We start from the raw sequence: 69115 nt of genomic DNA, 5'->3' as shown, positions 1-69115 counted from the left end.
GCAGTGCGACCTTAGGTAAGTTACTTAACTTCTCTGTGCCTCATTACCACACCTGTAAAATGGAGATGAAGACTGTCTACTGTAGCCAACCTGATTAGCTTGTATAATAATAATGGCTTTTTGTAAGCGCTTACTATGTTCCAAGCACTGATCTAAGCACTGAAAAAAATAGTGCTTAGGACAGTGCGTGGCACACAGTAAGCACTAAACAAATATCATTAAAAAAAGACAGCTCCGGTACCTTATGCTTAGAGAAGCAGCGCAGCTTAATCAGTCAATCAGTTATATTTTTTGGGCACCTTTTGTGTACAGACCACTAAATTAAGCATTTACTAGCCTAGTGGAGAAAGCCCAGTCCTGGGAGTCCGAGGACCTGGGTTCCAATCCCAGCTCTGCCACTTGCCTGCTGGGAGACTTTGGGCATTTCTTTTCAGCTCTCCGTGCCTCAGTTTCCTCATCTGTAAAATGGGGATTCAATGCCCGTCCCTCCTAAGCTGGTGAGCCCCAAGTGGGAAAGGGACCAGATCTGTCCTCATGATCTTCTATCTACCCCAGGGCTTAGTATAGTACTGTGCACTTAGTCGGCGCTTGAAGAAGATCACAAATGACTCCATTTGCTGCTCTAAGAAGCCTCCCAGGTGGCTGGGGGCCAAGGTAAAGAAAAAGGGCAGGAGAGGGTGCATTAGGATCATTAGATAAAGTCCAGGAAGCTGAATAACTGAAGGGAAGGGAGCAGAAAGAAAAGGCTTTGCAGAGCACAAATGAAACCTTTGTTCTCTGCCACCTGGATGGGGAGATTTGTGTTTGGTTTTTTTTCCTGTGGAATTTGTTAAGTGCTTACTAGGTGCCAGTCACTGTATTAAGCACGGGGGTAGAGACACGCCAGTGAAATTGGACACATTCTGCGCCCCACAAAGGGCTCATAGTCGTAATCTCCATTTTACAGGTGAGGGAACTGAGGCCTAGAAAAGTGAAATGACTTGCCCAAGGTCACACCGCAGACATGTGGCCTTATTAAGCACTTAAGCCATGTGAGGTACCGGGGCGGATCCCGGATAATTAGATTGGGTAACACGGCCTCCACTCCATTGCATACCCCACTGTGTCATTAATGACGGCGAGAAGCAGCATGGTCTAGTGGATAGAGCAAAGGCCTGGGACTCAGAAGGACCTGGGTTCTAATGCTGACTCCACCACCTGCCGGCTGTGTGACCTTGGGCAAGTCACTTAACTTCTCTGCACCTCCATTACCTCATCTGTAAAATCGGGATTAAGACTGTGATCCTCACGTGGGACAAGGACTGTGTCCACCCTGATTACCTTGTATACACCTCAGCGTTTAGCATAACGTCTGGCCCATAATAATAGTAATAATAATAACATTAATGATGGAATTTAGTAAGCGCTTACTATGTGCAAAGCACTGTTCTAAGCGCTGTGGAGGTTACAAAGTGATCAGGTTGTCCCACGGGGGGCTCACGGTCTTAATCCCCATTTGACAGTTAAGGTCACTGAGGCCCAGAGAAGGGAAGTGACTTGCCCAAACACACACAGCTGACAATTGGCAGAGCCAGGATTTGAACCCATGACTCTGACTCCAAAGCCCATGCTCTTTCCACTGAGCCACGCTGCTTCTCGCACTCAAGCACTTAATAAATACCATTAAAAAAATAACGACATTCATTGCATGTTTACTCTGTGCCAAGAGCCAGGGCAGGTACGAGGATTAATAATAATGGTAATTTTGGTATTTGTTAAGCGCTTACTATGTGCCAAGCACTGTTCTAAGCGCTGGGGGGGATCCAAGGTAATCAAGGTTGTCCCACGTGGGACTCACAGTCTTAATCCCCATTTTACAGATGAGGTAACTGAGGCACAGAGAAGTTAAGTGACTTGCCCATAGTCACACAGCTGACAAGTGGCAGAGCTGGGATTAGAACCCATGACCTCTGACTCCCAAGCCCGGGCTCTTTCCACTGAGCCACGCTGCTTCTCCGATTGAATTGAGGATTGAATTAGAGGTGTAGATAGTTTTGGACCCATCCAGGATGTTCTGTCAAAGAGGGAGGGAGGGAAGGGGATCTTACCCCCATTGAACAGATGAGGACACTGAGGTCCAAAGATATTCTCCCAAGCGCTTAGTAAAGTGCCCTGTACACAGTGAGCGCTCAATAAATTTGACTGACTGAAGTGACTCGGCCGAGGTCACACGGCCAGCCAGGGCACAGCTAGGACTAGAACTCAGGCCTTCCGACTCCCATCCCCATCCCCTGGGCCGGGGAAGAACCTTCCTCTGCAGGAGGTTTCTGCAGCCCAGTGGAGGATGCGGACATTCTTGGATCAGGAAGGATTTGGCTGCTGAGCAAACAGCTCGTGATGCGCTCAGCGAGAAAAGCCCGCAGGCGGGGAACCATCCAGTTGGGTCAGGTGGGTTTCCCTGTAGCACTCCCTGTAATTAAAAATATCCCGGACAAAACTCGAACCCAGAACTCAGAGGGTCAAAAGTGCAGGGTGGGGAGGGCACCGGCCTGGCTTATCCTTGGACGAGACCGGCCCCGGCTGTAGGAGCCCGGGCTTCCCAAGGAGTACCAGTTCGGGGGTCCCCCTCTCCCCGTGTCCCTCGAGAGAAGGGCCGGGCTGGTAAAGAACCAGTCGATCGATGATACTTATTGAGCGTTTCCTGTGTGCAGAGCACTGAACTAAGCGCTTCGGAAAGGCACACAGTAAGCGCTCAATAAATACGATTGATTGATTGATTGACATTATAACAGGGTTGGGGGACACGTTCCCTGCCCACGACGAGGTTACAATCTAGAGGGAGCTGGGGAAGAGACTACTAGCCACCACTGGGTGACTTGGGCCACCTCTCTGAGAAGCTTTTCAGACCGACTCGGTTTTTACGGTGATGGGCACGTCCTCGCGTCGCGGCAGAACGGTCATCGATCAAGTTCGGGTGGCTCAAACACGCTCATTTTTATGCTAACGGATTCTCGTAAGCAGAAAAGCCATAAAGCTGTCTGCCCAATCTTCTAAGAAGCCTTGTTTATGTCTCTAAGTGGGAACATTTTGTTTGGTGTTAAGCAGGGGTTTAAAAATAACTTCAAAATGTGAAGATGCAAATTAGCGGCCAGGTGTTTTCTTTGCGGTGCAAGTTCCCTGGGCCAAAATTGGCATTTTTTTGTTATCATTACCGTGATTGGTTTAAGCACTTAGTCAAGCACTGTGCCGAGCGCTGCAGTAGATGCAGGGTAATTAAATCGGACACTGCCCCTGATGATCCCAAGGAGCTCCTGGTCTATCGGGGAGGGTTTAAGGGTGCAGTAACCGTAGCAACTGTCAATCAGTAGTACAACTTGAGCATCTGCTATGTGAAGAGCACTGTGCTGAGGACTTGAGAGAGTTAACTAGAGTTAATACGCATGGCTCTTGCCCTCAAGGGGCTTCCAGTCTAGTCGGGGAGAGAGACTCTAAAGTGATTTGTAGACTGGGTGCTGGGAAGTAGCGTGATCTAGTGGATAGAGCACGGGCTGGGAGTCAGAATCAATCAATAAATCGTATTTATTGAGCACTTACTGTGTGCAGAGCACTGTACTAAGCGCTTGGGAAGTACAAGTTGGCAACATATAGGGACAGTCCCTACCCAACAGTGGGCTCTAAAAGAATGACTTGGGTTCTAACTCCAGCTCCTCTACTTATCTGCTGTGGGACCTTTGGCAAGTCACTTCACCTCTTTGAGCCTCAGTCACGTCATTGGTAAAATGGGGATTAAGTCTGTGCGCCTTATGTGGGACAGGGACTGTGTCCAAATTGATTAGTTTGTATCTACTCCAGCGCTTAGAATGGTAAGTGCTTAAGAAACCCCACAAAATTTAATATTAAATTATATTAAATTATAATAAATTATATGATACATTAACAGATTATAATTGTGTTGAAGGATAATTGTATTCCATATTAATTAGAATAATACTATGAAATATTGAACTTAAAAAGAGATATACCTGAGTTTGTGCTTAAGTAATAATAATAATAATAATAATGATGGCATTTATTAAGCGCTTACTATGTGCAAAGCACTGTTCTAAGCGCTGGGGAGGTTACAAGGTGATCAGGTTGTCCCACAGGGGGCTTACAGTCTTAATCCCCATTTTACAGATGAGGTAACTGAGGCCCAGAGAAGTGAAGTGACTTGCCCAAAGTCACACAGCTGACAATTGGCGGAGCCGGGATTTGAACCCATGAACACCAAAGGCCGGGCTCTTTCCACTGAGCCATGCTGCTTCTAATGGGGCGTGGAAGTTATCGAACCTGTGAGAGGTTGGTGTCGGAGTGCTGAGGTGATGCCGAGGAGCAGACGTGTCAGTTGAGGGGGGATTTATCCTAGAACGAGTGGAGAGTGATCAGGGAAGTTCCCTCAAAGGAGATGACATTTCTGGGGGCTTTGAAGGTAGTGAGGGTCAACAGAAATGCTTACTCCAGTTTAGTCCTTCACTCTAGTACAGAGTCATTGAATTACTGGGAAACCGTTGTAACGGAGGCCCTCGCCTTCCTGCCGCAGAGCGGGGCCATAGTTATGAATGATTCCAGTTGGCATGAAGTCAGAAAGCCATCACTGAAAATTTAAAAGATGGAATTTCTGGAGCTTCATCCCAAAGTAAAATTGCTTCGGAGAGTGAGTTTAACCTTGTGGTGGCTGCAGCTGTAGTGCTCTTAAATGACATTAACCCCTAAAGATAAGAGAGAAGAACTGGAAACTCAGCCAGGTATGGCAGAGTGACATGATTTTGCCAGATTTTCCCAGATCCTCTGTTTTGCTCCCTCTACACTGGCATCCCCCGACCAGAGAAATGATAGACAGCATGGCCTTGAGGAAAGTGCAGCGGGCCAGGAGCTGGAAATCCTGGTTACTAATTCCGGCTCTGCCCCTGGCCTGCTGCGTGACCTTGGGCAAATCACTTCACCTCTCTGAGTCTAATACTATTACAACTATTATAATAATAATGATTGCATTTGTTAAGCGCTTACTATCTGCAAAGCACTGTTCTAAGCGCTGGGGAGGGATACAAGGTGATCAGGTCCCACGTGGCGCTCACAGTTTTAATCCCCATTTTACAGATGAGGTAACTGAGGCTCAGAAAAGTTAAGTGACTTGCCCAAGGTCACACAGCAGACATGTGGCTGAGCGGGGATTAGAACCCATGACCTCTGACTCCTAAACCAGGGCTCTTTTCACTGAGCCATGCTGCTTCAACTACTACTACTAATAATATTTATTAAACCCTAACTATGGGCCAAGCACTGGGCTGGAATCAAGATAGACCAGACACCATCCCAGTCCCACCTAAAACTGGTATTAAAATCCCTGCTCGCCCTCCCTCTTATCTTGTCTGATCTGATTCTCTTGTATCCCCCCACCGCTGAAGCACAGTGTTTAGCACAGAATGAGTGCTTCATAAACACCGTCATTATTATTCCAGAAAATAGGTGTTAAGGTAGAGAAGCAGCGTGGCTCAGTGGAAAGAGCCCGGGCTTTGGAGTCAGAGGTCATCGGTTCAAATCCAAGCACTGCCAATTGGCAGCTGTGTGACTTTGGGCAAGTCACTTCACTTCTCTGTGCCTCAGTTCCCTCATCTGTAAAATGGGGATTAAGACTGTGAGCCCCCCGTGGGACAACCTGATCACCTTGTAACCTCCCCAGCGATTAGAACAGTGCTTTGCACATAGTAAGTGCTTAATAAATGTGATTATTATCATAAGGACCAGTGTCTGTGCCATGGGGAGGATCGCTACACTTCCTCTCTCTTATTCATTCACTCAATCATACTTATTGAGCGCGTATTTATTCATTCACTCAATCATACTTATTGAGTGCGTATTGTGTACAGGGCACTGTACACAGACACTTCCTCGCTCTTATTCATTCACTCAATCGTACTTATTGAACGTGTACTGTGTACAGGGCACTGTACTAAGCGCTTAGCCCTGCGGGGATTGGGGGCTGTGTCCGATCGGATCCTCCTCCATCTACCCCACTGCTTGCTCCGTCTCAATCACCTAATTTCTCGCCCTCTCAAGCCCGGGAACGAGAACACCCGACCAATTGGAAGCAGACCAGAGAAGCAACGTGGCTCAGTGGAAAGAGCACGGGCTTTGGAGTCAGAGGTCATGGGTTCAAATCCCAACTCCGCCAATTGTCAGCTGTGTGACTTCGGGCAAGTCACTTCACTTCTCTGGGCCTCAGTTCCCTCATCTGTAAAAGGGGGATTAATAATAATAATAATAATGATGGTATTTGTTAAGCGCTATGTGCGAAGCACTGTTCTAAGTGCTGGGGAGGATGCAAGGTGATCACGTTGTCCCACATAGGGCTCACAGTCAATCCCCATTTTACAGATGAGGCAACTGAGGCACAGAGAAGTGAAGTGACTTGCCCAAAGTCACACACCTGACAGTTGGCGGAGATGGGATTTGAACCCATGACCTCAGACTCCAAATCCCGGGCTCTTTCCACTGAGCCACGCTGCTTCTCTGGCCTGCTTCCACTGTGAGCCCCCACCCTGGGACAACGTGATCACTTTGTAATCTCCTCAGCGCTTAGAATCAATCAATCAATCAATCGTATTTATTGAACACTTACTGTGTGCAGAGCACTGGACTAAGCGCTTGGGAAGTATAAGTTGGCAACATATAGAGACAGTCCCTACCCAACAGTGGGCTCACAATCTAAAAGGTGGGCTCATCATCATCATCAATCGTATTTATTGAGCGCTTACTATGTGCAGAGCACTGGACTAAGCGCTTGGGAAGTACAAGTTGGCAACATATAGAGACAGTCCCTACCCAACAGTGGGCTCACAGTCTAAAAGAACAGTGCTTTGCACATAGTAAGCGCTTAATAAATGCCGTTATTATTATTATTATTGTTTATTGGCCGCTGAAGGGGAGGGTTTGCAGAGCACGCCCGTCCTCCGCGTCCCCGTCGGCCCCCGGCTCGGCGGGGTGGCTGGGGAGGGCGCTCTAGCCTCCGCGTCTCTATGGCCGCGGGGTGGGCAGCGCCGAACCGTTAGATGGGCGCGCGCATGCGCGGTGAGCCTCTGGTGGGGGAGGAGAGGAGGCCCAGAGGAGCTCCGCCCCCTGTCGGCGGCCTGAGGCTGCAGGTGACGGGCCCCAGGGGGGCGAGGGGAAGGGAGCCCCCTGGGGGCGCGGGCAGTGAGGAGATGGACCCTCCCCTCTTCCTCATCTTCTCCTTCATCCCTCCCTCCCTCCCTCCCTCCTCCCTTTGGCGCCCTTTTCTCCCTCGCCTGTCAGTCAGTCAGTCCCTGTGCCAGCCAGTCACCAGTCAGTCAGTCAATCAGACAGTTGTCAACCATCCAGGGCCTTCCCCTCCCTCTCATCGCCGCCTTGATTATGTGTCTAGCAGGGTCGACGTGGACCCTCGGAGGGAGAGGTGGCAAGACTGGGGAGGAGGAAGGAGGCGAGGTCCCTGAGTGGGTTGGGGCCTGTCAAGCCAGTCCCCCTCTCCATCTTTGGTTTTGTTCTCTGTCTCCCCCTTTTAGACTGTGAGCCCACTGTTGGGTAGGGACTGTCTCTATATGTTGCCAATTTGTACTTCCCAAGCACTTAGTACAGTGCTCAATAAATACGATTGATGATGATGATGATCCCCGAATGCTCTCCGTCTGGGGGTTGGCCGGGGTTACACGCCCTTGGTTCCTTCTTGTTTCAGACTTGGGGGGTGCTGCAACCTGGCAGCTGTGACAGAGCCCCGTGTGCCTGGGACACTCATGCCTGCCCTGTGGGCCCTAATTATAATCATAATTAATGTGCTTGTTAAGCGCTTACTATGGGCCAGGCACTGTACAAAGCGCTGGGGTGGATACAAACAAATCAGTCCCACGTGGGGGACACAGTCCCACGTGGGGTTCACAGGCTCAACCCCCATTTTACAAAGGAGGGAACTGAGCCCCAAGGAAGTGAAGTGACTTGCCCAAGGTCACACAGGAGACAAGTGGCGAAGCTGGGATTAGAACCCATGACCTTCCAACTCCCGGGCCCAGGCTCTTTCCACTATGCCATGCCGCTTTTCCCTAGGCATCAGATGCCTGCAGGCCACAGCATCTGGGGTCCCCGACCCCTCTCGGGGTCGGTTGGGTGCTGAGTCAGGCCAGGCTTTTGGGGGGATGCTACAAAGCAAAATCTCAAACCGGGTGGCTTCGCCAAGGACCGGTGAGAGCCATCGGTAGCCCAGTCCAGACCGGTCCGGTCTCCAGCCGTTTGAAATCAATCGATCAATCAGTAGAAGTTATATAATAATAATAAGAATGGCATTTACTAAGTGCTTACTATGTGCAAAGCACTGTTCAGTTTACAAAGTGATCAGGTTGTCCCACGTGGGGCTCACAGTCTTAACCCCCATTTTACAGATGAGGGAACTGAGGCACAGAGAAGTGAAGTGACTTGCCCAAAGTCACACAGCTGACAAGTGGAGGAGCCGGGATTTGAACCGATGACCTCTGACTCCAAAGCCCGGGCTCTTTCCACTGAGCCACGCTGCTTCCCTGTTATTGAGCGCCTACTGTGTGCAGAGCGCTTGGAAGAGCACGGTCGGGTTAGGGGCTATCCCTGCTCTCAAGGAGCTTACAATCTACTGAATGGAGGGCACTGAACTGAGGGATTGGGAGAGTACAATGGAGTTAGTAGCTGCAGTTGCTGCCTTCAAGGAGCTTACAGTCTTTCAGGGGAGACAGACACGGAAGTAACGTTCCAATGGTTGGAAGGGAAAGTAGGTGAGCTAGTGTTTAAATAATAGGGCAAGTCAATATGTACAGAAGTGTTGCAGGTTATCATGGGTACACAAAAGGCACAGAAGTTCTGAAGCGGCCGTTGGCGGGATGTAATCGGGGAAGAACAGAAGTGACTTGGGTGAGGCATACTGGAGAGGAGAGGAAGATGAGTGTCCCAATATGAATAGGATAACATCTTTTTTCAGAACCAGTAGCAGATTGTCTCATAAGCAAGACCTTTTTTTACCCACAGGGAGACCTTTGAAGCTCAATCAGTTGATCAGTGGTTTTATTGAGTGTTTACCGTGCAGAGAGCTCGGGAGAGTACAATACAACAGAATTAGCAGACACATCCCTGCCCAAAACAAGCTTATGACCTAGAGGATGGAGGCAAAGATGGACCAGGTCTAGGCCTCTTTGCCTCGTTTATTTCTACCTGGTTTCTTTCAGGGCCCGTGGAGACTGGCTATTAGTTTTCATGAACGATGGAAAGTAAAATAATAATAACGGTGGTTTTTATTAAGTGCTTCCCAAGAGCTACTGTTAAGCACTTTGGATGTGGGATTGTGTAGGTCAATTTCTGTGCATGTCTCTGCCTTTTCCCAACTCCCGTCTGATCTCTCCCCACCCTAACTACCATCTGTAGTACGTCTGTAGACACCCAGCTACTTAAGCGTCCACTCTCCTCCTCCTCCCTCCTGTCTGTAGTGTAGTGTGGTCTCCCCTAGACCACAAGCCCCTCCAAGGCAGGATTCTTGGCTGCTGCTCTATTTTACTCTCCTAAGTGCTCCTTCTGGTTTCCTGAACCCAGGCCGGTAGCGGGGGAGAGACCCGAGCCCTTCGTGTGCTTCAGAAAAGAGTTTCCACCAAAATCCACCGAGTTCTTCCAGCCAATGGGGTCCCTCTATCCTGACAGAGGCTTTATGAAAGGAATCCTAAATGATAATAATAATGATGATGATGGTATCTGTTAAGTGCTTAGTATGTGTCAAGCACTGTTCTAAGCACTGGGGTAGATACAAGGTAATCAGGTTGTCCCACGTGGGACTCAGTTTTAATCCCCATTTTACAGATGAGGTAACTGAGGCACCGAGAAGTTTAGTGACTTGCCCAAAGGTACACAGCTGACAAGTGGCAGAGCCGGGATTAGAACCCACAACCTCCGACTCCCAAGCCTGTGCTTTTCCACCAAGCCACGCTGTATTGCTAAATGTTTTTCTCCTTGTGAAATTGAATGCTAATACCGATGAAGCGCTTCATGTGTACCGAAGCACTGTGCTGAGCACTGGGAAAGATAGAAGACAAGTGGATCAGACAGTGCCGTTCCGCATGAGGTTCACAGGGAGAGCAGGAATGTCATCCACATTGTACTTGAAGTTCAGAAAGATCCAGTGGCATGATTGAGTTCACTCAGCAGATCGGGGGCAGAGTGGGGATCAGGGTCTCCTGGCTCCGGAGGCATCACCTCCTCCAGGGTGCCTTCCCAGACTGAGACCCCCCCTTTTCCCCTCCTCCTCCTCCCCTCCCATCACCCCCACTCCTTCCCTCTGCCCTACCCCCTTCCCCTCCCCACAGCACTTGTGTATATTTGTACATATTTATTACTCTATTTTATTAATGCTGTGTATGTAGCTATAATTCTATTTATTGTGATGGTATTGACACCTGTCTACTTGTTTTGTTTTGTTGTCTGTCTCCCCCTTCTAGACTGTGAGCCCATTGTTGAGCAGGGACTGTCTCTATATGTTGCCGATTTGTATTTCCCAAGCACATAGTACAGTGCTCTGCACACAGTAAGCACTCAATAAATATGATTGAATGAATCAATCAATCAATCAGTGGTATTTATTGAGCGCTTTGTGCAGAGTACTGTACTAAGTGCTTGGGAGAGGATATTATAGCAGAGTTGGTAGGCACATTCCTTGTCCACAATGAGCTGACAGTCTAGAGGACAAGCTTATTCATTCATTCGAACAGTTGTATTTATTGAGCACTGAACTGTGTGTAGAGCACTGTACTAAGCACTGGGAAAGTATAATTCAGCAATAAAGAGAGACAATCCTTGCCCACAACGGGCTTACAGTCTAGAAGTGGGGGGAGACAGACATCAAAACAAGTAAACAGGCATCAATAGCATCAATAAAAGTAAATAGAATTATAGATATATACACATCAAAACAAGTAAATAGGCATGAATATAAATAAATAGAATTATAGATATGTCCATATATACACAAGTGCTGAGGGGCAGGGGAGTAGAGCAAAGAGACCAAGTTGGGGCGATAGGGAGGCAGGGCTGGGGAAAAGGGGGGCGTAGTCTGGGAAGGCCTCTTGGAGGAGGTGAGCCTTTAGTAGAGCTTTGAAGTGGGGGAGTGCGATTGTGTGAAGGATTTGAGGAGGGAGGGCATTCCAGGCCAAAGGTAGGGGGTGGGCCAGGGGTCGATGGCGGGACACAAGGCCCAGTGAGGAGGTTAGCGGTGGCAGAGGAGCGGAGTGTGCGGACTGGGCTGGAGAAGGAGAGAAGGGAGGTGAGGTAGGAAAGACTGTGAGCCCACTGTTGGGTAGGGATCATCTCTATGTGTTGCCAACTTGTTCTTCCCAAGCGCTTAGTACAGTGCTCTGCACACAGTAAGCGCTCAATAAATACGATTGATTGATTGATTGAAAGGGGCGAGGTGATGGAGCGCTTTGAATCCAATGGTGAGGAGTTTTTGCTTCTGCCAGGAGGGCTCAGGTGTGGAGCTTTGGTCCGGGCTTTGGGGTGAAAGCCTCATTTTTTCCCTTTTGCAGAGGCCGAAGCTCACTGGGCGGACACGCTTAGAACGGCGACTGGATTCCTCCTCCGGCTGGGCGGCCTCATGAATCCCCCTCCCGCTCCAGACGATGGCCCTGATCCTCTTCGCCTGCGTGGTGCGGGTGAGGGATGGGCTCCCACTGTCAGCCTCCACGGACTTCCACCACGACCGGGGCTTTGAGGAATGCCGGCGGAGGCTGCGGGCGCTGTCGGCGATGCTGGCGTGCGGCCCGGCCCGAGGCTCTGCCCGGGGACGGGACTTCAGCGTTCAGTAAGTTGGCGTCTCCCCGCGGGTGGGCCTTGGAGATCCGGGCTTGTGTCCCCTGTGATCTCGCAGGGGGTTGGAGTCGGGGAGGGGGCCCTCCCCACCAACTCTATCCACCTCAGCACTTAGTACAGTACCTGGCACATAATAAGCACTTAACAATTATCACTATTTTTTTAATGGTATTTGTTAGGTGCTTGCATGTTAAACACTGTTGTATGTGCTGGGGTACAAGTAATTAGGTCAGTCACTGTCCCTGTCCCACATGGGGCTCACGGTCTATATCCCCCCTTTTATAGTTGCGGATACTGAGGCACAGCAAAGTTAAGTGACTTGCCCAAGGCCATACGGCAAGGAGTCCAATAGATTTAGAATCATTCAGTGGTATTTATTGAGCACTTACTGTGTGAGACCACGGTACTAAGTGCTTGGGAGAGTACGATACAGTAGAGTTGGTAGACATGCTCTTTGCCTTCAATGACCTTACAGGCTTGAAGGGGAGATTACTTCAGTAGTATTTATTGAGCACCTACTGTGTGCAGAGCAGTGTAGTAAGTGCTTGGGAGAGTGTAATACAGCGGAGAGAACAGGACATGTTTGTAACTAATTGGATAGGGAGGGAAATAGAAAATGATCAAGTTTAGTGGTGAATGGAGTCTGTTTCCACCCTAGAGCTGTGTATAAAGCGAGCCATCAAGCAGAGGACAGTAACTGGCTTACCCCAAGATAGTTAATCCTATTAATGTTATTATTATAATTTGGTAGACATTTACTATGTGCCAAGCACCATACTAAGCGCTGGGATAAATACAGGAGAATCAGGTCAGACACAGTCTGTGTCCCACATGATGCTCACAGTCCAAGGGGGAGGGAGAACAAGTATGGAATCCCCATTTTACAGATCAGGACACTGAGGCCCAGAGAAGTTCAGCGAGTATCCCAAGGTTACACAGCAGGCAAGTGGCAGTGTCAAGATTAGACTCTCAGGTCCGAGATCTTCCCACCAGACCTTGCTGCTTCTCTTCAGGTGGGAGCCCTGTGGAGGATAGGGACAGGATCTGGGCAGACTCTCCTGGTTTCTCCCCAGTGCCCAGCGTGGGGCTTGGCACCCAGTAAGAACTTAATTAATAGCATCACCATCATCATTATTAATATTCTTATTATCTTCATCAAGATTTGCCTCAAGAGTTTAGACCCTCCAAACCTCCACAGTAAAATGGAGTAGAGACCATGGAGAGGAATCTTGCCAATATCAAACATGTGTTCCATTTGGACAGTTGAAGCATATGTCTCCAGTCAGTCAGTTGTATTTATTGAGCACTTACTGCGTGAAGAGCACTGTACTAAGTGCTTGGGAGAGTCCAATATAGCAAACTGTCCAATATAGCAAACTAACAGACACATTCCCTGCCCACAATGTGCTTACAGCCTAGAGCCTGACCCTTAAAACACACACACATATGTGATCTCTCTTTCTTTCTTTCTTTCTCTCCCAGTTTTCACTCATGCGGGGACGTGGCCTGCCTGGGGATCTGTTCCAGCCAGTACCCGGCAGCGATGGCCTTCTGCTTCCTGGAGGAACTGCGCTGGGAGTTCACGGCCGCGTACGACACCGTCAGCATCGGCTTGGCCTCCCGACCGTACGCCTTCCGGGAATTTGGTGAGTGCCTCCGTTCCTTCGTGGGACGGCCAGGTTACCTGCCACTCGCTATCAGGGGGTCCCGGTAGTGGGCCGATGAGTAACCAGATCTGACAGCCTCCTCACCTGAGTGCCTCCCATGTGCCAGGCACTGTACTTAGTGCATGGGAGAGGACAACAGAGGGATTCCAGGCAGGGAGGAAGGATGAGAATGAGGCACAGAAAGTGGGTGGGCTTTGTTGTTCTTGGGGAAGACTAGGAGAGACTCCTTGAGACCATTTCCACCGCAGATAGCCCTATTGCTCCCTGCTCTTAATAATAATGATGACATTTATTAAGCGCTCACTATGTGCAAAGCACTGTTCTAAGCAGAGGAGTTTACAAGGTGATCAGGTTGTCCCACGTGGGGCTCACAGTCTTAATCCCCATTTTACAGATGAGGTCACTGAGGCCCAGAGAAGTGAAGTGACTTGCCCAAAGTCACACAGCTGACAAGTGGCGGAGCCGGGATTTGAACCGATGACCTCTGACTCCAAAGCCCGGGCTCTTTCCACTGAGCCACGCTGCTTCTGCTCTTCACCCTCATCCTTGCCCTGCAGGATGTAAGAAGCAGCAGGGCCCAAACTTAGAACTGTAGCACCCATCTGCGTTCTGGAGAGGTCCCAGAATGCACTGCCACCACCCCTACGCTGAGAAGCAGCGTGGCTCAGTGGGAAAGAGCACGGGCTTTGGAGTCAGAGGTCATGGGTTCAAATCCTGGCTCCGCCACTTGTCAGCCACGTGACTTTGGGCAAGTCACTTAACTTCTCTGTGCCTCAGTTCCCTCATCTGTAAAATGGGGATGAAGAGTGTGAGCCCCACGTGGGACAACCTCTCACCTTGTATCCCCCCAGCGCTTAGAACAGTGCTTTGCACATAGTAAGCGCTTAATAAATGCCATCATTATTATTATTATTACTTGTCCACTGTCAGAATCTCTAGGAAGCATGAGTTGGCTCAGCCACTGGCCTGCTGGGTGACCCTGGGCAAGACATTCAACCTCTCTGGGCCTCTATTGCCTCCTCAGTCCAATGGGGATAAGACAGCCTGGGAGGCCAGTGAGGGATAAAGACAGTGCCCAATCTCATAACCGTGAATCTGCCCCAGCATCTAGCACATAGTAAGTGCTTGATCAGTGCCGTGATGATGATTATGAGATCCTATCAGATTATTCGTTCTTATCAGCTCCTATTTTTGTTGTTTTTGTGAAAACCATTCCTTCTGGATGTGACTGTGTGCCTGAAGCCTAGCAGCTCTGGAGCCTAGAAGCTCCAGGGGCTAGTACTTTGGGAATCCAGAAGATCTGGGGCCTAGCAGTCCCAGGACTCTGTGGATATTGAACCTGGTGACTGTGTCCTGGGACCTAGTGGATATTGAGCCTGGTGGTTCTGAAGCCTAACAGTCTTGGGACCTAATGATAATAATAATAATAACTGTAGTATTTATTAGGCATTTACTATGTGCCAGGCACTGTTCTAAGCCCTTGGATAGATCCAAGATAATCGGGTTGGACACGATCCCTGTCCCACATAGGACTCACAGTCTTAATCCCCATTGTACAGATGAGGGAACTGAGGCTCAGAGACGTCAAGTGGCTTGCTCAAGGTCGCACGGCAGACAAGTGGCAGAGTCAGGATTAGAACCCAGGTCCTTCTGACGCCCTGATCTGTGCTCTATCCAGTAGGCCACCCTGCTTCTCTAAGGCCGCACTGCTTGAACGAGTGGTTCTGGGGCCTAGCAGCCCTAGGACCTAGGAGATCTAGAGCCTAGTGAATCTGGAGCCCTGGACAGGGCAAGATTGTGCAGCGGGGGAAAGGGAAATGTCTATGCTCGTCCCAGGCCGACTCTAGAGGTGCAATTACGTGCTCCGTGGGCCTCACAGCTGATCCGTGCGTTGCAGACGGCGTGATCCAGAAGGTGAAGTGGCAGTTCAACTGTGCGCCCTCCTCTCAACTGACGGACACTCTGGAGAAAATTCAGGAAGAACTGGACCTCAAGCCACCAGTGGTCCTGGCCTTGGATGGCCCGGAGGTGATGAATGGAGCAACGAGTGGTCACTGCCGGCGGCAGGAGGAGCCTGGTACGTGGCCAAAATCCACACCTAACTCCCTGTTTCCCAAGGGGCTTTCTGGAGAACTAGGGACCGTTGGCATTTCCAAGGGTCCGACCAGAAGCTGTCAGCATTTTCACAATGGCTCCACAATGGTTCTGTCCGTCTAGTAGGCCATCAGTGGTATGTATTGAGTGCCCACTGTGTGCAGAGCACTTTTCTGAGCACTTGGGAGAGTATCATGGAGTTTGTAGACATGACCCCCCCCATCCACAAGGAGCCTTCAGTCAATGAATCAATCAGTGGTATTTTCTGAGATCTTTCCATGTGCAGAGCACTGTACTAAGCTCTTGGGAGAGTACAACAGTGTCAGTAGACACATTCCCTGCCCACAAGGAGCTCACGGTTTAGAGGGGGAACTTACAGTCTAGCGATGCATTATTTTTTGGCAAACAGTTGCCTGAGCAGTGTGAAAGGGATTAGGCCAAGTTCCTGTTGGTCAAAGCTAAGCTGCAAAGGGGTACTTGAAAGCGGCTGCCCCAGGATGAATGTTTTCAACCCCTTGGGCCTGTCAAGAAGATGCACACCTCGGGACTTCAAAATGGTATTTACTGAGCGCTTACTGTGTGCAGAGTACAGTACTAAGCGCCAGGGAGCGTACAGTGCAATAGAGTGGATAGATACGATCCCTGTCCTCAAAGGGTTTACAATCTAGTGGTTCCAAACAGGGAACTCTGCCTCCAGTATTTTTTTTTATGGTATTTGTTAAGCGCTTACTCTGTCCCCAGCACTGTGGTAGATGCAAACTAATCAGTTGGACACGGTTCCTGTGCCATAAGGGGCTCACAGTCTTAATCCCCCATTTTACAGATGAGGTAACTGAGGCACAGGGAAGTGAAGCGACTTGCCCAAGGTCACACAGGAGACAGGTGGCAGAGCCAGGATTAGAACCCAGATCCTTCTGATTCCCAGGCCCCTGCTCTATCCCCCTAGGCCACACAGTCTGACTCCATAATGATAGCGATGGTAGTTATTGGATCTTATGCCGTCGAATCGTCTCCTACCCATAGCGACGCCATGGACGCATCTCTCCCAGAAAGCCCCACCTCCATCTGTAATCGTTCTGGTAGTGTATTCATAGATGGTAGTTATTAACCACTTGCAATGTGCCAAGCACTGTATTAAGATCAGTAAACATTGTAGATATAAGATCATCAGGTCAGATCCAGTGCCTGACTCACACGGGACTTACATTCCAGATTACCCACCCACCACCGTCCTCTGAGGATCATTTGGGACAGAGAGGCTCACGATTGTGCCCCCTGTCCTGGCCCAACCTGGGAACCTGCCTGAGCCCCGCATGTCAGAGACAGGGGGGCCCTTGGTGCCTTCTGTACTAGCCCCTTCCGAACAGCTCCGACTAGGGCACCCCAAAGTTCTCTCCAAAGGGAATGAACTGCCACCAGCTCATGGCTACATGGATCGGCATCCCCAGGCGGCACGGGAGACCGCGTTGGCTTGGGTGTTTGGCCAGCACCCCTTAGGCTTCGGGGAGTTGTAGCATGTTTCCCTCAGAGTTGGTGGGAGCCCTCCAGGTTCCCCTCTCTCCAGAAAAGAGACCTGCAAATTTGGATTCCTTGGACAGAAATCCCCGAGACAAAATCCTAGGTCTCCTGTGCTGAGAAAGTAAACAAAACAGCAACGGAAATTAGCAAGAGACCCGAGCGCTGTCCCTGACCTGGGACTAACCCGTAATTTAATGTGCCCAAAGTTAGCCCCATCACCTTCCCTCTCCTTCTGGCGGGAGCTCCCAGGGCCCCCAGAGGCTTGGATTATGGCAGGGACCCATTTCAAAGCACTCCGTGCTTCTGATTGAACAAGTTTCCTCTTCGTACCCGGGCCCTGACTTCAGGGCCTGATCCAGGCCTTGCCGGTGGCTCAGAGTTGCCCCAAGTTTCCATGGGAACGTCTGTGGTGGGGATGGAATCGGCTGTGGAGATCGGTTCCTCACGTGCAGCATGGCCTAGTGGAAAGAGCGTGGGCCTGAAAATCAGAGGTCGTGAGTTCTAATCCTGGCGTTGCCACATGTCTGCTGTGTGACCTTAGGGAAGTCACTTCACTTTTCTGTGCTTCAGTTTCCTCATCTGTAAAATGGGAATCAAGATTTTGAGCCCCATGAGGGCAAGGACTCTGTCCAACTTGATTACCTTGTATCTATCCCAGTGCTTAGAACAGTACTTGGCACATAGTAAGCGCTTAACAAATACCACAATTATTATTATTATATCCAACCTGGGGAAAGCCCTTCTTTCCAAATGTCCCCCTTTAAAATACAGATGCACCCTAATGCAGGGAGTTTCAACCTCTTCAGGCTTTTCCTGGTCCTGCAGCTCAGGCAAGCTGGCAAGTGCCCTGCCTCTGGGCTAAAAGTGGGTAAATAGGGAAATCTTCAAATCGCTCAAGGGTCTCGCCTGCTTCCAAAGGGTGGAAGCTGGGGGAAGGACTGATCGCCTCCGGAGAACGAAGGAAGAAAGGGACGTTGTTGTCTAACCGACTGGCAATCAGTGGTATTTACTGAGTGCTTTCCATAGGCAGAACGTAGTAGCAAGCCCTTGGGAAAGTGTAGCAGAGGCCAATGCCATGGTCACTGCCTCCTCTGGGCACTTGCGGCCCAGTGGGGGAGGTGGTGCGTGGCACTCCCAAAGGGCGGTTCTGTCAAACCAAGCTCTGGCTGCCAGGGTAGGGGGCCGCCACTGCCGCCACCCTTTGTTACCATTTGCCCCATGGCATGTGGGCCCACTTGCTCTTTGCTCAGCACAGGCCTTGTCCCCTGGGGTCAGGGTGGGTGGCGGCCTCCCCGCACCTCAAGGCCCTGGGGGCATCTCAAGGAGGAGGACTGGTTCCCCCGAAGTTGGGTGTTTTCTCTCGCAGCGGCCAGTATCCGGATGAAGCCCGTGTCGGCCCTGGGGATCCTGTCTCTAGTCCTCAACATCATGTGCGCAGCTCTGAATCTCATTCGCGGGGTCCACCTGGCAGAGAATTCCCTCCAGGTAACCAACCCTCCCACCTCCCTCCCTCGGGCCGGACGGGCAGGTGGCCGGCGGAAGGTCCGGTCAGGGTTCCCCATGCTGGAGCCTCTCTCTTTGGGGAGTGGGTCTCCTGCTTGTTGGCCAGCCGGCTCGGCCCTGAGTGACCGCTATGCCTCCACTGCTTAGACGTGTCACTGATCACTGTGCACTCCACCACTTTGTGAGACCCCCCCCCACAAGAAGGGGCATCTCTTCTTGAGAAGCAGCTTGGCTAGAGAAGCAGCTTGGCTCAGTAGAAAGAGCCCGGACTTTGGAGTCAGAGGTCATGGGTTCAAATCCCGGCTCCGCCGCTTGTCAGCTGTGTGACTTCGGGCAAGTCACTTCACTTCTCTGGGCCTCAGTTCCCCCATCTGTAAAATGGGGATGAAGACTGTGAGCCCCCTGTGGGACAACCTGATCACCTTGTAAACTCCCCAGCGCTTAGAACAGTGTTTTGCACATAGTAAGGGCTTAATAAATGCCATCATTATTATTATTATTATTGTTATTATCTCACTCTACTGATGAGGGAGGAGTCAGATGGGTGGGTGTCTCCAGGAACTCCAGAGGCTCTTCCCCATATGAAGGAGAGAGCAAGAGAAGTGATAACTAAGAGCAATAAAGAGGAAGAGAGGGCAGCAGTTCCCAGGGAAGGAGAACAACCGATAATAATAATAATAATAGTAGTAGTAGTATTTGTTAAGCGCTTACTGTGTGCCAGGCACCGTGCTAAGCACTGGGGTAGATACAGGTAATCGAGTTGGACACAGTCCTTGTCCCATTTGGGAGGCTCACAGTCTTAATCCCCATTTTACAGAAGAAGTACTGAAGCACAGAGAAGTGACGTGACTTGCCCAAGGTCACACCGCAGAGACACAGAGGAGCCGAGATTAGAACCCAGGTCCTTTTGACACCCAGACCCATGCTATACTATACTATACTGCCCATAGTAGTATATGCAGGGGTGGGCCGAGAGGTGCGGCCCCTCTGACTGAACTTTCCATTCTTTTCTCTCTCTCCTTCCCACCCCACCCCGTGCTTTCCCAACCAGGAGGATTGCAAGGGAATTGGAAACGCTCTGGCATTTCTGATCTCCTTTGGAGCCTGCATAGCCCAGGTAGAGATGGAGACCCCGGAGGCTGGAAGAGTGGGAGCGGGGCCCCGAGTGCCGGCAGTCCGGCCGAAACCTGTGCCCTCCCCCTGGCTGGGGGCAGGGGGAAGGGGGCAGCAACCCGGGAGGGAGCGGGCCCCAGGTTGGGGGGTGTTCCAGTCGATCCTGAGGCAGGGCGGACCCCCGGAAGCCGCCGTTGGACTCTCTCTCTGTCTCTGTCTCTCTCTGCTGGTGCCACTGCAGTGTCACCTGTACCTATTCTACAGTCCAGCCCGGATGCCCAAGGCAGCGCTGGCGCTGGCCTGCGTCTGCCTGTGCAACGTGTCCCTGTACGGGCGCCGCAACGGGTGGCAGATCCTGTTCCACAGCGGCGTGGCCTTCCTCTCCTCTTACCAGACTCTGGCCCGGCGGCAGCAGCAGGACAGGCAGCCGGACTGCGGGGTCTGACGCGGCCCCCGGAACCGGCCGTCCCGTCTCCTTCCCCGTCTCCCTGCGGGGAGAGACCAGTGAGGTTCCCCCCTCTGTCATCTGCCAGGAATCCCTGGCAAGAGCAGTGTGACGAGAGCCAACCCTGTCCCCTCCCAGCACCCAGTCTCCCCCGCAACCGCCCCCCACGGATGGTCAGTCGGCTTGGTGGTTAAGGACAGAGTGAGCACTGGGAGGCAGAGATCCCTTGTTCTAATCCCAGCCCTGCCCCCAGCCTGCCGTGTGATCGTGGCCAAGTCACGCAACCTCTCTGGGCCCCCTGCTTCCCCCTCTGCCAACTGGGGAGAATAATCTGTGCTCTTCTTCTCTCTCCCAGAGGCGTCATGAGGGCACAGTGACATAATTGACAGGAAAGAGCTTGGGAAGTTAAAAGCAGTCTGTCAAATGCAGGCTATCATCCTGCTTATTATGATGATTTTTCAGGAATTGAATGGTCAGTACCCCCAAATCAGCACTCTCAAAGGGAGGAATTGGGGATCAGAAACACTTACCGTGTCTCATCTTTCCAGAAGATGGAATTTATGCCACTTGTGGTGATTCAGGGCAGTGGCTGATAGAGGCACAGTAAAAAAAAGAAGAGTAGGCAGGTGGCCATTTAAAAATATGTGCTTTTCCTGCAGAACTCTGGGTAATCTGCACACTTGCCCTACATAAACACCCCCAAACTTACTCTCCCCCAAGGGTGGTGTTTCAGCTGCCGACATTCAAATTGGGCCTCCGAGCAGAGTTTCGATGCGGGAGATCCCATTTTCTCCGTTTCAGTGAACTAAATCTTGAGCTGTTTTCATTTTTCAAGGATCAGTTAATTAGTGCCTCCTTCCCCTGCTGCTCCTCCTAGTCCCTCTCCCTCTGAATAATATTCATAATGAGGGTATTTATTAAGTGCTTACTAAGTGCCAAGCATTTTGCTGGGCATTGAGGTAGATTCAAGACAATCTGTTTGAACAGAGCCCCTGCCCTACATGGGGCTCACATTCTCAGAAGAGAGTGCATATTTTATCCCCATTTTTCCGATGAGGAAATTGAGGCACAGAGTCTACAGTCATGCAGCAGGTAAGCAGCAGAGGTGGGATTAGAACCCAGTCCCCCGTCTCCGAGTCCTGTGCTCTTTCCACCAGGCCGCACAGCCTCCTAATTCTTCTGCTTCTGCCTTCCTCCCCCTTCCCTTCCTCTCCGTCCCCTCCCCTCTCGATCCTTCTCCGCCTCGAATGACCCAAATGTTCTCAAGTGGAGAAGCTCTTGCTTTCCTGCCGAGACCGGGGAGCGCGGGAGGGAAGGGAAAGGTGGCCAACGTTGGAGGTGCTGCAAAATGCACTTCGAATCGATCCCCATGTGCACGCGTGGACGTGGTGCCTGTATGTTTGGGGCGTATTCTGTCCAGGAGACCTTTGACCTCCGGGGGCTGTGTGGAGGGAGCGGTGCCCCATTTCACTTGGGGTTCCGATGTCCTGACGAGAGTCCCTTGGGTAACTGCCGGGGCTTGGGGTCCCCCAGGCCCTCCCCCAGGCTCAACTATCTGCCCTGCTACCTCCCGGTTAGGTGGCAGTGAGGCGACTCCTGTTTTCCTGGCCGGCCACGGCAGTAACCCTGGTGGCCAGAAAGGAGTCGGGGGCTGGGGAGTTGGGCAGACCCGGCCCTCCCACCCCCGTCGGGCAGGGGAGTCGGCCGGATCCAGTTAACCCTACCCTCTGGAGTATCTAAATTAGGGGACTGCTTGGTGTGACACGATCCCTCAGCAGTGGGGGCAGCCCAGGGGCTACCGGCCAGCGGTAGCCCCTACAGGAGTCAAGGGGGTTAAGTGGTGAGACCTTCAGCCCAGGAGAACCAGCGAAGAGCCGGTGGGGCCGGGCCGGGTCAGGGTGTCCAGGCAGCCTAGAGGCCCACGCAGGGTCTCCCCTGCCACGGTCCTGATTCTCCGAGGAGGGCACTGCCATAAACGTGGCCCATCCTGTGGGCTGGGGGACTCCAGTCCCCACCGGCTGTTGGCATTTCTCTCCCCACCCCATGCCCGCCACTCACTTTGGCGGTTTGTCCCAGCCCTCCTTGAGCGAAGGCCCCAGGGACCCTGCCAAGAGAGTTGGTGAGGGTGAATGGGGCTGAGAGGGTCACAGTGGAAATAGCCAGCTGGAGGTGCAGTGCCAGAGCCCATTGCCAAGGATAGCAACCCCGGGCTGTGCGGTCTGGCCCGGGCCCGTCGGGGCGGGCTGGGGCGCCTGATGAAGGGTGCAGGAAGCCAAACCACTGCAGGCTTTCTGCGGTGCTGCCGGGTGAGCCCAGGACTGCTTCCTGCTAAGCTACCCACTGGAGGCAGTTGTCCCACCCCCTAATATCCTGGACATCTTGGGGTGCTCATTTAAGGTGGGTGATTGGGGGAAAGAAGCCATTGTCTGTTTTTCAAAGGAAGACAGAGCGATGTGATCCCGGGGCCAAGACCCCCGGGCCTGATCCCATCGGGCCTGCTCCAGGGCGCTGATGAGGCCTGATCAGTTCTCTCTCAGTGTTCCCGCTGGCGGAGGGGCGGTGGACCTTAGGGGGATGCTTTCCGCTGTCACGGGAGCCCACGCTGCTGTCAAGAAAGCCTCTCCCAGACCTGGCCGAAGGCCTGCCTGGCCGTTTGGACCAGGAAAGAATAAATCATAAACGTCTGTCGTGTCTCGCTTGTTAGTGGGGGACTAGCCCGGCGGGGGGCCGTGGGCCAGGGGCAGCAGGGGGGAGTGGGGGCTGCCGGACTGCACTGCAGGCCCTCGCCACCACATGTGGTTTCCTTTTCCCCAGCAACCCCCACCCATAGGACAGCTTTGTGCAAACAGCGGGCTCTCAGGACTGCACTCTGCACAACATTAGTGCTCAGGACAGCATGCTGCACACTGCGTGTACTCAGCACTCTGTACACGGTGGGTGAATAAGACAGTGCTCTGCATACAGTGGGTCTCAGGACAGTGTTCTGCCCACAGCAGATGCCCAGTACGTTCTGTGCACAGTAGGTGCTTAGTAAAACACTCCACATACAGTGGGTACCAGTACAGTGGGCACCACGCAGAGAAGCAGCCTGGCTCAGTGGAAAGAGCACGGGCTTTGGAGTCAGTGGTCATGGGTTCAATTCTCGGCTCCACCAATTGTCAGCTGTGTGACTTTGGGCAAGTCACTTAACTTCTCTGTGCCTCAGTTACCTCATCTGTAAAATGAAGATTGACTGTGAGACCCCTGTGGGACAACCTGATCACCATGTATCCCCCCAGTGCTTAGAATAGTGCTTTGCACATAAGTAAGCACTTAATAAATGCCATTATCATTATTATTATTACAGTGCTTTGTACACAGTAGGTGCCTAATGCAGTACTTCACGGGCATGGGTGGTGAGTACACTGCCCCACTCTGCCACACTCTGTAGGTGCTCAATTCCAAAGAAATGAGTTCTTCCCTCAGTAGCTATTTGGGTATACTCATGCCCCTCATCCTTCCCCTTGTTGCAGGCCAGCAGGTCTGTGTGGCAGCGAGCAACAATTCAGTGCCAGGTGGCCTATGGTGCTCCAGGAACTCACCGAGGGTGGCCCCTCCTGACCCTGGAGATGCCCTTTGGCTTTTCCAGCAGCGTGGCTCAGTGGTAAGAGCCCGGGCTTTGGAGTCAGAGGTCATGGGTTCAAATCCCGGCTCCACCAATTGTCAGCTGTGTGACTTTGGGCAAATCACTGTGGCTCAGTTACCTCATCTGTAAAATGGGGATTAAGACTGTGAGCCCCCCATGGGACAACCTGATCACCCTGTAACCTCCCTAGCGCTTAGAATAGTGCTTTGCACATAGTAAGCGCTTAATAAATGCCATCATCATCATCATCATTATTATTATTATTACCCTCACTCCACCCTTAACATCAGCAGGATAGTCAGGGTCTTTACCTTTTTTTTTAAATGGTATTTGTTAAGCGCTTATAATGTGTCAAACACTTCAAAGTGCTGGGGTAGATACAAGTTAATTAGGTTGGACCCTGTCCCACGGAGAGCTCACAGTCTAATAAAAATAATGATATTTGTTAAGCTCTTACTATGTGCCAGGCACTGTACTAAGTGCCAGAGTGGATACTTAGTGGATAGGGGTAGGGACCGTCTCTATATGTTGCCGGCTTGTACTTCCCAAGTGCCTAGTACAGTGCTGTGCACACAGTAAGCGCTCAATAAATACGATTGAATGAATACTTACAAATCAGGGTGGACAGGGTCCCTGTACCACAAGGGGATTACAGTCTCGATCCCCATTTTACAGATGAGGTAACTGAGGCCTAGAGAAGTGACGTGGCTTGCCCAAGGCCACACAGCAGACAGGTGGTGGAGTGGGATTAGAACCCATGACCTTCCCACTCTCAGGTCAGTGCTCTATCCACTAGGCCACACTGCTTCTCTGTAATTAGGGAGATGAGGAGAACTAAGGCATGGAGAAGTTAAGTGATTTGCCCAAAGACACATATCAAGCATTTGGCAGAGGCAGAATTGGAACCCAGGTCCTCTGACTCTAGGGCCCGTGCTATTTTTATTAGGCCACTTTCCTGAGTCACCTTGAGCAAATCACTTGATTTCTCTAGACCTCAGTTTAAACCTTTGTAAAATGGAGATTAAATTCCTGATCCCCTACCTAGGCTGCGAGTCCCATATGGGTCAGGGAGTCTGTATGACCTGATTTCACTGTAATAATAATAGTAATAATAATAATAATGGCATTTATTAGGTGCTTACTATGTGCAAAGCACTGTTCTAAGCACTGGGGAGGTTACAAGGTGATCAGGTCGTCCCCCGGGGGGGCTCACGGTCTTAATCCCCATTTTACAGATGAGGTAACTGAGGTCCAGAGAAGTTAAGTGACTTGCCCAAGGTCACACAGCTGACAATTGGCAGAGTCGGGATTTGAACCCATGATCTCTGACTCCACAGCCCGTGCTCTTTCCACTGAGCCACGCTGCTTCTCCACCACTGAGCCACCGAGTGCTTTGCACATAGTAAGCACTAAGTGCTTACTAGTTATGTGCCATGCACTGTACTAAGCACTAATAGGTAAAAGAGAACCAAGTTGGTCAAAATTCCTGTCCCTCAAGAGGCTAACAATCTAACAAGATTGGGAGAGGTGGTGTAATCTAAAAAGGTACAATCTAACAAGATCTTCCCTACCTTCAAAGCCCTACTAATAATACGGGAATTAACTGTGATATTTAAGTGGTTTCTGTGTGCCATGCACATACTAGGAGCTGGGGCAGATACAAGTTAATTAGGTTGGACCCAGGCCTCATCCCCCGTAGGTCTCACAGTCTGGAGGAGAGGCAGAAGAGGCATTTAATCTCCATTTTTCAGATGAGGAAATTGAGGCCTAGAGAAATTAGGTGACTTGTCTGAGGTCACACAGCTGGCAGGTGGTAGAGCAGGATTAGAACCCAGGTCCTCTGACTCCCAGCCTTTGCTATCTCCACTGCTTCTTTAATCCAGATCTACAGAAAAGGGGTTCCGCGGAAACCTCTGGAAAACCTGGCAGCAGTGGCTGGACACCAGGTAAGCGGGCACAGCAGATTGTAGATTCAGATTCAGCAGATTCAGCACCTGTATATATGTATATATGTTTGTACGTATTTATTACTCTATTTATTTTTTTATTTTATTTGTACATATCTATTCTATTTATTTTATTTTGTTAATATGTTTTGTTTTCTTCTCTGTCTCCCCCTTCTAGACTGTGAGCCCACTGTTGGGTAGGGACCGTCTCTATATGTTGCCAACTGTTGGGTAGGGACCGTCACTATATGTTGCCATCTTGTACTTCTCAAGCGCTTAGTACAGTGCTCTGCACACAGTAAGCGCTCAATAAATACGATTGAATGAATAAACACCACAATTACGAACTTTTATTATTGAGGTGCCCACAAGATAATCTTACTGGACACAGTTCCTGTCCCACCCAGGGATCTTATTCTATTTCACAGAGGAGAAGGACGAAGACCAGAGAGGGTGAGTGACTTGCCGGAGGTCGCACAGCAGACCGAGGCAGAAGTGGGACTAGAAGCAGGGTCCCCTGGTTTCCCGGCCAAGCACGGGCTCACAGGGCCACACTGGCTCTCGTCCCCACCTCTCCCGGGGGGGTTGCCGGCCTGGGGGTCCGGGGGTCCGGGGATCCTGGGCGGAAAGGAGGACCGGCGGCTGGGATGAGAAGCAGCGTGGCTCAGTAGGAAAGAGCCCGGGCTTTGGAGTCAGAGGTCATGGGTTCAAATCCCGGCTCCGCCAATTGTCAGCTGGGTGACTTTGGGCAAGTCACTTCACTTCTCTGGGCCTCAGTTCCCTCATCTGTAAAATGGGGATGAAGACGGTGAGCCCCACAAGGGACAACCTGATCACCTTGTAACCTCCCCAGCGCTTAGAACAGTACTTTGCACATAGTAAGTGCTTAATAAATGCCATTATTATTATTATTATTATTATTATGAGGGATGCCCCCTAAGTATCCGGCCGTTGTTCCTCGAGGTGTCCACCGGGAGGCGCCAGCGCCCAGGCCACGGCCTGGGGAATCCGATGGGAATTCATTCATTCATTCAATCGTATTTATTATTATTATTAATAATAATAATGTTGGTATTTAAGCACTGCTCTAAGCGCTGGGGTGGACACAAGGTAATCGGGCTATCCCACGTGGGCCTCACAGTCTCCATCCCCATTTTACACATGAGGGAACTGAGGCCCAGAGAAGTTAAGTGACTTGCCCAACGTCACACAGCTGACAAGTGGCGGAGCCGGGATTAGAACCCATGACCTCTGGCTCCCCAGCCCGCTCTCTTTCTACTGAGCCACGCTGCTTGAGTGCTTACTGAGTGCACAGCATTGTATTAAGCACTTGGGAAAGTATAATTCAGCAACAGAGACGGTCCCTACCCAACAATGGGCTCACAGTCTAGAAGGGGGAGACAGACAACAAAACAAGTACACAGGTGTCAATACCATCAGAACAGATAAGTAGAATTATGGATATATAAACATCGTTAATAAAATAAATAGGGTAATAAATATGTACAAATAGACACAAGTGCTGGGGGGGAGGGCAGAGGGAGGGAGCGGGGCAATGGGGAGGGGAGGAAGAGCAGAGGAAAAGGGGGGGCTCAACCTCATCCCCTCGATTCCTAGTGAAGTTTAGCTAAGTGGTGGGGTAGATAAAAGTTAATTAGGTTGGACACAGTCCCTGTCCCACAGAGGGCTTACTATCTAATAATATTAATTAATAATGCTATTGGTTAAATGATCATCTGTACGTTATTTTGTCAATGATAGACTACAAACTAGTTTTTTGGGTTTTTTAATGGTATTTGTTTAGGGCTTACTATGTGCCAAGCACTGTACTAAACGCTGGGTAGATACAAGATAATCTGGTTGGACACAGTCCATGTCCACATGGGGATCACAGTCTTAATGTCCATATTACAGATGAGGGAACCGAGGAACAGAGAAATGAAGCGACTTGCCCGAGGTCACACAGCAGACAAGTGGCGGAGCTGGGATTAGAACCCAGGTCCCTCTGATTCCCAGGCCCGGGCTCTATCCACTAGCCCACGGTTAAGGGTAGGGAACACGTCAGTTAATTCCGTTATTACTCTCCCAAGCACTTAGTATAGTGCTCTGAACATAATAAACAATAAATACCATTTATTGATAGATACCACAATAATAGAGACTGGAATAGGCAGACCAAAAATGCAGCATCTACTCTGTGCTAAGAGCTGCGCTGAGGGTGGCATCCAGGATAGGAAAGTCAGGTAGGACAAAGCCCACATCCCCCCACAGGGCTCACAGGCTAAGAGGAAAGGAGGCCCGGGATCCCGTCTCCATTGAACAGAGGAAGAAACTGAGGCTCAGAGAGGCTCAAGACGACCCGGGACTACAAAACCGGTGTACTGGGTCCCGGCCCTGCTCTGGGTCCCATTAGGCCTCGATCCTCAAGCCGGAGTTCGGGGCCCAGGGGTGCAGAAGTGACATAGGGCCAAGCCCTCTTCCCTGCCCTCCCACAGCTTGAGAAATTTTCTGTTCCCGGAGCAGTCTCTGGAGATCGGCAGAGACCTGATCAGTTCTCTCATGGCCAGCGCCAAGCTCAGTGTCCGGTCTTGGGGTACCAGAGTGGCTGGTCCTGAGGTGCCCAAGTGGCCGGTTCTGGGGCATCCAAGTGGCTAGTTTTGATGTGTCCAAATAGCTGATTCCAGGGTGACCGATTGGCCGGTTCTGGGGGTTCCAACCTAGAAGGCTAGTAGGGGTGGCAGTGTTCCAGGTCTCGGTCCCGTGGCCACAGCAGGCTGGGCTGGGCGGAAGCGGCTTAATGCGATCCAGGCTCCGGGGTCGCTAGAGGCCACGGGGGCCACGGGAGACCCGGGACCTGAGGACGGGTGGAAAGGGAACAGGGACCAGGCCAAGGGGGGCGGGGAAGGCGGGCAGGGCAGTCCCAAGACTGGGGCTGTCAAACTCCAACAGGAAGTCAGTGATTCGGGGTGCCAAACCTAGGCCCGCTCTCCTCCCAGACCTACCCAGGGGCCCTGATCCTTCCCCTTGAACTCGCCTTAAAACTAATGCTATCCCTCTCCTTACCTCTAACCCTTTACACCAGGACTCTGGGAAGAATTGTGTGCTGATTTCTGTCCTGGACATATCTTAGTGGTTAGGAACGATCCATCCAACACCCTTGACCCTCCCTCTTCCATCCCTGACTCTCCCCCAAAGCACGGACCATCCAACATCCTTGACTCTCTCCTCTCCAACCCTGACTTCCCCGCAGTGAGCACAGACAATCTGACCGCTCTGGTTCTCCCCTCTCCTTCCCAACTCGTTTCTAGTGACCCAGCAAAGATCGAAGGGCAAAGACACTCTCCTCCCCCGTGCCCTGCCCTACCTCGCCCCACCCCACCCTCCATAATTCCAGAAACCACGGGGGCCCGACCCGGGAGGGTGGGGGGAAGCCTGCTGCCCACGCTGGCCACACATTTGCTCTGGAAGTAGCCAAGGAAGACCCAACTTGGTGTAACAGTCCCCAGGCCTGGTGCTGGGCTTCCTGTGGGGCAGAACTGGACGGATCAGGAGGCAGAGCAGTAGGAGGGAGAGGAGGAGGACTGGATAGGGACAGGGGATGCACTGTTTGCAGCTGTGGTTCCCAGCCTCCAGCCCTAAGTGGGACTATTTTTAATTCCGCAGTCCGAAGTCCAGGCTGGGCCAGGTTTGGCAGGCGATTGATATGGGCTTCTAGCCCAAGCCAGAGGCTGGGGTGGGGTAGTGAATCTTTGGTGGCAGGTAGCCCAGTCTGGAGGCTGGAGAGGGGATGGTGGGCCCTTGGTGGGGGGTGGCCCAGGCTAGAAGCTGGGGAGGGGGTGGTGGGCTCTTAGTTGGGGCTGGCCCAGGCTACATGCTGAAGAGGGGCATGTGGGGGCTCTTGGTGGGAAGTAGCCAACTGAATTGGGCCCAGCAAGGTCACATGGAACAGGGGATGGTCCAACCCCCCGTCTGAGTTGGGCACTGGGGATTGGGAGTGAGGAGACATACTCCTTGCCCTCAAGGGGCTGCCAGTCTGATGGGGAGACAGGCCACCCCCGCCACACACACACACACACATACTCTGTGCTGGGTGCTGGACGAGGGGCTGCCCTGGGTCAGGGGGTTGCTTCCAGGGGACATACATAGTGAAGATTAAATACAAGTGACAGGGAAAACTCATAAAGACCGAAGAAGCCCCTTGGGAACCCGGGCCGGTTGGCTGCTGGAGTCCTGGTAGGGCTTGGAGTTAGGAGAAGCTGGTCTGGGAGGGCTTCTTGGAGGAGAAAGGATTGAGAAATGGTTTTTGGGAGTTTGGAGGCCGTTGAGTCCCCCGAGGGGCACAGGAGGGAGTTGGCAGTTGGTCAACCCCTGTGCCAAATCCAGGAAGGAGCATCACTGCCGCCAGTTCACTTCTGTTTCAATTTTGGCCAGAACGGGCAAGAGCGGTGAGACCATAGGGTTCCCGGGGGCCAAGAAGGACGTTCTCCCTCTGCCCCTCTCCCAGTGGCAGAGGACTGGATGAGATAACTCGATGGAGCCTGGGACCGGCCCCGAGGTCACCCAGCTGGCTGGCTGACACTGGAGCAGCTGCCTTTTCCTGTGTGACCGAGCTGCCCCCACCAGGCCCTGCGCGCCAGAGAATCTGTCTCTAATTAATTATCGAGAGGAGCAATTAGCACTCTTTACTGTAACATCCGGTCTGTTGGCTGAGGGCCGAGGGCTGGGTATGCCTACTCTCTAACAGGCCGGGCCCCCAGGACTGACCAGTCGCAGCTTCGAGGTCTGAACCTTCCCTGCCTTTTCCCTGCTCCTCCATACTCCCCACCCAAGCCCCCTCCCCCAGCCGCACCCCCAACTTCCCACCCCTGGCCCCTAGGGATGGAGGTCAGAGTGTGGATCCCTGAGTGGGGGGACAGTAGACCATCCCCCTGACATCAACCACCATCCCCTGGGGTGGGGGCTCTGTGCCCAGCCTTGTGCTGAGTTCTAGGGGAGAAGAACCAGATCAGGCACAGACCCTGCCCTCTACAGGACTCCCTAAGAGGGAGGGAGGGCGATGATCTTTTCCCCCAATGGTACGGATGAGGAAGTGGTTACCCAGAGGGTGAGTGACTTGTCCAAGGTCACACAGCAGAGTGGGACAGAGCTGGGACCAGAAGCTGGGGTTCACGTTCCATGCTCGCTCCCCTGGCCCCGTGGGCCCTGTGTCAAGACGGTCAAAGGGGGGGCCTGGGGAAAGGGGCATGGGGCCGGGATTCAGGTGGACCTGTTGGCCCTCTTATCTGTCATGACCCTGCTTCCACAGCTCTCCTGGGGAACTCCGGGCACTTTCCCCTGGCACCTGCCAGGCTCCAAGCCGGTTCCCAGCCTCCTCCCCATCCCCACCCAGGCCCCTGTCCTCATCGGAGATAAGAATAACGAGGGAAGGGTGGGGCGGGGTTTGAGGGGGAGCTAGGGGAGTTCAGGGGAAGGGCCGTTTCCTGTCCTGTCTGGGGTGTGGTTCAGAGATACCCCCACAACCGCCACCCTTCCATCCACCGCCCTGGAGTGGAAAGCAGGTGCAAAGGGGACAGTTTCATGAGGCCCCGCTGTCAGAGTTCTAGTCCATCCATTCACTCCCGGGGTCATTGCGGCGGGAGCTCAGATGGGCCTTGGGAGGTCGAGGGAGAGGCCTTGAGAGGGCACTGAGCAGGTGGAGGGGGGGAAACAGTAGAATAATAATAATAATAATAATAATGGCATTTATTAAGCGCTTACTATGTGCAAAGCACTGTTCTAAGCGCTGGGGGGGATATAAGGTGATCAGGTTGTCCCACGGGGGACTCACAGTCTTCATCCCCATTTTACAGATGAGGTAACTGAGGCCCAGAGAAGTTAAATGACTTGCTCAAAGTCACACAGCTGACAAGTGGCGGAGCTGGGACAAGTGCTGGAAGGGTGAAGAGGGAACGGGGAGTGGGGGGGTCAAGGAGTTGAGGGAGGTGAAAGGGTGGAAAAGGGATAGAAGGGGAGGAATTAAGGGGAGGAGGGAGAAGGCGGAAAAGCAGCCTGGCCTAGTGGATAGAGCGTGGGCCTGGGAGTCTGAAGATCCCGAGTTCTAATCCAGACTCCGCCATTTATCTGCTGTGCGACCTTGCATAAACCACTTCATTTCTCTGTGCCTCAGTAAAATGGGGATTAAGACTAACAGCCCCATGTGGGACGGGGACTGTGTCCAACCGACATGCTTTTATTTCTGCCCTCCAGAGCTTAACAAATACCACAGTTATTATGGATAGTAAAGGGGGGGAAGGGGAAGGTTTGAGGGGCAGGGGGTGGAAGAAGGGGGAATTGAGTCAGCGCCTGTGGCGGGAAAACGAACCGCCGCCATCCCATTCGAAATTGGTTCTCGAGAATGATTAACCCAAAGGCCCCTCCCTGCTGGCCCGCTGCTCTGCCGCCCCCCACCCCCAACCAGCCTTACCCACGCCCCCCCAGTACTCTCCCCATTGCCTCAGCGTTTCACTAACTCTGTCTCGGAGGTCTATCTCTCTCCCTCTCTCTGTCCTCTCACATGGGGTCTCTCTGTGTCTATCTCCGTGTCTCTCTTCCCACCACTACCGCCCAGAGACAAACATCTCTCTGAGAGCAGAGGTGCACAGATCCTGTACCTACTGGGATGAGCCCGGAGCCTGGAGCCCAGAGCCGGGAAGGCAAGAGTGAATCTAGGATGACTTCCAGGAGGAGGAGGAGTGGGGGGAGGCGGGATAGGATTAGGAATAATTTTCCTGAAGATGCAGGGCCCAGCCCGCCCCCACTCATCCTCAGCCATCTTGGTGGGTCCTACTCCTTCCCACTCCTCCCTTTTCTTCCCCCCCTTTTTTTTCTCCCATCCCTTCACCCCTCTCCCCTCCTCTCTTTTCCCCCGGTTTTCCCTTCCCCTTCCCTCCTTTCCTCTGCCCTCCTCATGGCCACCACTGTGAGGCTTTGAGAACTAGGTCAGAGAAGTGGGAAGACATTTTCTCCTCAAGAGGGGAATGAAATGGTCTTTGCCTTTGACCAAGAGTGGGGACAGCAGCAGGGGTGGTCTGGTGGGAAGAGAGAACAGACTAGCCCAGTTTAACTCTTTGGAGGCCCCCTGGCCCCCTCAGGATTCGGATCTTTGGATCCCGAGAGGAGCAGAGCAGGGAACTGAGGTGAAAGGTGGAGGTTGGGGGGCCCAGATGCCTATATAGCACCTAGGGCCCAGAGAGGGTGAGCTACTTTCCAGAGATCCCACAGGAGCCCCGGGCTGGCGGCTCCTGTCCCTCCCACCCCACCTCGCCCCCAACCAAGCTTGGGGATCCCAGGGATTCAGAGTTTAGAGAGGGTAAGTTCCTGGCTGACTACTGAGAAGCAGCATGGCTCAGTGGAAAGAGCACGGGCTTGAGAGTCAGAAGTCATGGGTTCTAATCCCGGCTCCGCCACTTGTCAGATGTGTGACTTTGGGCAAGCCACTTAACTTCTCTGTGCCTCAGTTCCCTCATCGGTAAAATGGGGATTAAGACTATGAGCCCCACATGGAACAACCAGATCACCTTGTATCCTCCCCAGCACTTAGAACAGTGCTTTGCATATAGTAAGCACTTAACAAATGCCATTATTATTATTATTACTGATCTGTGAGACCCCCACCCTCCACCATGATTGCTTAACTGAACAGTCCCCACCTCCGGGCAGCTGCCCAGATTTTTCCCACCAGACTTCAGATACTCCAGCTCATGTGTATTCATTCACACACACATGATGTGTGTGTGTCCTGTCTCCACATCACACTGGCAGCCCCCCAAGGGCAGGGACCATGTCTCCTCCTCCTTCTGTCCCTCCCCCCGTGTCCAGCAGAGAGTGTGTGTGTTTATCTGTAATTTATTTATGTCATTTATTTATATTCATGTCTGTCTCCCCTTCCAGACTGCAAGCTCCTTGTAGTCAGGTAATGTGTCTGTTTATTGTTATATTGTCCTCGGCCAAGCAGTCAGTACAGTGCTCTGCACACAGTAAGCGCTCAATAAATACGATTGACTGAATGAGGTCAGTACAGGCGCCCAGCCCAGCCCCGGGTGGTCACGGCCAGAACCATACATTTGCTCGGCTTTTAATCTCTGCATACAAAGGCTATATACATCGGTCTCTCACAGCCACAGTGTCCAGGATGGATGACCCCGGGCCATGCTCCTGGCATCCCCTGGACCTCAAGTCTTCCTAAGAAGGGGGAGGAGGCTCCAGTGCATTTTGGGGTTGGACGCTCCCTGTTCTCAGCTGGGCAGAACCAGAGCCTCCTCCTCAACAGGGGAGTGCTCCCCTGTGTACTTATATATGTGAATGGGGGGTGGGGTACAAGGAGAAGGGCTTCTGGTTTGGGGTGTGGGCCAAGACAGTTCTATCTCCCCACGTGGGGCACATATGAGTGTGATTCTGTTGAGACACCATTCCCTCTGCCCCCCACCCTCCAACTCTTCACCCTGCAAGAGCTCAGGAATGTCAACGGTCTCACACAAGAGGCCTCCCTCCATCTGGGGGGACAAGCCCCCCACCCCAGCCCAGACAGACCACGGTCAGGGGGATTCCCCACGCCCGCCAACCTGGGAGAGACCAACTCTTATAAGACCAGACTGAGAGAGACCAGAGGAGGAAGGGTTCCTGCTTCCCTTCCCCTCATTACCCCCTACCCACTGGAGAAACCAGGGATAAAGCGGGACCCCATCAGATTAGAGAGGGTCCCCCCCAAAAAAAACCAAATCCCCCTTTTTCTAAGAAATAAACTCTAGTCCCATTTCTCCTCCTGTGTGTCTCTGGGGTGGTGGTGGTGGGGGGTCTTCGGAGGAAGTGTTGGGGGGGAGGATGGGGAAGAAGGGTCAGCAAGCTGTAGCCAGCAGCCATGGCCCCCACAGATTGCCATGGGCTAGGGATCTCCTGGTACCCCTGCTGGAGGGCTCCTGCTGCTCTCCTTGCATCTGGTTCAGATCTGCACCTTCCTCTCAGCTTCCTCTCCCTCTCCTCTGAGCTCTCCCCCCTGCCTTCCCCTTACACGATAATAAATATCGCCACACAATAAATAAATTAAACCTCTTGCTCTCTACACACACAGACCGCTCGTTTGCCGCTCTCTTCTCCCGGCTTCGGGGAAAGGACAGACCCCACTATCTCTGTGGGCCGGGAGACGGCATGTCCCTTCTGTTGACCACTGCCCTATCCTGCCTCCCCAGCCTGTCTTCTGACCTTTGATCTCCATGGTCCTGGCCACTGGAGGACTCCCCTTCCCCCATTGCCCCACAGATTTCTCCAGAGCCTGTTTCTCAGGCCTGGTCCCCTGGACATCCCAGTCAGCTTCTGCCAGTTGACCTGTTAATTGCCTGCGATGTGGCTGATCTGTGCTGTGGATTATACACACTGTGGATTTTTCTATGTGACGGATTTTCCACACTGTGGATTACCGTAATTTGGCTGATCGGCGAACTGTATTACCCACACTGTGGTTGATCTAAGCTATGGATTATCCATACTGTGGCTGATCTGTGCTGTTATGTGCACATTGTATTATCTGCACAGTATACTGTTCACAGTGTGGCTGATCCATGCTGTGGACTGTCCACGTGGTAGATTTTCCTTCTCTGACTGATCTGCACTGTGGATTATCTGTGACTTGGACTTCTGCATGTGGACTATCCACACTCTGGCTGGTCTGCATTGTGAATTATCCTCACCATGGGTGTTGCATGCTGTGAACGATCTGCACTTTGGATTATCCACACTCTGGCTGAGCTGCACCGTGGATTGTCCGGATGGTGGTTGTTCCGTGCCCTGGATTATCCGTGGATCATCCATGTGTGTTTTATCCATGGATGGAGCTCCCCAACCCAAAGCTGCCCCTTTGCTTAGGCCACATCCCCGCTCTGGTCAAGAGCATCTCCCACTGCCTAACAGGGGAGGGGCTGGGACTTGCTGATCCAGGATGAGGATGGGACGGGGGCCTGTCTAGTAGGGGAGGACCGGGGGTGGTGCGGCGGTCCCGAGGTCCCCGCGTTGCCCTGTCAGACGAGCGAGAGCTCAGCCTGGAAGCTGGAGGAGCGCTGGGCGTTGGGGCTGGACTTGGTGAGCATGGAGATCTGCGTGCTGTAGTTGGTGCCATTGCTGGCCAGCGAGGGTTGGTGGTACTTGGCACCTGAGCCCAAGAAATGCTCCAGTCGCCACCGACGCCACTTCCGCTTGAGCTCGGCCTGGACCTGGGGGACGAGGAGGGGGTTCGGGCGGGGGGAGCATGAGGACTCAATACGAAAGGGCAACCCAGGCGGCAACTCCCACCTGCTCACCCGCAGTATGGATTATCCATTGTCTGTAACTGTCTGTTCCTGTATCGACCAGGATGGGGACTGCGTCTGATCTGATCATCTTGTATTTCCCCCAGGGCTGGGCACAGGAGCTCGGCACATTGGTAAGGGTTTAATAAATGCTACCATTAACGAACGGTGGATTTTCCAGTCTATGGATTATCTGCAATGTGCTTTCTCCGACTTTCTCCCCAACTAGACTGTAGCTCCCACAATCCGCCCCAAGCTCTCTGAGGATCCCCCAGCTCGAGGTAATAATAATTAATAATAGTTACGGTATTTGTTAAGTGCTTATTATGTGCTAAGCCCTGTACTAAGCACTGGGGTGGATACAAGCAAATCAGGTTGGATAGAGTCCCTGTCCCATGTGGGGCTCACAGTCTCAATTTCCATTCTACAGATGAGGTAACTGAAGCCTAGAGAAGTGAAGTGACTTGCCCAAGGTCACATAGCAGACAGGTGGCAGAGCCAGGATTAGAACCCATCACCTTCTGACTCCTGTGCTCTATCCAGTATGCCATGCTACTCCTCTTAAATTGCAGTCCCTTTCTTGGAGGGTCTAAAGGGTCCTAAGCTGTAATTCCAGGTTGCATTATCTGCTGTTCTGAATGAGCTGAGCATTAATGTCTGTGGACTGTAAGATCACTGTTGGCAGGGAATGTGTCTGTTTATTGTTATAGTGTACTCTCCCAAGCACTTAGTACGGTGCTCTACATACAGTAAGCGCTCAATAAATACGACTGAACAAACTGAATGAACCTCTCCTCTCCCTGAGCATAAACTTGTTGTGGGCAGGGAATGTGTCTGTTATATGGTTCCACTGTACTCTCCCAAGTGTTTAGTACAGTGCTCTGCAAACGGTAAGCATTCAGTAAATACGATCGACTAATTGAGTGTGGGTAATGGGGAGGGCAATGGGCCTGTTCACCTGGAAACAGAAGTATGTACACGGTTTCTTACCTCTCCGTTAAGGAAACAGTAGAGAATGGCCACCACGAAACCCTGGGAGACAGGAAGTCGATACTGAGCAACCCCAGTCTTGGTCTTGCCCCATCTCCCGACCCTCAACCCTCTTGGGAAAGCCCCAGCTTCTTCCCTGAGCCTGGACTGACCAACTCCATCGCCCCCGAAAGCTGCTTCCTGTTAGCTCTGGCCCCACTGATCACAGGACCAGGAGTAGAGAGCCAGCTGGGAACCCCCACTGTGGGGCTGCAAGAACACAGAGCTCGACTTCTCTGAATGCCCCCCACCCCACAGGACAAACAGGCTGGGAGCACTTCAGGGAGAGGACAGGGCACCCAGCTAGCCAGGGGTCAAGGATTGGGCGGGGGACGGGGGGGTCACCTGAAAGGAGCCCAGGAGCAGCTCGAAGATGACCTTCACCTCCATTTTGAAATTGTCGGGGAAGAAGGCGAAGGTGATGTAGTGGGCTCCAAACAGTGGGATGAGGAGGAGCGTCGACTTGGCCAGGCGCCTGCCCAGGGGAAGGGGGGAAGGGGGTGGGTGGTCACGGGGCAGAAGAGGAGCAAACGTGGGGGGGGGGGCGCGGGTATCCAGGTGGCCACCAAGCAGCTTGGGGCGGGACCAGGGCTGGGGCCAGCGCCGTGGTTGTGGCTGGGAGGTGGGCGCAGGGCCAGGGGTAGGGCCATGTCTGGGGGGTGGGGGGTGAAGCCATTTCTGGGGGCAGGATGTGGGGGATGGGACCAGGGCCAAGTGTAGGGCAGGGATGTGGGGGAAAGGCCGAGTCTGGGGGTGGGGAGGCCCTGGGACTCACTTATACTGGTGAGTTTCGCTGCGCCCGACGTCCGGCGGATGCAGTTTCTGGACGAGGATGCGGATGATGCAGATGAAGAGGGTGAAGCTCACCTGGCAGGAAGAGGGATGGGCGACAAGAAGTGGACATTCAGCTTCCCCTTGTGCTCAGGGTCCAGCCTCCAGCTAGCCTGCCAGTTCCTCTCCCCTCCCTCCCACCCAGACTTCCCGCAGCCAACATGAGCTGCCTCCTGGACCGGCTAGCAGCCATCCTGACCCAGCCGAAGCTGGATGGGACCCAGTACCCACATAGCCCCAGCAGGATGCCCTGGAGGCCCCTAGCTGTGGTGGGGAGATCCGCTGGGGGTCTGGAGGGGAACGGCTCACCAGTATGGATGTCATAATGGGGACTTTGATGATCCACCAGAACTGCGAGCTGATCATGTCCCAGCACCTGGAACGGTCCGATGATGGGGGCGGTCAAACCCTCAGCGTTCTCGGACATGGCTCCGGACTCAGGGATAGGGTTGCCCCCCTCCCGACTGTGCTAAGTACTCCCCCGCCCACCTGTTTCTGGGGTCGGTCAGTCAATCATATTTAGTACTGTGTGCAGAGCACTGTATTAAGTGCTGGGGACAGTACGATATAACAATAAATGGACGTATTCCCTGCCCACAGTGAGCTTACAGTCCAGAAGGAGAGACAGACATTAATAGAAATAAACTACGGATATGGACGTAAGTGCTGTGGGCCTGGAAGGGGAGATGAACAAAGGGAGCAAGTCAGACTGATGCAGAAAGGAGTGGGAGAAGAGGAAAGGCAGGCTTAGTCACGGAGAGCCTCTTGGAGGAGATGGGCCTTCATTGAGGTTTTGAAGAGGGGGAGAGTAATCTTTCTAGGGAGACACAAGGCAAGGTCCCCAGCAGCATCACCGGTCTCCAGTGGGGCACTGGGGAGGAAGGGTGACGCTGGCTCTTTTCCCTGAACCACACTGCCTCCTCAAGAATTGTGGGTTGGGCTGGATTAGGTTCAGGTTTGGGGGTTGGGGAAGGGGGCAAGGAGGTGTGGGGGGTGAGGGCAGAGGGCAGCCATACAGCAGCAGGGCTGGGGGTGGGAGAGCCTGTCATAATAATAATAATGATAATAATGATGGCATTTGTTAAGCACTTACTCCATGCCAGTCATGGTACTAAGCTCTGGGGTAGATAATCAGGTCGGACACAGTCTCTGTCCCACATAGGGCTCACAGTCTTCATCCCTATGATACAGATGGGAGAACTGAGGCCCAGAGAAGAGAAGTGATTTGCCCAACATCATACAGCAGACAAGGGGCGGAGGCAGGATTATTACCCAGGTCCTCTGATTCCCAGGTCTGTGCTCTATCCACTAGACCACACTCCTTCTCACGTGCCCTTGCTGCTCTGAGCCTGAGCCCCAGAGAGGATTTCAGGGAATCCAACCCAGCGGGATAGTGTGGCCTAGTCAAAGGCACCCAGGGCCCTGGGAGACAGGAGTCTGCCCTTTTTGACATCTACTTAGCCAACTCTGGGCCTTGGGTTCCCCCTCTGTATAATGGGGATAAGATCACCCAGTTCCACAGCACTTGTGTACACAGCTGTAATTCATTTATTTATTTCATCACATTGTCTGTCTCCCCCTCTAGACTGTGAGCTCATTATGGGCAGGGAATGTGTCCTTTATAGTTGTACTGAACTCTCTCAAGAGCTTAGTACAGTGCTTTGCACACAGTAAGTGCTCAATCAATATGATTGAGTTAAAGGTATGAATGAATTGGCTCTCTTCCTCCCCTTGGCGTTATCCTCGACTCCTTCTCTCATTCAACCCACATATTCAATATGTCACAAAATCCTGTCGGTTCCACCTTCACAAACGCTAAAATCTGCCCTTTCCTCTCCATCCAAACTGTTACCACATTAATCCAAGGATTTATCCTATCCCACCTTGATTACTTTATCAGCCTCCTTGTTGACCTCCCTACCTCCTGTCTCCCCACCCCAATCCAAACCTGGGTCTGCTGTCCGGATCATTTTTATTTACAAAAACGTTCAGTCCATGTTTTCCCCACTCCTCAAGAACCGCCGATAATCACCCATCCACCTCTGCATGAAACAGAAACTCCTTACCATTGGCTTTAAAGTACATAATCCCCTTACCCCCTCCTACCTCACTTCACTACTCTCCTCCTACAACCCTGCCCTCACACTTTGTTCCTTCAATGTAATCACTGTACCTCAATCTCATCTATCTCGCCACTGACCTCTCACCCACGTCCTGCCTCTGGTCTGGAACGCCCTCCCTTTTCATATCTGGCAAACAATTCCTTTCCCCTCCTTCAGAGTTTTATTGAAGGCCCATCTCCTTCAAGAGGCCTTCCCTGACTAAGCCCTCATTTCTTCTGCTCCCACACCTTTCTGCATCACCCTGACTTGCTCCCCTTATTCACCCACCCCACAACACCACAGAACGGTGCTTGGCACCTAGCAAGTGCTTAACAAGCACCATCATCATCATCATTATCACAGCACTTATGTATATATCTGTAATTTATTTATATTAACGTCTAGCCCCGCCTCTACACTGTAAGCTCACTGTGGGCAGGGAATGTGTTTGTTATATTTTTGTAATGTACTCTCCAAAGTGCTTAGTACAGTGCTCTGCACAAGTAATCACTCAAGAAATGATTGATTGATTGATGGATGGATCTCACATGACAAGGGCCACGGGGGACAGGGAAGGAGTCCACCTGGGTTCTCATATGTCCACACCAGGACTGAGCACCGTGCTGGGAAGAGTGAGGACTTGGTGGCACCACTATTATCGCTGTGGTGGTTCTTGTCAATCAATCAATCATATTTATTGAGCACTTACTGTGCGCAGAATACTGTACTAAGAGCTTGTGAGAGTACAGTATAACAATAAACATTCCCTGCCCACGATGAGCTCAGTCTAGAGGGGGAAACAGACATTAATATAAAAGAATAAACTACAGATAGGTATGTAACTACTGTGGGCCTGGGAAGGGGGATGAATAAGGTGAGCAAGTCAAGGTGATGCAGGAGGGAGTGGGAGAAGAAGAAAGGAGGATTTGGTCAGGGAAAGCCTCTTGGAAGAGGAAAGGAGGATTTAGTCAGGGAAGGCATCGTGGAAGAGATGGGCCTTCCATAAGGCTTCCAAGAGAGAGAGAGTAAATTGTCTGTCAGATATGAGGAAGGAGAGCATTTCGGGAAAGAGGCAGAACATGGGGAAAAGGTCAGCGGTGAGATAGATGTGATTGAAGGACAGTGAGAAGGTTGGCCTTAGAGGAGCGAAGTGTGAGGGCTGGATTGGAGTTGGAGAGCAGGAAGGTGAGGTAGGAGGGGGCAAGTTGACAGAGCTTTAAACCCAATGGTGAGGAGTTTCTTGGGGCCTCCACAGGCCCCTGGCCATCATGCTAGAGGCTGGGCCTGTCCACTCCTGGGCAGTCCTGACCTGGGCTGACAGGGTGTGACCTTCTTACCCGAAATCATCAAAGTAGGTCTTGGTGATCGTCCACACCGAGATGAACACACCGGGGACACCTGCCCCAGGGGAGACACAGACACGCAGAGGCCGGCAGGCGGAGAACCGGAGACCGAGGCCGGCAGGGAGAGACACAGAGACAGAGCGAACTTGTCAGTGGGCCCCAGAGAGCCTGCCCCCTTGCCACCTACGCTCACCAGTGGGACAACAATTCATCACTTCCTTTCGCGACCTATCGCAGCTTGGTGCAGCCCACGGTGTGGAACCAGCCCAGGCCCCAGGACAGCTTACCCCAGCCGATCATAATATACCACCAGAAGTACTTCCTCTCGGAGAAGAAGGAGACAGCCAGCAGCATGTGCAGGTACAGGCTCTCCACCAGTAGCCACAGGTAGTTGGCCATGACACAGTACTGGAAGAAGACTATCACAGCCTTGCAGCCCACCTGAGGGAGAGGAAACGGACCTTGAGGAATCGTCAAGGGACGGTGTCCAGCCCAGGCAGTCTCCTGCCCAGCAGGACAGGTGCATGGGCACAGACAGCAGGTCTGTGGTCCAGGCAGGGGATAGCAGGGTCCACCCTCTCTGTCCCTCGCCCCCTGACAGAGGTGGGCACCAGGCTGGGTTCTTTGTCCCACTGGACTCCAACAACTGGAGCCCCCGGGCCAGTCCCCAAGGACTCCTGCTGGCACAGAACGAGAGACGAGATTCCAGAAACACCAATGACGCGGGCCCTGGATTTCCCTGGGAAAGAAAGATGATGCTCCGGAAACACCACCGGCCCAGGCTCCAGATCCCACTAGCAGTGGAAGATGTGGTTCCAGGAACACCACCAGTCTGGAACCCGGATCCAACGGGCAGAGAGACACAAGGTACCAGGAACACCTCCAACAAATCATCCTTCTGACTGAGGCAAACTGTGATAATAGTAGTAGCAGTAGAAAGAGGAGCAGCAGTAGTGATTGTAGTAGTAGTAGAGAGAAGCAGCCTGGTTCAGTGGAAAGAGCACGGGCTTTGGAGTCAGAGGTCAGGGGTTCAAATCCCAGCTCCACCAGTTGTCAGCTATCTGACTTTGGGCAAGTCACTTCACTTCTCTGTGCCTCAGTTACCTCATCTGTAAAATGGGGATTAAGACCGTGAGCCCCTCGTGGAACAACATCATCACCTTGTAACCTCCCCAGTGCTTAGAACAGTACTTCACACATAGTAAGCGCTTAATAAATGCCATTATTATTATCATTATTATTATTATTAGTAGTAGTAGTGGTAGAGTAGTAGTAATTCTACAGTGCCCGGCACTTAGTACAGTCCCTGGCACATAATTAGAATAGTATTAATAGAAATAGTAATGGTAGGTTTGTTCAGGTCAGGGAATGTGTAAACCAATTCTGTTTTACTGTAATAATAATAATAATAATAATAATATTGGCATTTATTAAGCACTTGCTATGTGCAAAGCACTGTTCTAAGTGCTGGGGAGGTTACAATGTAATCAGGTTGTCCCACGGGGGGCTCACAGTCTTCACCCCCATTTTACAGATGAGGTAACTGAGGCACAGAGAAGTTAAGTGACTTGCCCAAAGTCACACAGCTGAAAGTGCTCTGCACATAGTAAGTGCTCAATAAATACCATCAATTGACTGATTGAGGGACACCTAGTGGGCAGCTCAGGAGCTCCAGAGAGTCCGGGTCATGGATCTTGCACAATAGCCTCTCCTTCCCAACCCCCACTATGCTGGTCACGACTGGCTCCAGGGAGGACAGAGCCGGCGTGGCTGATGGGCTGGTGTGGATGATGGGCCGACGTCCAGCAGCAGGACCGAGCCCAACAGTGCCGTGTTTACTCAGAGATTTGACTTTCCAGGATGGAGGCCAGGTTCCCACTGAAGCCTTAGAGGTCTCAGAGCTGATTCTTCTTCCACCTCTGACTAAAAGACCCCATCCTTCCCCGACGGACAAGGCTGGGTCTGACCACCACAAAGATGACCCTCTGAGTTGACTCTGGGAGATGACCCTCGGGCCCCCACAGATCGGGGGTAAGAGGTCCTCGTGCTTTGAAATTGGACCCGGACGGTTTCAGCAGAGGCGGGGGAGGGACGAGATGATCCTGCACCCCCCCTTTCTGTCCCAGGGACCCCCAGGGCTAAGCAATCCAGCACTAGGGTGCTGCAACTCCAGGGCTGCCGTGAACGGTGGGGGCATCTACCCATCTGGAGGCAGAGGGTTGGACTGAGTGACCTCTGGGATCACAGGGGGGTGGAGGTGTCTGATTAGCAGCAGCAATCAAACTGGGGCTCCCAGGAGCGGCTAAGCCTCCTGGAGCTCTGCTGGTCCTGGGCCAGCTGAGACAAGAGGCACTTGGAAATCAAGTCCAGGTCCTGACTTTTGCTCTGACGACTTGACACCTGTCCACATGTTTTGTTTCATTGTTTCTCTCCCCCTTCTAGACTGTGAGCCCGTTGTTGGGTAGGGACCGTCTCTATATGTTGCCAACCTGTACTTCCCAAGTGCTTAGTACAGTGCTCTGCACACAGTAAGCACTCAATAAATACGATTGTATGAATGAATGAATGAATGAGGGCTGAGTGTGACCCTCCCTCTTCTCTCCCCCCCTCCAGCCTCCACCATCTCCGCCCCCACTCTGCGTTTCTCCCCGGCACCCTGCCCAACCGGAGCCTTTAGAGAAAGGAAACAGGAACTGGGCGGTGGGGAGGCAGAGAGGCACAGAGACAGAGACATCCAGAGAGACAGGGGAACCAGAAATCCATGCAGAAACAGGGAGACACAAGGACAGAAAGAGAGAGAGTCAAGGCGAGATCAAAGCTGGACACTCAGAGAGATTCTGAAAGAGCAAGACAGAAATAGACTGTAAGCTCATTGTGAGCAGAGAACGTGTCTTCCAACTCTGTTATATTGTACTCCCCCAAGCGTTTAGTAACAGTGCTCTGTACACAATAAGTGCTCAATAAATATGGTTAATTGATTGAGAGAAAGACAGACAGATACAGGGGCAGATACATAGCTGGGTAGGGAGACAGACACGATGACGTAGACACTGGAGCAGAGAGATAGAGAGATAGATAGAGACAGATGGAGGGAAACCTGAGACAGGTGTGCAGAAACGGCGAGAGACAGAGAGGAGGAGAGGCTGAGATGAAAAGGAGGCTGGAGGAAAGAAGCAGTAGGGTCACATGTCTCTACCCTGCGGCCACCGGGACTCCATTGACCATTCTGTTCCCCCCAGACCTCTCGTGCCCCCCCGCTCCTCCCCACCAAGAGGGGCAAAATGCCTGACTGTTAATTCATTAATTCATTCAGTCATATTTAGGGAGCACTTACTGTGTGCAAAGCACTGTACTAAGTGCTTGGGAGAGTACACTATAAGGACAGACACATTCCCTGTTCTCAATGAGCTTACAGGCTCCACCCCTGATGACTTCTATAATAATAATAATAATAATAATGGCATTTATTAAGCGCTTACTGTGTGCAAAGCACAGTTCTAAGCACTGGGGAGGTTACAAGGTGATCAGGTTGTCCCACAGGGAGCTCACAGTCTTAACCCCCATTTTCCAGATGAGGTAACTGAGGCACAGGGAAGTTAAGTGACTTGCCCAAAGTCACACAGCTGACAATTGGCAGGGCCGGGATTTGAACCCCGACCTCTGACTCCAAAGCCCGTGCTCTTTCCACTGAGCCACGCTGCTTCTTCTGCTGGACTTGGGACGAGTAATTCCTGCAAAGGACCTCTGGTCTCCCCGCACCCCGATAGGGGTGAAAATCCAGACTGTGGGGGTGCTGGCGGCATTTGAGGGGCGGGGGCTGCTGTGCCCATAAATACGGTAAACCCACCCACCCCCATCTCCCTTGTGTCCCTTGGCGGCCCACGGCGGCGCCTCCCGCATCTCACCGAGCCGGAGGCACAGGGGTCCACATCCTCGTTCTCGTACAGCACGAAGTCCTTGAGGAACACCGCGATGGCGCGCATGATGAAGGAGGCGAACAGGTGCATGTGGATGTAGTTCCGCGTACAGCGCAGCTTCCTGCGGAGAGGGGTAGATACACAATCACGTTGGACACGGTCCATGTGTCTTCCTCGAGCTCACACTTAAGAGATGAGGGAACTGAGGCCCAGAGAAGTGAAGTGACTTGCCCAGAGTCACACAGCAGATAAGCGGCGGAATCAGAATTAGAACCCGGGTCCTTCTGACTCCTAGGCTCAGGCTATATCCACAAGGCCATGCTGCTTCTCCCCTTCCATACCAAGGGAAAAAAATCCCCACCCTCCCCAGGAAGGGAGGATCGGTCAGACGCTATTCTCCTGCATGCGCCCCTGCACTTGGCACAGTGCTTAGCACAGAGTTAGCTCTCTGAGATTATGGAGCAATGGTCAAGACCTGGTGGACTTAGTTGCCCAAGCCAGAGATGGATGGGCAGGGACCCCATCACCCCCTAATGCCATCTGGCCAGAGGCTAGTGATTCCAGGGGGACTTGAGGGGTGGGGAGAATTAGGGCAATTTTCTTGCCCTGCAATGCCCAGCTCTAGGCCTCCTCCTCCTGGAAGCCTTCCCCACTGTCCCGGCCCCCATTCCCCAGTGTGGTCTGAGACACTCCCCAGATCCCAGATCCCCTCACCATCCTGTGAATCTGCCCAGTGCTCCCATCCCCAGCAGAGGAGGCCCACAAGACCTCTTGGGCCCTGAGCCCAGCTCCCCCAGCAGTGCCCCGCACCCCCTTGCTCCCCTGTCCATTCTGGGCACTGGCAGGTCCCGGGGTTGGGGGTGTCCCCCTGCTGGGGCCACTCAGTACCCGGGCGAGGGAGCACGCTGCCCCCTCCACCATCCTTCCCCCAAAGACAGTCCTACCTGAACAGGCACAGAATGGTGGTGGCAGCGGTGAGGGTGATGAGGGACAAACTGTAGCCAATGGTGTATCCCATCTTCACCGCTGGGTAGAACCCTTTCTGTGGCAAGGAGCACAGAAGAAAGGGTCGGTCAAGCAAGGGGTCACCAGAGGGTGCTCCTGGAGGACAGGGGGCTGCCTCCCTGAGCTCACCTGACCCCTTCCCATCACCCCCACCCAGAGGAATGTGACCTGTCTGATCCAGATTTCCCAGATCCAGAGAGAGGGACAGAAGGAGAGAGAGAGGGAGGGAAGGAGGAGGAGAGGGAGGGAAAGAGAGAGAGGGAAGGAGGAACAGAAAGGGGAAGGGAGGGAGAAGGAGAGAGGAAGAAAGGAAGGGAGGGAGGGAGGAAGGAGAGAGAAGGAAGGAGGAGGGGAGGAAGAGAGAAGAAAGTAGAGGGAGAGAAAGGAAGGAGAGGGAAGGGGAGAGAGGAAGGAGGAAGGGAGGGAGAGAGATGGAAGAAAGAAGAGAGGGAGAGAGAGGGAGTGAGGAAGGGATGGAGAGAGGAAAGGAGGAAGAAGGAAAGGAGGGGAGGAAGAGAGAGGAAAAGAGGAAGGAAGGGAGGAAGAGAGAGAGAGGGAGTGCAGAGGAATGGAAGTTTACTCCAGTCTGTCCCCCAGCCCAGCCCGCTGTAAGGGAGGGAGGTGGGAAATGCCAACAGGAGGCACTGGGCCCCATCCTCTGTCCGCCAGAGGGTCTGGAGAGGCAGATAATCTGGATCATTTAGGCCTCCAATGATGTCACCCTCATCAATCTGGCTGCCTGGGGGAGAAGGATCCCCTTAACCTGAATGCTCCCCATCAATTTCACGGCCTCAATTGTCCTGATGGTTTTCCTGTCCTGTGTAGCTCTGGGCCCCTATAGCCTGTAAGCTTCCATTTAAACTGTAAGCTCATTGTGGGCAGGCAACGGGTCTACCAATTCTGGAGTAATGCCATCTCCCAAGTGCTTAGTACAGTTCTCCGCACACAGTAAGCACTCAATAAACACGATCGATTGATTGTATGATTGAGGCCTTCCTTCCCCAACTCTCGTAGTCCTGGAGGACACGCTCTTCCCCGGGAGACTTGACCAGGAGAGCCGGCCGGGGCCTGCTCTTCCCCGAGGCAGGGGGATGGACCAGATGAACTCTGGAGAGCCCCGGTTCCACCGTCAAGGGGAAAAGTCAGGCTCCGGAAACTTTACCAACCTCCTCTACTGGAAGGATCTCATAGCCGCAAGCCGTGGTGTACAGGGCCGGGGTCAGCTCAGACCAGCCATGGCTACTGCAGTTCCGGGTCACGTTGCTGCCTGCTGGGAGAGAGGGGGCATTGGGAGAGATGGTCACCGAGCCACGGTTGGGGTTCAGAGGGCTAAGGGTGGCCGCTGAATGGGGAGGGGGCTTCCAGGGACACCAGTCCAGGGCCCTGGCTGCTAAGGGGCCCTTCCAGCCTCATGAATCGTCAGAGCCTGCCCCTCCGCCCATCCCCATCCCAGCGATCTGGCACTTTCCTGAAGGCGGGGGTGGGGGGGGCTAAGTGGATTAGCCTCCAATCGATCTGGCGGTTTCTAACTGGCTGGGGCTCACTGGGGATCTAACGGCAGGAAGACCAGGCGACGGGACGCGATCGAATTAAATGGATGATCAGACAGCCGCCACCTCCTCAGCCACCAGCCACTCATCTGTATCTCCCCCCACCCCCCACCGCAGCCTGGCAGGGACAGGCCTAGACCGAAGGCCATCTTGGGTGGGAACTTTAACTTTTCCCAACCCTGTTTACCCCGGCTGGACCAATCCCCTTCTCCTCCTCCCCCATCACGCCCCACCCTCTGCGGCCCCCACAGTTACTAAACATCCAGAAATGAAGGAGCAGGGGAACTTTGGCTCTGGGGGGGTCTCCTCAATCAATTGTATTAATTGAGCGCTTCCTGTGTGCAGAGCACTGCATTAAGCGCTTGGGAGAGTACAATATGGCAACATAGCAGACACATTCCCTGCCCACAATGAGCTTACAGTCTACAGAGGGAGACAGACATTAATGTAAATAAATAAATTACAGATTTGGACATAAGTGCTAGGGGGCTGAGGGAGGGGTGAATGAAGGGAGCAAATCAGAGTGATGCAAAAGGGAATGGGAGAAGTGGAAATGAAGGCTTAGTCAGGGAAGGACTCTTGGAGGAGATGGGCCTCCAGGAAGGTTTTGAAGGTGGGGAGAGCAACTCTGTAGCAGCTTTCCTTAGCGATAATCTCCTGAGTATGGCGTGCCCTTCCTTTTAGGCACAGAGTGCCCTACTGGGTGGGTGCCCTACTGTGTGTGGAATGCTGTACTAGGCAACTACTGGGTGCAGAGCATTGTGCTCTGTGCCCATGATGTGCAGGGCACTGTATTGGGTGCCCACTGTGTGCAGGGTGCTGTATTGGGTGCTGGGGATGCAGACCAAAGTTATAGTAATGATTGCTGCCCTCCGGAAGCTTCCAGTTGAAGTGGGAGCCAGGAAGACTAACTGGTTAGATTGGGTCCCATCCACTCCTGACTTGTGCCTTGGTGCCAAAAGCAGCTGTGGCCCCTCTGCTCTGGGTTCTAGTTTTGGGTCCCAGCTCTGGGTCCTGGCTCTGTTTCCCAGCTCTGAACCCCAGTTACGGAGCTCAGCTCTGGCCCCAGCTCCCTTTCCTGGCTCCGGGCCAGACCGCAGAGGCTCCCTTGATGGAAGGCAGCCCTTCTCCTGCTTCCCACATGCTCCCGGTCAGCCCCGCTTGGGGCTCCTCCTCAGTCACGCTTCCCTCACTTCTCCTCCTGCTGCCTCAGAGAGATGGGAGTCTCTCAGACCTGGACCATCAGTCTCAGGGGCCCCTGTTGTGGGAAAGCTGGGCCAGAGGCCCCCAGATGAGCCAGGAGGGTGAGAACAGGGAGACTGCGGACCCTGTTGGAGGGGGGGACGCCCTGGGTCGGCCCAAAGACCGGGGAGGGAGTATGAAAGCCAGCTTGTGTCCCTGGGGCCAGGGGCTTTGAACCATGGGGGAGGAGTGAGCTGGCCGGGGGCGGATGGAGGGGGGTCCCACATTGTCCCACAGTGGGATGGTAGGTAAACACTCCTGTGGCCACTCACAAAGGCCCCGACCATCACCAGGGCAACAGGACTAACAAACCCGCCTCAGCCCCTCCTGGGACAGGACAGGACACAGAGTCCCTTTCACAAGGCAGCCCCCTCCCCTCCGTCCCCATGTTTCTGTGCACCCCAGTGCCGGCAGAGTGAGGTCGGGGCTGGGAGTTGGGGGAGGGGGGAGGTGATCCTGGGCTGCAGCTGTGGAGGGTCCTGAGGGAGGAAAGGACCCTGCCCTCAGGCATGGGAAAAGCACTTTGGAATCCTCTGGTGTACTGAGCCCCACCTGCACCTGTTTGCAGTGGTCATGGGTTCAAATCCCGGCTCCGCCAATTGTCAGCTGTGTGACTTTGGGCAAGTTACTTAACTTCTCTGTGCCTCAGTTACCTCATCTGTAAAATGGGGATTTACTGTGAGCCCCCCATGGGACAACCTGATCACCTTGTAATCTCCCCAGTGCTTAGAACAGTGATTTGCACATAGTAAGCGCTTAATAAATGCCAACGTTATTATTATCATTATCCCCTCTCTGTGGGCCCTTCCCTGTCTCCCTCCTCTAACAGAAAGGCAATGCAATGAGAGTTAGTTCATTCATTAATTCATTCATTCGTATTTATTGAGTGCTTACTGTGTGCAGAGCACTGCTCTATGCACTTGGGAAGTACAAGTTGGCAACACAGAGGGACGGTCCCTACCCAACAATGGGGTCACAATCTAGAAGGGGGAGACAGACAACAAAACAAAACATGTGGACAGGTGTCAAGTCGCCAGAACAAATAGAATTAAAGCTAGAATCAGTTGATTAGACACCAGGAAAAACTTCCTGACCAGTGGTCAGGGAGGGATGAGAGCCAGCCATTGGGCAACCTGTAACAGCCCCATCGCTGGCCATCTTAGCACTTAGTCCAGTGTTCTGCACACAGTTAGCACTCAATAAATACAACTGAATGAACGAGGGAGGAATGAATGAGGGAGGCACTGGAACTGAGGCCTGTCTGCCCTGACTGGAGCCATTACCTACTTGGGGCTCATCCACTTTAAGGATTACGATGATGGGGGGGGGGGGGGGGGGGGGGAGGTGTGTGTGTGTGTGTGTGTGTGCACACGTGCACATGCACTCACCGTTGGTTTGTTTGTTGGAGGGAGCAGGGTAGGATGTTGGGGGGCGGGGGGTTGATCAGGGAAGCCCGGAAGAGGGGGCTTTGTAAGAGGCTTGGTAGGAGGGGCAGGGGGAGGATCTGGCAGAGAGGAGCATTGGGCCAGCGCCAGGCAGGATGAGGGGCACAAGGGAGAGTTTGGAGATGATGGTGGAGAGAGATGTAGACTGTAAGATTCCCCCTTTAGACTGTTATGCTCCTTGTAGGCACAGAAAGTGTCTACAGCTCTGTCATATGATACTCACCCAACTGCTTAGAACAGTGCTCTGCACACAGTAAGTGCTCAATACATATGGTTGATTGACTGATTGAGAGGCCTAGCAGAGGTCTGCTGGGGTCAGAATGGAAGAGACTGGTGGAGGGAGGGAATTGGGTGGAGGATGGAGGGCAGGGAGAGGGGAGATTGGGGGGCAGGGGAGGAAGGGTGCTGTCACTCACCGTGCCGGTTGGAGAAGACGGTCAGGATGAGAGGGCAGGGCAGGACTACCACCTGGCCCACCTCAGCAGCCGGCCAGCAGGTAATGTTGTCCCACATCTTCTCACAGCCCCCTGGAGAGGGAGAGATGGACACAGATAACTCCACAGCTGCTGGACAAACTGGCACAGGGATTCCCCTTCCTTCCCCCAGGCCCACCAGGCAGTCAGCCAATCATATTTACTGAGCACTTACTGTGTGCAAAGCACTGTACTAAGTACTTGGAAGAGGACAATAGAACAGTAATCAGACACATTCCCTGCCCAAAACGAGCTTACAGTCCAGAGGGGGCCCATGACCTTTTAACTCTTGACCCAGCCTTGGATAGATTTGGGGGTGGCTACCTCTGGGGCATTTCCCAGAATCTCTTTCTTCTGCCCGATCCCTCCAGGAGGATGAAGGTGGCACGGGGGCAGGGGAGAGCGGAGGCTCAGCCCCGTTCACTCCTGGCGACAGGATTTCCCAGTGTCCACACAGACGTCCCCCCAGCGGCCCAGGCTCCTGGCGGGAGAGCGCAGGGCTGGTTCCCAGACAACCCGGCCCGGTCCCCCCCAATGATTTGTGTCCTTGGGAAAGCCTCTCATCCTCTCTGATCCTCGCCGACTCCTCTGTGCTTCGGGGAGGATGAGGCTCATGCCAGAGAATCGCTCACTCAGGGCCTCTGTCTGTGCTTCATTCGTTCATTCATTCAGTCGTATTTATTGAGCGCTTACTGTGTGCAGAGCACTGTACTAAGCGCTTGGGAAGTACAAGTTGGCAACATATAGAGACGGTCCCTACCCAACAGCGGGCTCACAGTCTAGAAGGGGAAGACAGACAACAAAACAAAACATATTAACAAAATAAAATAAATAGAATAAATACGTACAAGTAAAATAAATAAATAGAGTAATAAATATGTACAAGTATATACATATATACAGGTTCTGTGGGGAGGGGAAGGAGGTATGGTGAGGGGATGGGGAGGGGGAGGAGGGGGAGAGGAAGGACAGGGCTCAGTCTGTGCTCTGCCTTCCCAGGGTTTCGGGTCTGGAGGTCACCCCTCCCCAGCCTCTCCCCTACAGCAGCTCCGTCCCCAGCCTGGCCCCAGCGGGATGGGGGTAGCTGGCTGTTGATGGGGGGGACTACTTCCTCAGGATCCCATTAGATCAGAGGAGCAGAACCACCCCTCTCCCCAAGCCCCGATCCAGCTAGTGGGGACCACCCCCGGCCCCGAGTACAGCGATGGCTGGTAGAGATGTCCCCAGCTCGGCAGGAAGCGGTGGCTGGGGGGAGATGGGGCAGCGCTGATGCCAGTGATCGCACATGCACATGTACACACAGGAACACTCACCCGCTCCCTCTCCGCCTCCCTTCCGACACACACTCTTGCCCCAAGTCAGTCAGTCATACTTATTGAGAGCTTGCTGTGTGCAGAGCACTGTCCTAAGCACTTGGGAGATTACAACATAACAATATAACAGACACATTCCCTGCCCACAATGAACTAACGGTCTAGAGGGGGTAAGTGAGGCCTAGAAAAGTGAAGTGGCTTGCCCAAGGTGACACAGCAGACAAGTGGCAGAGCTGGGATTAGAACCCAGGTCCTTGGGATTCCCAGGCCCAGACTCTGTCCACTAAGTCAGCAATGTGAGCCCGTTGTTGGGTAGGGACCATCTCTATAAGTTGCCAATTTGTATTTACCAAGCACTTAGTACAGTGCTCTGCACACAGTAAGCGCTCAATAAATATGATTGAATGGATGAATGAGTGAACCACAAGCTAACTGGTGGAAGGGAGAAGGGGAGAATGTGTGTGTTGTTTGCCCACCCCACATCCCCATTTCACAAACCCGGCTCCACCAAGATCCTGTCCCCCTCCCCTCCCGCTGGACAAATGGGTGTGTGTGGATGGTGAGGGGGCAGAGATGATGCAGGATGCTAAAAATAGCCCCCCTCCCGCACCACCCCAACCCCCATCTGCCAAGCCCTGCCCCTAGTCCCTCTGCCCAGAGGGAGAGCTCAGTCTGTGCTGCCAGGCTCCAGGATAGAGGATAAACTTTCTGCTCTGTGCCTGCCTGCCCTCAGCCAGGTGGGGCCTTACCTGTGGTGTGGTTGTCGAAGTCCTCCAGGCACTTCTCCCGCTCCATCTCCATCTTCTCTATGGCACGGCACTCTTCCAAGGGCAGCAATGACGCTTCTGTGTACTAGACATGCAGACACAAACAGAAACACACGAACACACTTGGATCAGGGCTCAGCCCAGCTCGATGCCCTCAGCCTATGGGTTGCTCTGGCTCCTCACCGGCTCTAGACTGTAAGCTCGTTGTGGGCAGGGAATGTGTCTGTTTATTGTTCTATTGTCCTCTCCCAACCGCTTAGTACAATGCTCTGCATTCATTCATTCATTCAATCGTATTTATTGAGCGCTTACTGTGTATGCAGAGCACTGTGCTAAGTGCTTGGGAAGTACAAGTTGGCAACATATAGAGATGGTCCCTACCCAACAACGGGCTCACAGTCTAGAAGGGGGAGACAGACAACAAAACAAAACACATGGACAGGTGTCAAGTCGTCAGAACAAATAGAATTTAAGTTAAATGCACATCATTAAAAAAAAATAGAACAGTCATAGTATACAGTAAGAGCTCAATAAATACAATCGACTGACTGATTCTAGACCCCTTACTCTCTGCCTGCCTACACAGCCAGCGTAGAGGGAGGGGCTGTTTTCAGGCAGGCCCTGTCTTGCCTCCTGCCCCTCTGCCAGGCTGGGGGAGGAGTGATTGATTGGTGATTGACTGGAAGTGTACACGGCCCCATCTCAGAGGCCAAGAGTTGGGCTGGCCTCCCGCAGGTGGGCCGAGATCGAAATCCGCGCTGGGCACACTGGCACCTGATCTCCCCAGTGACCACACCGCCTGTTCAGCCTGATTTCTGGGGGTCTGGCAGTGGCTGGTCCAGAGGGGGATTTGGAGGCTGGGGGGTTGGGGGGTGGTCTATTCCGATTCCCAGCTCAGCTTCACCACCATTTCACTACAAGGAGGAGGAGGAGGAGATCAAGCCCCTTGCTCTTTCCCCAGGGGAGAGGCCCCTCTTTTCCAGCTTAACCCACCAGAATGCCTTAATGCAGGAGGCTGGCTGAGAGAAGGAAGGAGGGAGGAAGAAAGAAGGGAGGCGCCAACACAGTTGAGTGGGGGCGGAGATGATTCTACCTTCACAACATCTCTAGAATCCACACTTTCCTCTCCATCCAAACTGCTGCCACGCAGATCCAAGCACTTATCCCGCCTCAACTACTGCATCAGCCTCCTCGCTGAACTCTTTGCCTCCTGTCTCTCCCCATTCCAGTCCTTGCTCAGCTCGTTTTTCTAAAAAACCGTTCAGTCATCTCCCCACTCCCCAAGAACCTCCAGTGGTTGCTTATCCACCTCCACATCAAACAGAAACTCTTCACCATCGACAGTAGAGCACTCATTCAGCTCGCCCCCTCCTACCTTACCTCACTGATTAACTACAACCCAACTGGCAAACTTCACTCCTCAGCACCAACCTAGTCACTGTACCTCAATCCCATCTATCTCACCGCCAACCCCGGCCCACATCCTCCCTCTAGCATGAAACTCCCTCCCCCTTCGCATCTGACACATCACCACTCTCCTGCCCTCTAGACTAGAAGCTCATCATGGGCGTAGAATGTGTCTGTTATATTGTTGTATCGTCTTCTCCCAAGTGCTTAGGATAGTGCTCGGCGCACAGTAAGCACTCAATAAATACGACTGATTTTCAAAGCCCTCCTAAAATCACAACTCCTCTAAAAGTCTTTCTCCGATTAAGTCCTGGTTTCTTCTAACCACCCTCCCTTCTGTATCACCTAGGCACTTTGATCTGTAATAATAATGATGGTATTTGTTAAGCGCTTACTGTGTGCCAAGCACTGTTGTATGTACTGGGGTAGATACAAGGTAATCAGGTTGTCCCACGTGGGACTCACACTCAATTCCTATTTTACAGATGAGGTAACTGAGGCCTAGCGAAGTTAAGTGACTTGCCCAAAGTCACACAGCTGACAAGTGGTGGACCTGGGATTAGAACCCACGACCTCTGACTCTACTTGATATTCACCCCATCCTCAGTTCCACGGCTCTTATGTCCATAACCTTACACTCTGCCACTTTCCCTATTTGGAATTTATTGCAATATTATGAAAAATAATAATAATAGTTGTTATCTGTTTGATATTTGATAGTTGATATTTGTTAAGCGCTTACTATGTGCCAAGAACTGTACTAAACACTGGGCTAGATAGAGGATAATCAGGTCTTACATGTGGCTCACAGTCTAAATAGGAGGGAGCACAGGTATGGAATTCCCATTTTGCAGATGAGGGAACTGGGGCCCAAGATTGCACAGCAGGCAAGGCAGAGCCAGCATTCAAACCCAGGTCCCGTGATCCTTTCCACTAAGCCATGTTGCCTCTCAATAATAACAATGGCATTGTTTAAGTGCTGACTTTGTGTCAAGCACTGTTCTAAAGACTGGGATAGGCACAGAATCATCAGATTGGACACAGCCCCTGTCCCACATGGGGTTCACAGTCTATCTGTCACCCCCTATGGACTGTAAGCCCTCTGTAGGCAGGGATTGTGTCTACCAATTCTACTGCATTGTACTTTCCCAAGCGCTTAGTACAGTGTGCTGCACACACTAAGTGCTCAATAAATACCATGGACTGATTGATTAATTGATGCCATCCCCAGGAACTCTCAGGGGCAGAGACAAGATTGAAATCCCATCAAGGGCTAAGACAGGGCCGGATAAGGCCTGCATCTGCCTTAGTACAGTGCTTTGCACATAGTAAGCGCTTAATAAATGCCATCATATTATTCCCAGAGTGTCTGGGGCTCTCTCATTCATTCATTCATATTTATTGAGTACTCACTGTGTGCAGAGCACGGTACTAAGTGCTTGAGAGAGTACAATATAACAATAAACCAACACATTCCCTGCCCACCCCCACCACTGGCTCTCTCTCCTCCCGCTCCCACCAACCCCAACTCATCCTTGGCTTAGTACAGCGCTTTTTTCCAAAAGTGTTCTCCCATCACAGATCTCATTTTTGCCCTCACAACAACCCTGTGAGGTAGGTAGAAAGGCAGATGAGAAAACTGGAGTACCGAAAGGTTAGGTGACTCGCCCGTGGTCACCCAGCAGGCAGTGGCGGAGCTCGGATTTGAATCCATGTCCTCCAGCTTCCAGTCCGGCGCTCTTCCATTATACCACACTGCCTTCCACCTTTTACACCATTCCCAGGTCACTCTCCTTCCCCCCCCATCCCCAATTCACCCTCCCACCGCTCCACTCCCATGGTGTAAGTGCTTAGTACAGTGCTCCACATACACAATAAGCGCTCACACACACACGAAAAGCGCTCAATAAATATGATTGAATGAAATATGATTGAATTAATGTTGTGGCTCTAAGAGGATCACCTTCCCCCAACTCCCACTCCCAGGAGTGCAGACCCCTCCCAGTTCCAGGTGGAGACCCCCTGGCCCACAGGGGCTCCAAAGCCTCCCCCTCCTCTAAACCAACCACCAGGGATGTGGCCAAGGGGAGAGGGTGAATCTCACTGCTGTCCTGAGATGCACTGTCCACTGGTGGCCCAATGGCCACAAACTGCCCGACTGGTCACCGAGGGTCCATTTGACTTAGGGCTTGAAGTGGGAGCCAGCGGGTGCTCAGGAAATGTCAACAGCCTCCCAGGAGGCCCTACTCTGGGCTGGCCAAGACTGGGGGGAGGGAGGAGGGCCATATAGAGCTGTTCCCGCTGCTTCCCCTAAGGACCACTGTCACCAGGGAATCCACCTAGGGATGGGGGCTGCTCCCCGGGATGGTCAGGTCTGCCCCACTCCATCCTCGACAGATGCGGTAGCAGCATTCATTCCTTCAATTGTATTTATTGAGCCCCTACTGTGTGCAGAGCACTGTACTAGAAGTAGCGTGACTCAGTGGAAAGAGCACGGGCTTTGGAGTCAGAGGTCAGGGGTTCAAATCCCGGCTCCACCACTGGTCAGCTGTGTGACTTTGGGCAAGTCACTTAACTTCTCTGTGCCTCAGTTACCTCATCTGTAAAATGGGAATTAAGACTGTGGGCCCCCCGTGGGACGACCTGATCACCTTGTAACCTCCCCAGTGCTTAGAACAGTGCCTTGCACATAGTAAGTGTTTAATAAATGTTATCATTATTATTATTATTATTACTAAGAGCTTGGGAGAGTACTACATAACAATAAACAGACACATTCCCTGCCCTCAACGAGCTTACAGTCTAGAAGGGAATCCCCGCCCAGGGGCCAACTGACATCCCAGTCTCTCGCGGTCACTGTCCCGCTCCATCATCTCCCGCTCTCTGGCTCCGTCTCCCGCCCTTCCCCTCCGTGTCTCTCACTCCCGGGCTTTGAGTGTGTTTACCTGCCCATCCTGCCTGCCTCCGTTTCCGTCGCCGGATCCGGCCCTGACAGTCCCATCCTGGCCAGCGGTCTCTCCTCCCTGCCCCGGGGGCCTTGCAGTGGGCACAGTGCCAGGGCTGGAGGTATCTCAGCTCCTCAGTATCTGATGCCTGGCCCCTTCTCCTGCCCAGGGCTGCAGAGTCAGTCAATTGTATTTATTGAGGACTTACTGTGTCCCAGCATGGCTTAGTGGATAGAGCACAGGCCTAACACAGGACTTGAGTTCTAATCCTCGCTCCGCCAAATGTCTGCTGTTGACCTTGGGCAAATCACTTAACTTCTCTGGGCCTCAGTTTCCTCATCTGTTAAATAGGGATTAAGATTGAGAGCTCTATATGGCACAGGGACTGTGTCTAACCCAATAATCTTGTATCTACCCCAGCACTTAAAACAGTGCCTGGTACTTAGTAAGTGCTTAGCAAATACCATAAGTGTTATTATTATCTACTCCAGCACTTTAGCTTGGCACATAGTAAGTGCTTAACAAGTACCGTAATTATTGTCATTATTATTACAATACCACAATACAGACACATTCCCTGCCCACAACAAGCTTAAAGTCTAGAGGGGGAGTCAGCAGCCTTTAAGCTGTGAGTTCATTGTGGCAGAGAATGTGGTTTTTTTCTTTTTGTATTGTACTCTCCCAAGCACTTAGTACAGTGCTTTGCACATAGCAAGGGCTCAATAAATGTGATTGAATGAATGAATGAATGAATGAATGAATGCTCACTGGGGCATCAAAGCTCTGACTGGACAGGTGGGATAAAGGGTCTGTGCTGTGCTGGATGCTGGGGCAAGGAGAGGGGGTGGAGGAGACCCAATCCTGCTCCCTGCTCTCAGGGGGCTGCCAGTCTTAGGGTGGGTGATAGGACATGGACATCCACGGGAGGGACCCTGAGGGGTCATAGGGTGAAACCCCCTGCTTCTTGGCCAGGGTATGCCTCACCCACTCGGGACAGACTGGCCTCTTGTCTTGCCCTTACAGAATTCCCAGAACTAAAATTCTGCACCCTCCCCACCACCGCCTGGAACTTCCTGCGGATTCAAATACCCCAACTGTCAGGAAATCTTTCCTCTTGTCTTGGGGAACCCCTCACTTCCCCACCTCTTGCAGTCAATCCCTCTTGCTGCAAGTGATTGGTTGGATGGTGGGAGGCTGGGGCTGGGCTGGGGTCAGAGAGGGAGGAAGAGGAGGAGGAGGAGGAGGAAGGGCTCTGGCCCTGTCTTGTTCTCCAAGGGCTAGTTTGGGTCGGGAGCAGAGCAGACCCCCTGGAGCACCTCCCTCCCATCCTGCTCTATCAGGTGGGTCCACCATTCCTCAGGTTCCCTCCTACCCACCTCTGCTGCCATGGAGAACACCAGTCTTGGAACCTGCTTGCCCAGTGTTTTGTCAACACTGTGGAGTGAGCTCTGCTCTTCCGGCCCTCTGATGGCATCTCGGGACAGGGGCCGGGGGTGGGGTGGGAGGGTGGCTCAGCAGGGGGCCAGGCATCTAGTAACCCTGTCTCCATCAGACCGCAATGTTTTGGGTGGCAGCGCGTGCGGGAGAGGAGTGGGGAGGAGCTGAGGCTCAGAGCGTTGAGGCCACCTTCCCAAAGTCACCCAACCAAGCCAGAGAACATCTCAGCGCCCAAGACTCACCCAGTATCAGGCCCCGGTAACCCCTCCCCTCATTCTCTTTCTCTCTCTTTCCTCCGACTCCAATCCCCCACAGTTTCCTCATTTGCTTTACCCTCCTGGGGACTGTGGACTCCCTGTGACCCCAGCCCTACCCGACCTAGGCACGCGAGGGACCAGGGCTGGGCTGGGGGCGGCCCTGTGTCTACAGCCTGGCACCTTGGGGCTGGGTACGTGAAGAGCTAGGGAGGGGAGAGGCAGGGCAGGGCGGGAACCAGAGGTGCTCCAGCGGGGATTTAGGGAGCTTTGGGCAGACTTCTCGTGAGACACCTCCCTCGCACTCCACTCCCCTCCCTGTTCTCCTAAGAACAAAAGGGTGGGGGGCTTCACCATCATGACCCCAGCAGGCTACATCAGCCCTGGCTGCCCCCCTGCAGAACACAGCAATGCACGCCTGCGGCCGGGGCGGGGGCAGAGCAATACTCCAAAGTGCTGGCCCATTCCTGATCCCTTTTGCCCTTCCCCCATCGCAGGAGGCAGGGCCAGCCAGGGCTATTCTCCCCATGGAAGGGAGGAGGCGATGAGGCCCAGAGAAGTTGAGCAACTTGCCTGGGGCTGCACAGCAGGCCAATGGTGGTGGGGCAGAAGCGACCTCCCAAAACCCAAGGGTGGCCCTCAGTGGGGAAGGGTTGGTTCTGCTCTCATTCCTTACCCCAAACCCAACATCCGGGCCCACATCCACTAACATCTGAGACCCTCAAGGTCCCTGGGGGGCACAGGGAGGGGCCACATCAAGCTCTGCCTTCCTCCAGCACCCCCCCACCACTCCAGGGTTGGGGATGATCAGGAAGGTACGGCAGCCCAGGCATTTCCTCCTTAAAGGCCCAGCGACCAGGGGTCGAAGGGCTATACTTCTGGGGCCAGGGAGGGGAGGGTAAAGGGAGGGGCAGGGGTGCTGAGGAGGAAGCATCAACCTGTTGTCCGGACCAGGAGATGGCCTCTGGTCATCATGGAAAACCTTCCTCTATCAACACACTAGCACCTCCAGACCCATGGGGATGGAATCTCCTCGGCCCCACAGCCAGGGTCTCAGCGGTGGTTCCGGCTGCGGGGGCGATGGGGCCGATGTCCCCAGGGTCAAGCCGAGGGGCCTTCCCCAGTGTCTTCAGCCAAACCGAAAGCATCCAAGAGGCTGGAAAGGCCCCAGACTGGGGGTCTCTGCCTCACTGTCCCTGCAGAGTCCCCCCACTCCTCCCCTGCCCCCAACCCAACACCTTGGCCCCTGATGTGAATCTCCCCAATGCAAACACGGCTCAAAGTCCAACTTGGACACACCTTCCACATACCTCCCTTCCTTCTGAACCAAAGCCTGTTCATTCTCCACCATGGGCAGGGCAGAAGGCGGGGGTGGGGACAGGCCTTCCTGGAGGCAGAAGGATGGACTGCATGTCCTCTTCAGGCCCCTCTCAACTCGCCAAAACCGAAGGGCACCCTGCCGTCACCCCATCTGCTGTCCTCCAAGAGCTGGAGATGGGCAGGGCTCGCAGCAGGAGGGAAGCAGGCTAGACCAGGAGGAAGCAGTTTGCTGGCAGGATGAGGGACTGCCCTGGAATGCGGTGGGCTGTGGTGGTGGAGGCAGGGGGGGGCGCATGGGCCAAGCTCACCTTGGTCAGGACCGCCCCACTCCCCATATCAAGGGCAGGAGGTTGCGGGCACATCCCGGGCTTGCCGGCCACCTCATTTCCCCGCTCCAAGAGTGTCGAGGATGTTGACTAGAGGGACGCAGGGACGGGGCCACATGAGAGTTCGTGTGCATACCTGTGTGCATGAGGCCACACATGCCTGAAGGAATTCACCCTGACTGCAGGCCTGGCCACACCCCTCAACACCCTTGCCCCCCCAGCTCAGAATATCATCATCATCATCATCATCATCATCATCATTGCGGTATTTGTTAACTGCTTACTGTAATAATAATAATTATTATTATCATTTTACTTGTTAAGTGCTTACTGTGTGCCACGCACTGTTCTAAGCACTAGGGTAGATTCAAGTTAATCAGGTCAGACCCAATCTCTGTCCCACATGAGACTCACATTCTTAATCCCCATTTTACAAATGAGGTAACTGAGGCCCAGGGAAGTTAAGTGACTTACCCAAGGTCACATAGCAGACATGAGATGGAGCCAGGATTAGAAGCTAGATCCTTCGAAACTCCTAGGCCCGTGCTCTATCCACTAAGCCATGCTGCTTCCAATTCTACTGTGCACCAAGCACTCTACTAAGAGCTGGGGGAAATACAGGATCATCAGGTGGGACACGGTCCTCATCCCACATGGGGATCACAGTTTAAGAAAGAGGTGTTGAGTCCCCATTTTACAGACGAACAAGGTGAGGCCCAGAGAAGTTGAGGGTCACCCAACAGACAAGGACTGGAGTCAGGATTAGAACCCGGGTCCCCTTACTCCCAGACTAATGTTCTTTCCACAGAGTCATACTGCTTCTCACCCACTGAGCCTTCTGCCCCACTGATACCCTGCGAGCCAAGTACCATGTTCCTCCAAGGGCACACACCCTGGAATCAAAGTTGTTCTCATGCCCACCCTGAGCCATGGAGAGGGGGCTCCAAAAGGCTCAGAGAGGGTGAGGAAGAAACACAGGGTCACAGAGCACTCTTTGTATTGGAGAAGAGTAAAGAGCCCTGGTTCCTTGGAGAGGGCCAGAAGCCCCCTTCTCCAGGGAGAGGAAGGGGACAGAGAGCTGGGGTTTTCCTGCAGTTGGCATATGGCACACTGCACGTGGCACACAGAATGGGGCACTGTCACCCATGTCACTGGGCTTGTCCCTCAGAGCAGCAGGCATTGCCCTTCAGAAGCCACCTCATTCATTCCCCTGCCTCTGGGCCAGTTCTCCCAAACAGGCAGCATCTGTCTCCCTTCCCTGACCCCCATCCTGGGCCCACAGGGATGACAGAGGGTCAAGGGCCCTCTGGGAGTGCAGGGGTTGGGGGCTCATCAGCACGGGGATGGGGGTGGTGGTCCTGGGCTGCTCAGCCTCTCTCCTTCTCCATCTGCATCCCTCCCAACCCACAACGTTCTCTGGTGTCTTCAGGAAGGAGAGAAGTTCCCAGCTTGAAGCAGGTGGGGTAGGTTGGCGGACACGTAAGTGTTAAATGAGCAGGTGGCTGGTCAGTACGGAGGCCCCTCTAGACCGTAAGCTCACTGTGGGCAGGGAACTCTGTTATACCATATTTTCCCGAGCACTTCGTACAGTGCTCTGCACACGGTAAGCACTCAATAAATACCATTGATTAATTGATTGACTGGTGGATGACAGGATTAATTCACCTAGGCTCCCAGTGGCTTCTCCTGCTAGCCACCCACTCTCAATTATCGGTGCCAATGGGAAAGAGAAACCCCAGATAATGGAGAGCCACAGGTAATCCACACTAGCGGGTTCAGTCAATTGTTTCCATTTTCTCCCAGACCAAGTCTCCCACCAGAGCTGCTCTCCAAGCAGAAACCCCGGTGGCTTCGGGGTTTCACTGACTTTCGCATCACCGGCAGGAGCAAGAGACGGCAGACACGAACAACAGCGGGGAATAGTAATGGTGTTTGTTAAGTGCTTACTATGTGGCAAGCACTGGAAAACCTAACTTGGAGGTGCCAGGGATCGAACCTAGGACCTCATATATGCAAGGCATGCGACCTACCACTGAACAGCATCCCCACGGCCAACTCTCTCCACGGATAATCCACAGATTGGGTCACTGGGAGTCGGCATCACTTCTGTCGATGTGAACAGTTGCTTCACGCCTGCCTCTCCTCCCGCACCAAGTGCCAGGCGCCCAAGCCACGCCCTGCTCCTCCGAACTGGCACCAGCCAAGTCGAGATTTGGCCGGTGCCCGCTGACCTGTTGCCAGGTGCCGGATGAATGGATTGTTGGGGGTCTCTCAGCTGCCAAGTTTCCTCTTGGGGGTCTCACCCTGCCACGTGAACATCCGGCCGGGGGAGTGTCTGCAAATTCAGGGCTGGAGGTGGGGAAGAGGCATCTAGACCGTAAGGTCCTTGTGGTCAGGGACTGTGTTTACTTTCATTCATTCATTCATTCAGTCATATTTATTGAGCGCTTACTGTGTGCAGAGCACTGTACTAAGCGCTTGGGAAGTACAAGTTGGCAACATATAGAGACGGTCCCTACCCAACAGCGGGCTAACAGTCTAGAAGGGGGAGGCAGACAACAAAACAAAACGTATTAACAAAATAAAATAAATAGAATAAATATGTACAAGTCAAATAGAGTAGTAAATATGTACAAACGTATATACATATATATATATATATATATATATATACACAGGTGATGTGGGGAGGTGAAGGAGGTAAGGCTGGGGGATGGGGAAGGTGAGGAGGGGGAGAGGAAGGAGGGGGATCAATCTGGGAAGGCCTCCTGGAGGAGGTGAGCTCTGTGAGTATCCTCTCCTAAGCGCTTAGTAGAATGCTCTGCACATAGAAAGTGCTCTGAATGAATGAATTGAGCACTTACTGCGTGCAGAGCACTGTACTAAGATGGGGGAGTACAACAGAGAAGTATAACAGACACATTCCCTGCCCACAACAAGCTTAAAATCTAGAGGATAAATGCCATCTATTAATTAACTGATTGGGGAGTTCCCAATCTCCACATTTAAGTAACTCAAGGGTCATTATGGCAGCCTTCATAATAATAATAATAATAATAATGATGGCATTCATTAAGCAGTTACTATGTGCAAAGCACTGTTCTAAGCTCTGGGGAGGATACAAGGTGATCAGATTGTTCCACGTGGGGCTCACAGTCTTAATCCCCATTTTACAGATGAGGTAACGGAGGCACAGAGAAGTTAAGTCACAGTCTTAATCCCCATTTTACAGATGAGGTAACGGAGGCACAGAGAAGTTAAATGCCTTGCCCAAAGTCACACAGCTGACAATTGGCGGAGCCGGGATTTGAACCCATGAACTCTGACTCCAAAGCCCGGGCTCTTTCCACTGAGCCTCGCTGCTTAATATCTTAGAAGCCGTGGGGTAAACTGCAGCTTGAGATCATGTGGTTGGATGCAAAGAAGAACTTCCAGATCTCAATGTGGAAGACACGGGGTCGGGGGATGAGGGGAGATGAAGGCCTTTGAAGAGCTGGAGGAGGGGGTTGGGACCCGAGGCGGGGTGGGGGGCGTTGGGGAGAGGTGCCCCTCTGACATAGGGGGAGGGATGGTGGGTAAGAGGTAGGGGTGGGGCCTGGGTAACTCTAGACGGCTCTGCTCTAGGGTTCGCCAAGGAACCAGCGCCCACCACCCGATTCCCCCAATCTGCCCCTTCCCCTTAACCCTTCTGGGCTCCAACTCTCCCTACAGCCGATGATGATGGTATTTATTCATTCATTCATCCATCCAATCGTACTTATTGAGCGCTTACTGTGTGCAGAGCACTGTACTAAGCGTTTGGGAAGTCGAAGTCGGCAACGTATAGAGACGGTCCCTACCCAACGACGGGCTCGCTTACTATATAATAATGTTGGTATTTGTTAAGCGCTTACTATGTGCAAAGCACTGTTCTAAGCGCTGGGGGGGGGACACAAGGAGATGAGGTTGTCCCATGTGGGGCTCACAGTCTTCATCCCCGTTTTACAGATGAGGGAACTGAGGCACAGAGAAGCGAAGTGACTTGCCCAAGGTCACACAGCAGACGTGGGGGAGGCGGGATTCGAACCCATGACCTCCGACTCCCAAGCTCGCGCTCTTTCCACTGAGCCACGCTGCTTCTCTGTGCCAACCACTGTTCTAAGCGCCGGAGTAGATACAAGGCCAACAGGTTGTCCCACGTGGGGTTCACCGTCTTAATCCCCATTTTCCAGATGAGGGAACGGAGGCACAGAGAAGTTAAGTGACAAGCCCAAGGTGGCCCAGCAGACAAGTCGGCGGAGCCGGGATTAGAACCCACAACCTCTGACTCCCAAGCCCGGGCTCTTTCCACTGAGCCACACTGCTTCTGGGGAGACCCAAAGGGGTTTTAGATGCGATCCCTTTCCCAGCTCAGCTTCATCCTTGCCCCTCCCCCCCCCATCCTCTTCCCAACGCGCTCCACATTGAATAAAGGAGAGAAGAAGGACAGACGGAGGGAGGAGAAGTTCACCCGGGCCAGCGGCTTGTCTGTCGCACAGGAACTGCAGCCCTGCACTACGGCGCAGTAAGAGGGAATCGGGTTAGACCGAAGGAAGAACTTCCCAGAGATCGGGTGGCGGTTTGGTCCGGTTGGAGGATGGGTGGGGGGCTTTATGGAGAGCCCGGACTCCCACCTGTTTCAGAGGGTTGTCCGGGGCCCAGGGTGACATCGAGGGGGTCCCTGGGGGAGGAGTGCCGGGGGTGGGGTCTTTCCCTCTAAGCCCAATTCGGCCCACCGGCAGCCCGCCCCCTCCCCGCCTTCGCCCCTCGGCTTCCGACGATGCGGGGGGTCGGGCTACCGAATTGAGGTGGGGGGCGACCAATTCCCGGGGTGAACCCGCAGGGCGCCGCGCCCCCCTCCCAACCCAGCCGCGGCCCCCGGGGGTAGAGGGGAGGGGGAGACTAGGGGTCGGCCAGACAGGCTGGTGTGCCGCATCGCTGCATCCTCTGCCCCCTCCTCCGGGCCGCCCCCCGAGATTCCCCAACGCCCCCCCACCCCCCGGGCAGCGCTCCCAATTTAATGAAGTTTCTTGCAGCCTAATGTCTCCCCCAGTTCCACCCCCGGGCCGCCCTGTCCCCTCGCCCCCCTGGGCTCCAGACCCCCGGGGGAAGCAGAGGAGGGGGCGCGAGGATCGGGGTCCCGAGCACTCACCCGGGACACGAGGCAGAGGAGCGCGCAGACCCAAAATCCCTTTCCGACCCCCTCCATGCCGGAGATGGGGGAGCGGGGGTCCGGGAAGGTCCCCTCTGCGGTCCGGGATGCCCCGGGAAATAAACTATTTCCAGGCCGGGGGGTGGGGGCGCCGTCCCGCCGCAGCGCCGCGATGCCCGCGCTCCTCCAGCGCGCGCGGAAACCCCACAACGCGGGCAGGGAGCGCAGTCCGAACGGCCCTCGAGCCGCGGCTGCGGCCCCTTTAAGACGCGCCCCCCCCCCGATGGCCACGCCCACTTCTCCGCCCCCGCCCCGCCCACGCCCCCTGTCGGCCGCGGGCCCGGAGGGGCTCGTCCCGATGACGGCACCGAGGACCAATCGCGACAGGGCCCGGCCGACGCGGCAGCCAATAGGCGTCGCGCGGGGGCGGGCCCTCGGCTCGCAGGTGGGCAGCGGGGGAGCCTGCGGGAACCCGGGAAAAGGGAGCGTGGGAGACCGCGGACGGGGAGGGAAAGGAGGCGGACGGGAGGAGGGAATTTATAATGGCCTCTATTAAACGCTTATTCCGTGCAAATAATAATAATGATGGCATTTATTAAGCGCTTAGTACAGTGCTCTGCACACACTAAGCGCTCAATAAATACGATTGATTGATTGATTATTAAGCGCTTACTATGTGCAAAGCACTGTTCTAAGCGCTGGGGAGGTTACAAGGTGATCAGGTTGTCCCACAGGGGGCTCACAGTCTTAATCCCCATTTTACAGATGAGGGAACTGAGGCACAGAGAAGTTAAGTGACTTGCCCAAAGTCACACAGCTGACAAGTGGCGGAGCGGGATTAGAACCCACGACCTTCTGACGCCCAAGCCCGGGCTCTTGCCACTGAGCCACGCTGCTTCTCAGCATTGTTCTAACCACCGGGGAGGTGACAGGGTGATCAGGTTGTCCCACGGGGGGCTCACAGTCTTAATCCCCATTTTACAGATGAGGGAACTGAGGCCCAGAGAAGTCAAGTGACTTGCCCAAAGTCACACAGCTGACAATTGGCAGAGCCGGGATTTGAACCCATGACCTCTGACTCCAAAGCCCGGGCTCTTTCCACTGAGCCACGCTGCTTCTCTAGTCTGACGATTTTGACACCTGTCTACATAATAATAATAATCATGATGGTATTTGTTAAGAGCTTACTATGTGCGCAGCACTGTTCAAAGCGCTGGGGGATACAAGATGATCAGGTTGTCCCACGTGGGGCTCACAGTCTTCATCCCCATTTTCCAGATGAGGCCCAGAGAAGTTAAGTGGCTTGCCCAAGGTCGCGCAGCTGACAAGTGGCTGAGTCGGGATTCGAACCCATGGCCTCTGACTCCCAAGCCCGTACTCTTTCCACTGAGCCATGGTCTATCTCCCTGTCTACATAATAATAATAATAATAATAATAATAATAATAATAATGGTATTTGTTAAGTGCTTACTATGTGCGAAGCACTGTTCTAAGCGCTGGGGGATACAAGGTGGTCAGGTTGTCCCCCGTGGGGCTCACAGTCTTCATCCCCACTTACAGATGAGGGAACTGAGGCGCAGAGAAGTTAAGTGGCTTGCCCAAGGTCACACAGCTGTATATATGTATATGTGTTTGTACGTATTTATTACTCTATTTTTACTTGTACATAGTCTATTTATTTTATTTTGTTAATATGTTTTGTTTTGTTGTCTGGCTTCCCCTTCTAGACTGTGAGCCCGCTGTTGGGTAGGAACCGTCTCTATATGTTGCCAACTTGTACTTCCCAAGCGCTTAGTACAGTGCTCTGCACACAGTACGCGCTCAATAAATACGATTGAATGAATGAATGAATGAAAGTGGCGGAGTCGGGATTAGAACCCACGACCTCTGATTCCCAAGCTCGCACTCTTTCCAGTGAGCCACGGTCTGTCTCCCCCTTCTTGACTGTGAGCCCGTTGTTGGGTAGGGACCGTCTCTATATGTTGCCGACTTGTACTTCCCAAGCGCTTAGTACAGTGCTCTCCACGCAGTAAGCGCTCAATAAATACGATTGAATGAATGAAAAGGAGGGAGAGGGGGAGAAGGGGACAGGAGATGCGGAAAGAGTGAGGGGGTCGATGAGAAACGGGGGGCGGGGGGCGGGACGAAAAAGAGACAGAGCGGTGGAGAGGGAAACCGCCCGCAGAGAAATCTCTCCGCCCTTGTTCTCTCTCCTGGAGGGGAAAACCGCCCGCGGAAAAATCCCTCCGCCCTTGTTCTCTCTCCTGATGATGGCATTTATTAAGCGCAAAGCACTGTTCTAAGCGCTGGGGAGGTTACAAGGTGATCAGGTTGTCCCACAGGGGGCTCACAGTCTTAATCCCCATTTTACAGATGAGGTAACTGAGGCACAGAGAAGTTAAGTGACTTGCCCAAAGTCACACAGCTGACAGTTGGCAGACTCGGGATTTGAACCCCTAACCTCTGACTCCAAAGCCCGGGCTCTTTCCACTGAGCCACTCTGCTTCTCTCTCTGCATCTCTCTGTCCCTGTCTCTCTTGGCTTGTCATTCATTCATTCATTCAATCGTATTTATTGAGCGCTTACTGTGTGCAGAGCACTTTGCTAAGCACTTGGGAAGTACAAATCGGCAACATATTGAGGAGGTCCCTACCCATTGTCCGTCTCTCTCCCCTGTCTTGCTCTCCTTTTTCTCCCGTCCTCTTCAGTGCCTCTCTCGGTCTCTCAGTGTCTCCTATCGATTTGTACTTCCCAAGCGCTTAGTACAGTGATCTGCACATAGTAAGCACTCAATAAATACGATTGAATGAACGAACGAATGAATGAATATCTTGCTGTCCACTTCTTTTCCGTCTCTTTCCCTTGTCTCTGTTTCTGTCTGTCTCTCTTTCTGTCTCTCTCTGTTGTTATCATTGCTAATAATGATGATAATAACAATAACAATAATAATTAAAGCTTAATACACACCAAGCACTGTACCAAGGCTGGGGTAGATACAAGCTAATCAGGTCCTACGTGGGCCTCACGTTCCATGTAGAAGAGAGAACAACTATGGAATCCCCGTTTTGCAGTTGAGAGAACTGAAGCACAGAGAAACCAAGGGATGTGCCCAAGCAGTAAATTTCAGAGCGAGGATTAAAACCCAGGACCTCAGG

General features: G+C 53.0%; 2 protein-coding genes across 3 annotated transcripts; one reads left to right on the top strand and one right to left on the bottom strand.

The window, feature by feature from the left end:
- Positions 1-11575: 11575 nt before the first annotated feature.
- On the top strand, positions 11576-21127 carry SEC22C (SEC22 homolog C, vesicle trafficking protein). Its single transcript, XM_038755752.1, has 6 exons — positions 11576-11848; positions 13339-13502; positions 15421-15600; positions 18502-18620; positions 19690-19755; positions 19993-21127. The coding sequence occupies exons 1-6, from the start codon at positions 11667-11669 to the stop codon at positions 20194-20196; spliced, it is 915 nt and encodes a 304-aa protein (XP_038611680.1). The 5' UTR covers positions 11576-11666; the 3' UTR covers positions 20197-21127.
- Positions 21128-33844: 12717 nt separating this feature from the next.
- Positions 33845-66154, bottom strand: VIPR1 (vasoactive intestinal peptide receptor 1). 2 transcript variants are annotated; one of them, XM_038755975.1, is made up of 13 exons: positions 65960-66154; positions 53083-53185; positions 50964-51074; positions 47477-47580; positions 46250-46347; positions 45294-45426; positions 41676-41829; positions 41383-41443; positions 38253-38319; positions 37888-37979; positions 37458-37587; positions 37074-37115; positions 33845-36008 (listed from the first exon to the last, which is right to left on the bottom strand). In XM_038755975.1, exons 1-13 carry the CDS (start codon positions 66014-66016, stop codon positions 35817-35819), a joined length of 1344 nt encoding a protein of 447 aa, XP_038611903.1. In that variant the 5' UTR covers positions 66017-66154; the 3' UTR covers positions 33845-35816. The 2 variants fall into 2 exon arrangements, with proteins under 2 accessions (XP_038611903.1, XP_038611904.1); XM_038755976.1 differs by having other exon boundaries at positions 47477-47577.
- Between the last annotated feature and the right edge of the window lie 2961 nt (positions 66155-69115).

Source organism: Tachyglossus aculeatus, chromosome 13 (genome assembly GCF_015852505.1).
Source record: "Tachyglossus aculeatus isolate mTacAcu1 chromosome 13, mTacAcu1.pri, whole genome shotgun sequence".
NCBI lineage: Eukaryota > Metazoa > Chordata > Mammalia > Monotremata > Tachyglossidae > Tachyglossus > Tachyglossus aculeatus.
The sequence above is the reverse complement of the archived record's forward strand: the minus strand, read 5'-3'. Positions and strand labels throughout refer to the sequence as shown.

Bases quoted from the DNA above. Each gene is read 5' to 3' on its own strand.
- SEC22C (XM_038755752.1), top strand. From the start codon at position 11,667: ATGGCCCTGATCCTCTTCGCCTGCGTGGTGCGGGTGAGGGATGGGCTC. The intron at 18,621-19,689 runs GTAACCAACCCT...TTTCCCAACCAG, and splicing joins TGGCAGAGAATTCCCTCCAG to GAGGATTGCAAGGGAATTGG. The intron at 19,756-19,992 runs GTAGAGATGGAG...GTGCCACTGCAG, and splicing joins TTGGAGCCTGCATAGCCCAG to TGTCACCTGTACCTATTCTA.
- VIPR1 (XM_038755975.1), bottom strand. From the start codon at position 66,016: ATGGAGGGGGTCGGAAAGGGATTTTGGGTCTGCGCGCTCCTCTGCCTC. The intron at 51,075-53,082 runs GTAAGGCCCCAC...CTCCCTCTCCAG, and splicing joins CTTCGACAACCACACCACAG to GGGGCTGTGAGAAGATGTGG. The intron at 41,444-41,675 runs GTAAGCTGTCCT...CCCCTGGGGCAG, and splicing joins GTATATTATGATCGGCTGGG to GTGTCCCCGGTGTGTTCATC.